Source organism: Lissotriton vulgaris, chromosome 2_1, assembly GCF_964263255.1.
Source record: "Lissotriton vulgaris chromosome 2_1, aLisVul1.2, whole genome shotgun sequence".
Classification (NCBI taxonomy): domain Eukaryota; kingdom Metazoa; phylum Chordata; class Amphibia; order Caudata; family Salamandridae; genus Lissotriton; species Lissotriton vulgaris.
In genome coordinates this window covers 1,115,345,913-1,115,418,001 of record NC_141687.1, presented here as the reverse complement: position 1 = coordinate 1,115,418,001, position 72,089 = coordinate 1,115,345,913, and positions in this window count along the sequence as shown.

Below are 72,089 nucleotides of genomic sequence, written 5' to 3'. Positions count from 1 at the left end.
ATTACAGCCAGCAGCTCCTATTCATGTGACAAAATATACAGTTACCAAATGTTTAGGATTTTTTTTTTTACTTTGTAAAGGTGGTATTTTCAGAATTGGAACATAAAATCCAACTTTACCAATAAATATGCTTTTAAGTTGAAATTCTTTAGTCACCAAACATGACATTCACATATGCTCCCAATTTAAAGTTATCTCTTATTAAACGTCCTTAGTCATCTCAATGTTATCTTATGGGAATAGCAGACTGTGCAGTTGCGAAAAACAAATATAAGAGTTTTTCACCACCTGGATGTGTAAAAGTAAAAAGTACATATCCAACTTTTACATACAGTACACCCTACCCTCTGGGATATTTAGGGCCTACCAGAGGGGTGGCATATGTATTAAAAGGAAGGTTTAGACCTGGCAAATGATTTTTTTTGCCAGGTCAAAATAGCAGTTTAAATTGCACATAAAACGCTGCAATGGCAGGCCTGAGACATGTTTAAAGGGGCTACTTAAGTGGGTGGCCCAGAGAGTGCTATGCTTGTAGCCTTTAATGTAAAGTCCCTGTGTACATGTAGTACCACTTTACTAGGATTTACAAGTTAATTAAAGGTGCCATTTGGGTTTAAGTCAATTTCACCAAGTTTAAAGGAGAGAGTACACACACTGTAGCCCTGGTTAGTGGTGGTAAAGTGCACAGAGTCCTAAGGCGAAAAAAACCAGATCAGCAAAATTAGATGACTAAGGCAAACATTTATGGGGAAGACCACCCTAAGTCTGATAGATCTAACAATGAGGCATTAAAATTGTCTAGAGAAATAGCTATTGTAAATTGTGCAGCACACAGGTGTGGACAGTATTTTGTGACTGCTAGAAGCTGGTTTGCAGATAACATGGCAAGGTACTGCGCTTTTGAGTCGTGTACATTCAATCCAGAAGACCCATGTGCATCTGAAAGTGACACTGTTCCAAACATGTTGTTGAGCTTTATTGAAGCTTTGAATGAAGTTAAAGCCCTAGAAGAGAAGGCCTCCAGAGACAGAGAAGGAAAGATGAGGGAGGCCTGGATGTGTAAAGAATCAGGATTGGGTCTTGGTCTCGATAGATGAGAGACCTCCTTTTCCCAAAGCAATGCTTTCGCCGATGGCAAGGCATCTTCACGATCCCACCTATATAGTGAGAAATGCTAAGGCTCACTGGTTTAATCCTCATTTCCATGTGAATGCTGCACATTTGTTCCTGAGATAAGTTACTTGTCAGTAGTGAAATGCAGACAGAGGATAGTCATGACCAGGAGTCGCATAGGAAGATCAGGTGGTACCTTTAACGGTATGAGGATTGATTTCTTGGAAATGCCCAGCTGCAATAGATTCTGCTATATCTTGGTGGCAGTTTCCTTGTTTTCTCACTGGGTTCAGGAGGACTTGACCAGAAGGTGCAGCAGTCTCATGAGTGGCAAATTATTGCAGAGGAAATTGATTGCCAGATGTATCCTCCCATTTTTTCTGGTGTCAGATTGCCAGATAGAGGCAATCATTTTAGGAACCTGAACATGAAACAGTTGTGTGTAGCGCTATAGGTAGCGCAGAGGTTTCATTGTAGTTACAGACCATAAGCATACAAAGTGGTGGAACTAGTCAATGGGATGCTGAAACCTTGATTAGACAAGGTATGTGGGACTCATTCCCTGAAATAGCATGATGCCCTTCACCTAGTTCTGTTGAGCCCCCAAAGCACTCCTGATCAGAAGACTGGACCCTCAATCCAGAAGATTTTGATGAAGAGAGCTTTGACACTTCCTGCGATGTCTGCAGCTGTGCTTGTGAATGTGATGGACGATACTATTGTCGACTACTGCAAGCGATTGGCTAAAGTGATGCAATCTGCCTCTCACCAGGTTTACTTAATGACCCCACTCCCAAGACAAAAACAAGACCATTAGCTAAGTTCTGGAGATTGGGTCCTGGTGAAGAAATAGGTCAGGAATAAGTTCCTCGAGTCCTGCTGGAAAAGTGTTTTCCAAGCCATCCTTGTGACAAACATGTCTGTGAAGTGTGGGGGCCTGCAAGATTGAATCCATGTTTCCCACACCAATAGAGTGAGGCAAGTTGATGAAGAAGTGGTGACTGCAACCACTAACTAGTTATGCTCCAGTGCTGAATGAACATTCAGAGTGAGAAGATTGCACACAAGAGTCTCAAAGTCAAGTTGAGACAAATGCACAGCCTGTTGTGAGTTATTGAAGAGTGACCAGAGTGAACCAAGTAGCTGAAATTGAGAGTGTGCAACACAAGCTGGAAGAAGGTTCAAGCACATCGGCTGGAAGAGTTCAGAGTAGAAAGAAATTACTGTATAGTGGTGATAGAATGAGAGCTTGTGTGTCGGAAGAATGCATCCCAGAAAGGATTTGAGGAGAAGCAGAGCCAATCGAACAAAGTGACAGTGACTGGGAGCAGCCAGAAGTCAGAAGAACAAAATGACGAGTGCCTCGTGAACAGTACTCTCCTCCTGAGTGGACCTGCTTTTCTGAAAATGAGCCTGATCTGGGAGCTAATGAAAATAACAAACGTTAAAGAGTTTTGGGAAAAAACATAAATAGTGCTACCATAGCAAAACCTGATTGATATTTTCAATTACCTGAATTCAAGTGACATATGTCCAGATGACCAAGTTTCATGTTTTGTATCCTGCGCATCCTGTGAATATATCAGGTCTATAGGTTACAGTAGAAAAGTAGGATTTTTTGTCCCTTAGAGCATCCAGCTGTAGATTGTAGGAGTTCTAATCCTGGAGCCAACCGAATCAACACATTACACTAAATTAAATGGAAAGTTTTGAAGATTTGCAGAGTAAGATTCAATTAATAGATTTTTGTTTTTCTTTTCAATCTGAATTGAGAGAAATCATAATGTCCAATACATTTAAAGTTTGTAGAATGTCAATAATAATAGTGGTATTTGCCATAGTTATACTAATGATTGGTTTACTAGTGAGCCATACCAAATCTGGTGGTATATGGCACTTGTGAACCGGTGTACAAGCCCATGGGAGATGCTTTTTTAACAGGAATCTGTCATTAGGGTAGTTTATAATATGTGGAAATAATGCTCGTTTTTAACTTCCACAAAATTGGAATAGCTTTAGAGTTTCCTAAAGTGTACCATGTAGATGACACAGATGATAAAGAAATAGTGACTTGTGGAAGAACAAAACATAGTACTTCACATGTAGTAGGTGATACTTTTAGCACTACAATTCCTTCTGTATGTATAGTTTTGAATGATCTCAAGATTAGAAAGCTGTCTACCCTGGTAGATCATCTTGCTACTAACATAGCTGGTGATTTGACCACTATTGACACTGAACATGTAGCTATGGTACAATGATTTGAAAGAACTATCTTGTTTTAGAGATATGTACCCACACCCTAATTTCAGTGGATCTCTTCAGGACAAAGCATGCCATCTAGCACAACACCTTGAAGCTGTGTTTAGTCTCCCCATGCCGAGGTTCGCTATGGTGCCTCCTCGCTGGCTCACCAAATACAACTTAAGCTCATCAGAGTTCCGAAATATATCCCCAATCTAATTGACTACCATCTGAGCACTGTGGTTACTTACTTTGGGTGCCCGTCTAACTAGAGACCACCTGGAACCTGAACAACTCTAACAACCAGAAGACACCAACCCAATACAACAATGGAGCCCTACAGAAGACAACCCAGTCCCATTTGATTGTACCATCACAATTAACACACCAACTAGAGACCTACTGGAACCTTTACAATCTTTGCAAATAGGAAACACAATCCAACCACAGCTCCAGAGACAGCCAGAAGACAACCCAGTCTCTTACGTCTCTACCACCTCATTCAGCACACCGATTAGAGACCTCCAGGAACCAGAACAATCCATGCAACCAGAAGACACAAACAGAATAGAGGTCTCGTTGATAAGGAATAACTCTGAGAGAAAACAAAACGCCCTCAGCAACAGAGAGCCTCCTATGAGGGAAAAGCAACCTTAGATCGCATACTAACTGAACCAGATCACTCACGGCTACAAAGAGGCACTAGCGAAACAGGAGGCCCAACATATGAGAACATTAATCAGAGAAAAGGAATGTCTACACGTCACGTGTATAACGTTACAGATAATCTCCAATGGGAAGAAGTGATGCCTCACATCAGTGATGAAACATCTTATAGGAATAAATTACAAAATAAAACCCTAGGAATAGCTAACTCAGAGAGAGCGGCCCTTTCTATACCCCTAAATACGTCTACACTAAGCTCTCCTAGAACGTTAGGCACCACAAACAAGACCGTAGGAACACAAAACAAAGATAGAGACTCAAACAAGGCAAACAATGGTAAAAGAGACAACTGACATAAGGGTAAACAGAACAAGATCCAGATGAAAAGCTCAGAACGTAAACTAAGGAACAAAAGTCGTGAAATTTGAAATGAGCGGATGATCAATCCCAGTACGTCACCCAGGATCATGAGAGAGATCACAGAGCTCCAAACACAAATGAGCAACCTATCACAGGATTTACGAAGCACCCTTATAGGAATAGAAAGACTATGGGATATCACAGGAAATACACACACAGAAGTGGAGCACATCCGAAAACTATTATATACATCTCAATGCAAGAGCAAGAAGAAGGCCATGCCAATTTCAGAAAGACAACATAGACCAAATAGGATTCAGAACTATTTAACTGAAGAAGAGACCCTATCCCTAATCCGGGATTATGAGCCTACTGACCACATTAGAGGGGAGGAAATCAAAAGAGTTCTGATAGACGCCAACAGAATGTCAAAGCTGAATGGAAGGAAACCCAATCTCAACAACCTGCAACAAGTCCAACTGATCACCGAATTGCAAAATATGAACCCATGTAGAACATAAAAATCCTTCAAATGCCTACTGCTTAACTGTCGATCTGCAGCTAAACATGCATCTGACATAGCTGACATCATTATTAACCAGGAAATAGACATAACAATCCTCACGGAAACATGGCTATCTGAATCGTCTTCCCCAGTCATGGACCTCTTGGTGCCCCTCCACTACAGCATTGTGAGACTTGATAGGCAAAAGAAGATAGGGGGGTGGTATAGCCTGCATACACAAATCGGATTTAGAAATTTGCCAATTCAATCTGACCCTCTAGAGCAGAGGTCTTCAATTTGTGGGGCGTGACCCCAGGGGGTGCCTGAGTCCTGGGAAGGAGATCGCGCATTTCCAGGCCAAACTTCTGCCTGGAATGCAAAATGTGCTCTTCCTTTTGGACAAACACAACCGCGCTGTTAAAAAGCTTCAGCTGACATGAATTGAGTGTCATGTGCTGTAAAACTAAGAGGCCCAACAGACAGGTAAAACAATCCTTAAACTAAGCCTTCATGCCATGGTTCCTGCTTGCAAATGTGTGTTTTTGTGTGGTGGTTAGCAACTGGGCTGTGAAGTGAGTGCTTTTAACGAAAACTGTATTTACACAGCGCTTAGTACCCCTGAAAAGGTACTGAAGGGAAAGTCATGCAAAAAAAAAGTGCATTACTTACTGGCTGATATTACACTAATCTACATTTTGGAAGCAAGTATAAAATAATAACTTTTAAATTCACAGTGCTTTCTGTCACAGGCTGTGACCTCAAAGCACTAAAAATACACAAGTCACTATTTTCCACTGCACCAACCAATTTTAATTCTGTGGCTCTCTGGTTACACACTGACCTATGCAGTGCATTAAATAATAGAGGTTATATAATGTACTATATCGTGAGTGCATTTACCATTGAGTAACAGCTTTTTAAATGTATTTTTCATTTAAGCTACCCATTATTTTGTGTGTAGCTACCTGATTGTGAAAGACCTAGAAATGAACAAAATATGTTAGGGCTGATTTATGAGAGGCTTGCGCCACTGAAGTGTCATTTTTTTTTAACTTCAGCGGCACAAGCATCTAAATCATATCTATGAGGCGAGGCAAAGTCACCCTGCATGGCTTTGCATGGCCTCATAGATATGGAGTAAGACAAAACAGCGCAAGTCACTGCGTTGCCTTACTCTATGTCAAGTAGGCATTCCATAGGCATTGCAGTGGGTGTTCCCACACAACGCCCATGGATTTTGACGTTGCCCCAGATTTACAAAACCATTTAAACCTGGGGCAGTGCCAAACCTTACGCCTCCCTACAGCAGGCGTGACAAGGGGAAATGTTTTCATTTCTCCTTGTGTTCTCCTCTTTCCATGTGTGCTGCATTCTGCAACACACATGGAAAGAGGAAAACCCCTCCCAGGATTGTTTTTGTGCAGGAAGGTGCCCCTTCTTCCACAAAAACCATCCGGCCTATGTTGGCACTAGGCAGCAATTTGTGTGCCAACAAGGGGGAAATTTCATAAATAAGGTGCGTTCCTGCCCTTTCACATTGGCCTTGGGCAGCGCTGCAAGAAGACTTGCGGCGCCACCCTACGTCAGTGTCTCATAAATGTGGCCCTTTGTTTTTAGTCACACCTTTGACCTCGCCCCAACCACTGACCTTTGGTTTGCTAAACACGGTTTACTTTATTTCCCCAATGTATAAGTGATTTGCTGGGGGAATTGGAGGCCTTTATGGTTGTCGATAGTTAGCAATAATGAGGAGGCTCAAGTTCTAAAAAATTTCTTCAGGAGGGGGTCCTTACGCCTAAAAGTTTTTGACATGGGGGTCTCGGCATCAGAAAGTTTAAAGACCTCTGCTCTAGAGTCATGCGAATACCTTGGTCTCAATATATGATCAGCTAACAAACCAAATTGCATACTACATGCCCTATATCACCCTCTGGGAAACAACAATGTGACCTTTATTGGTCAGCTAATGGAGATAATCACAGCTAACACGAACACTGACGCTAATAACATATTTTTAGGTGATTTTAATCTCCACTGGAACAACAACAACGACAAACAGGTCAACACTCTGAAAGACTTCTTAACCGAACTAAACATATCCCAAGCATGTCTACAACCAATGCACGCAAAAGGAGCAACATTGGACTGGATAATCTCTAAAAAGGCAAATATCTCAATCCTCGCAATAGAGCCTTGCGACTGGTCAGACCACCATGCCATAACCTTCCTGATACTTACATGGATGAAGACACAGACCACTCAACCAATTAAAATCAAAAGATGGATGCGGGATACCAGATACTCGAACATGGAACTACTAACTGAAAGATGCAAGAAAGACCTAAACCTACCTCTTAACATGCAAAATGTGGATGAGCTCACGAACTATTACACTACGTCAGTAACGAAAATTGTCAACACTACCATGCCTCTAAAACTGAAAAGAATAACAGAGAAGGATAAAAACCCATTGTTCAATGGAGCTTTGAATGAAGACAGACGAAAATTGAGATGTGCGGAAAGAAAATGGAGGCAACACCCATCCTCCCCTGAGGTGAAATCCCTCAGACGAATCAGAAATGAATACAACAAAAAGATCCTCAATGCAAAAAAGGAGTTTATTAGAAAAGAACTACACCTCGCCAAAAACAGACCACGGAAACTATTTGAGATCATAAAACAACAATCAAACAAGCAAGCCAAATCTGACCAAGAAGTCATTAAAACGCAACTAAGCAGCAAAGAAGTTTCCAACTTTTTCACCGACAAAGCCAACAAGCTGGAAAGAGAACTCAAGATGGCAGCAGACAACCCTGACTACCTCACACAATCATGTTACAACACTACATCAAAAGATGTGAACAATAAGATAAAAAACAAGGCACACTGGGACACCTTCAAATCACTGAACCAGTACGACATTGCTAAAACGCTAGCTGACAACAAACCTGACAACCATTATAATGACCCACTACCGTCAAAATGCCTAAAAGAAATCAGGTATATCGTGATCCCTATTTGGACAGAAATTGTAAACGCCTCTCTTTCCCAGGGGATCCTTCCTGATTGCCTTAAAACAGGTCAAGTAGTACCATTTGTGAAAAATCCTACAGTGGACCCAAAAAATCCAAACAACTATCGCCCAGTGACCAACATCCCACTTCTGGCCAAATTAATAGAGAAATGTGTACAGAATCAGCTCAGCCAACATATCGACAATTTCTCACTATTAGATGACTGCCAATCACGTTTTAGAACAGGTCACAGTACAGAAACGGCAATCCTACACATTGTCGATGATGCACTTCAAGCACTAGATCAAAACCAATCTTGTCTACTCATCCTCCTTGACTTATCATCTGCATTTGATAAAGTCAACCATGAAAAATTACTGACAGACCACAGGGCAGGATGGGAATATCTGGTAAAGTACTGAGAGGGTTTGAGTCCTTCTTAAAGAATTGAAGTCAGAGATTCCTGGTCAACCAATCTCTCTCACCTTCATGTCCAAACACAATTGGAGTACCTCAAGGATCAACATTATCTCCATCACTATTTAACCTGTACATCAAACCCCTCACAGAAATTCTGAGAAATTCCAAAATATCTTACAACATGTACGCAGATCTACATCAAGATCGAGACCATGGAAGACATCATCTTAATGAACGAGGCCCTCAAAATGACACTAAAATGTCCAACTACCAAACATCTGAAGCTAAACGCACATAAAACAGAATTCTTACTTATCTCGCCACAAAGGAACCAATCAGAAATGAAAGAATGGTCGAAAATGATCACAGCGTTAAATTGCACCCCCACTCTAAATGATTTGGCGAAATCACTTCGTATCACACTGGATGAGAACCTAGACATGAAAGCAAACATCAAAGCAATGGCAAAAAACGCCCGCTTTCATCTGAACTTCTTAAGATAAATGAAATCATTTTGAACTGAGACGGATCTAAAACTAGCAGTACAATCACTGGTTATTTTGAGGATTGAATATGAGTTTATAACGTTAGCAGGCTTACCAAAAATTTCCACTGCACCCCTTAAGTATGCCTCAATGCAGCAGCATTTGACCATATATCCCCCCACCTGAAAGCATTACATTTGCTACCCTACGAAGCTAGAATTCAACTAAAAATGGCATGTATTACCCACAAAGCGATTCAATACAAAACACCAAGATACCTAGCACAGAAAATTGAATATCGGGAAGAAGCAGACCGGCCAGGAAGGCCAAGGAACTGATGCAGAGACCACCCATATTCAAGAAGAAGAAAACCTACGATAGAGCTTTTTCAGGAGTGGCCCCCAGAATTTGGAACTCTCTCCCCCCCGAACATTAGAAAAATTCCAAACACCGCAACATTTAAGAGGGAAGCTAAGATCTTCGCCATGAGCAAGTTCCTTCCATAGACAAACAGGTCATCATCTAAGCCTGACATAGAGATGACTACTCTACAACATACGAGAAGTAAATAGGAATTCGTCAACTCTATGTTGATACGAGCGGTCGACGAGATACTACATCTGGGTCTGAAAAACATAAAGGACTATGAAAAAGTAATTAAAAACATTCATATACAGGAGAATATATTTAACTACCTATCCTACCTCAGAACACTGTATATTCTTTGTTAAAATAATAATGTACTCTACCTATTTTACATCTTTGTTATCTTCCTTTCATCTAACATGAGGGGAAGCACACCTATCGAACTTCTCTACTGTAATATCATATATTCTTGTCATGTTAAGCGCTCTGATACCCAAGGGTCTTGTTCGCGCTATAGAAAACTTTTAATAAATAAATATTGTAATTATGTAACATATTTTATTGTTCACATCTGTGCACCAATGAGTAGTGCCCTGTCTGAGCCTTTTCATATTGGAAGAATAGCACTGTATTCATTGTTGTTATCAAAAGCTTGAGTGGATCCTTGTTATCTTAGCTTCATGGGAACTTATGAATGAGACAACAGCTGGGAGTGTGCCCACTTCCCAGTCCCGAGACGCACTAGTTTTGACCCCTATGTTCACTAAAATATATGACAATGTCTTTTAAAGATTATGAGCAAAGACCTATTGCTGTTTAATTAATTCATTTAATGTTGATTATGAATCTTGATTGTCATCAGTGTGGTTCCATTAAATTCAATCCGCCTCAAAACACCATCTCTGACATCCTTAAGATGACCCTTTGTTAACAATGGGGACATCCACTCATATACATTCAAGAACACACAATACATTTCAGGTCTGAAAAACCCCCTTATCAGGAATAACCGTATTAACCACACAGTGGTGTGAATGCCGATCAGTGTTCGTGCCTCCCCAGCACCCGATACCCAGCGTGCATTCACCCAGATGTAATTTTTCATACCCAAAATGCATTGGGTGTTGAATTTGTTGAACAAACAGAATATGTATTGAGTGAACGCACAGGACATAGTGTGATAACTTATAAATGAGACCCATGGAACCATTGTTCTTATTCTAGAAATTGAGATGGGCTCTGAGACACAAGCGCGTATTAATCAAAAGTCCACATTTAAAGAACCATCAAGTCAACATGGAGTTCATAACATTATCCAGCCAAATATAATATCTGAACAATGATATATGGACACCAATGTATCATCCACAGGATGAATACATCAGAAGAATTCCAGAGCCATTTTAAAATAGGTTATTCTCTGGTCAACATAATCTGTTCACCTATTGATAAGGTTCAGTGGTCTGTTACAAACTCTGTCAGCTGGTGAAAGCATGGCTATCCATCTTCCTTAAATGTACCAATTCCACTGGAAAGGAAAACAATATCAATTATTTTTCGAATCATATGTAAAGATTTATTTCGAATTATAAATCGGAAAAGGATTAAAATGATTACATGTTTGTAAATCTAACCGAGGAGCTTCACGCTACTGAATACTAAAATCCACTCAATATTCCATAAATAGCAACTATAGCTGGTACAGCTTGCCTCTTTAGAGAGCAGTGCTTCACATGAGTTCGAGGGCTTTTCAACTTAGGACAGTCATCAACACACATGAGTGCTATCGTGAAATCCGTGCCTTTTTATTTGTTCCTTCATCCCTATTATGAACAATATTTTTAGGACCTACAGGTGCAAGGAACTATTTTGTGAGTTTGTGGACAAACAAGCTTATCTTCTCTAGGAATATGCTTTGCTAGTGAAGCATAACAAATTCGGAATTACATTTTTTTGAAGGACGATCTGTGGATTACTTTAGATTGGCCATTAAAATAATGAAACAGATGTTTAGTTGGACACCACAATGTAGAAGTCTTTTTTCAGCAAACATCACGCAGTGTGAGCTTATGATTTTCTATTGCATCCCAGAATATAATGATTACCTTGAAATTGACACTCTGTGGAAAATTGAGAGCTAATAACCTAACACAGCTCGTTTTTTAATAATTAATCCCCAGTGGGATTCTTTTCACTAATTCAAATACCCTTGCAGTGAATCGAGTAGCTAAGATTCCCTAATAAAGACGCTTTAATTAATATTTCTGTCATTTCAGTTGATTAACCCTTGTTATGGCGAGATCCCTGCTGGTCAATGAACTACCAGCAATCAATTATAATGAAAGTTGCAATCAAGCAGTCATGCCTATAGAAATATTTTATGTCATATGTCGGCCTTTGCTTGATTAGTTGTTATACTATTGATGTTCATATCAAGGAAAAAAGAAATCTGCACAGGCCACGTAAGAAAAAGGAAACATGCTCTGTAAGGCCAGTCAAATTATAATAGCAATTAAATGCCCTACTTACAGTGTTGGTAGCAAACAATGACCAGGAACATCAATGCTCACAGCATTAGGTTACCAAGGGGCATATTATCAAGGGGGTTTATCTCCGCTTTTTTGGCTTTAAAAGCCAAGAAAGCGGAGATAAAATTATCTCCCTATTACCAAGCTGTCGCTAACACCAGTTAGTGACAGCTAATAGGAGATAGCGACCATCTTGGGCCCCACTTTCCATGTCCGTGATATTTATCACTAATGGCATGCAAAGTGGGCGTGCCAAGATGTTAGCGACTGGAAACAGTCCCTAACATCGCTATCTCCTATTACCAACTTTTGGAGATATTCGCGCTAAGCGTGAATATCTCCAAAAGCTAACACCTGCCCTGAGCAGTTCTTAGCCATGTTATCCAATGGGAGGTGGATAACATGGCTAAGAGCATTTGCTCGATAATGCATGAATATCGCTGACTTTTCAGCGATATTCATGCATTGCGGCCGTTTTTTATCGCATTTGCGATAAACCTTGATCTGCGATAAAAATCGCCGATGTGCGGCGATAATTTTTGTCTCTAAACAAGTTAGAGACAAAAATTATCGCTAGTTGTTGGTAATATGCCCCCAAGTTTTAAAGTTAAGATAGGCAATTGCTCATAGAGTCTAACTTGTGTTGAAAACAATAAAAACAATTACAACTTTGAAAAAAGGGTTGTGAAAAGGGACAGTATACTATAATGTCTTAACAAAGTAAAAGCAAAATAACATGCACAAGAAATGCGCATTGGACTGAGCATTGCCAGAAGCGAAGGCTTTATTTGAGGAAATCGCACAATAAAATCTGGGGGCATATTACCAAGCAATAGCGATAATTATCGCTATTGCTTGGTGAGAGACAAAAATTTACCGCTGAGCTGCGGCGATTTTTACCGCAAATAAACCTTGGTATTACCAAGGTTTATCGCAAATGCGAAAAAAATCGCCGCAATGCATGAATATCGCTGAAAAGTCAGCGATATTCATGCATTACCGAGCTAATGCTCTTAACAATGTTGGGGCATATTACCAACAACTAGCGATAATTTTTGTCTCTAACTTGTTTAGAGATAAAAATTATCGCCGCACATCGGCGATTTTTATCGCAGACAAACCTTGCTATTAGCAAGGTTTATCGCAAATGCGATAAAAAACGGCCGCAATGCATGAATATCGCTAGAAAGTCAGCGATATTCATGCATTATCGAGCAAATGCTCTTAGCCATGTTATCCACCTCCCATTGGATAACATGGCTAAGAACTGCTCAGGGCAGGTGTTAGCTTTTGGAGATATTCGCGCTTAGCGCGAATATCTCAAAAAGTTGGTAATAGGAGATAGCGATGTTAGCGACTGTTTCCAGTCGCTAACATCTTGGCACGCCCACTTTGCATGTCATTAGTGATAAATATCACTGACATGCAAAGCGGGGCCCAAGATGGTCGCTATCTCCTATTAGCTGTCGCTAACTGGTGTTAGCGACAGCTTGGTAATAGGGAGATAATTTTATCTCTGCTTTCTTGGCTTTTAAAGCCAAAAAAGTGGAGATAAACCCCCTTGATAATATGCCCCCTGATCCCAGTGTAAACAGCGATTTGCCCCGTGATCATCATTTCAAGTTGTCTGATAAATATACAACCCACAGGGTTTGGGCAGATTTGGGCAGGGCAAACACGTCTAAGTTTCTCATGCGGGGAAGCCTGGAAAAAAGCAATACAAGTGGAATTGATGCCTTAGACAATGTCGGTCATTCCTCATCTGTCAGTGAAAATCTTGTAAAATAAGGTATTTACCACCCTTGGGGCTCATTTATAAAAACATTTGCCTAGGGCAGTGGCACAAGTCTTTTTTCTTGGCTGCTCTACGCCAATTTGAAAGGGCACCATATTTGTCCTTTCAGCCAGCGCTGGCACACAATTTGGTGCCTAGAACCAATGCAGGCACCCTTGCACTGGTGCAAGGGTATCTGCTTTGATGGCCGATGTCTGCTTTGCATGGTTTTCCTCATTCTATGTCTGCTGCAGAAATGAAACATTTTCCTCATTACGCTTGCTCTGGAGAGGCGTAAGGTTTTGGTGCTGCCCCAGGTTTATATGATTTTGTAAATGTGGGGCAGCATCAAAATCTATGGGTGTTGGGTGGGAACAACCACCGCAAGGAACATGGAACCCCTCCTTGACGCAGAGTAAGGCTTCACAGACTTTTGTGCTGCTTTGCCTGACTCTGTATCCATGAGGTCATGCAAAGCCATGGAGGGAGGCTTGGCGTCACCTTATAGATATGATTGAGAGGCCTGCGCCACTGGAGCATCAAAAAAAGTGAAGCTCCTGCTGCACAGGCCTCTTGTAAATAAGCTCATTAGTACAAAGTTCACCATAAGGTGATATTATTTGCCAATATGTAGCAAATACCTCACAATTTTCCAAACTAATTTAAATTGTGATCCTAATAGTAGAGGAAGTGTTATAAAGAAGAGAATACAGAGGAAACATTTGAGTAAACTTTGGAGAACAGTTCAGGGGTAAAATTAAGAGTAAATATTATTAAGGGCAATACAAAGTTAACATTTTATGAGAAACAAAATGCTATGATGATAAAGTTATTGTAAGGAATTTGTACCAGGTTAGGGAAAGCTATGTTATTCCCATTTTACCAGAGATATAGGATTACTAGCAAGTGAGATAAACACCAAGGGCCATATTACAGAATTGTCCTTGGGCACAATGGACGTTTGCTCCTGCTTTGTGTGCCTCGAGGCACTCTGGTATTACAGAAGGGGCTGCAGACGCTTGTGCGTTACCTTTTGTAATACTGATAGCACATAAAGCACCAGCGCTATCATCGGAGGGAATTCCCTCATTTACTTGCGGGCATTCATTTGCCTCTGCGCCTGCACCTAATTACAGATTTGGGCACAGAGGCAAAGAAGCTGTCAAGAGGCGTGCTGAGAGAGTGCCACCTAAAAGGGGGCACACCTTAGTGCGCCTCCCTGAATGCAGCCCTCTTGAGGGGGGGAAGAGGGTCCCATAAACCCCCCCAAATATCCCTTGTAGGAGCGTTCAGTTGCTCACTCTGTTTTTCATATGCCCCAGGGCAGCACAAGTTTGTGGCTGCCTTGGGGGCAGCACCTTCATTCCAATACGGGACAAACAAGGAAAATGCATGCACCGTAAGTATGATACGATATATGATATAGCTCCAAGAGTGCTTCTAACACTAGTGAACTGACTTGAGTGGACCCTATAATATAGATTGTGTTGCAGCTCTGCATGGTTTACAGCCTTTCCTAATACAATGCCCTAAACAATTTTTCCCAGACCCTTTTACAAATAGAAAATGAAACTACTTTAGGATAGTCTTGAAAGAATTAATTTTATAGCTATAAATGTTTTCATTTTTTTAACATGCAGGTTAATATGGCTGGTTTGAATGATTTGAGACAACAGCAACAAGTTTGGCTTATAAACAGAATTGTAAGAAAGACAGGCAGAGAAAGCAATTTACAAATCAAGGACGTACATAGGACGTGTCTCACTGGATACCCAGGTGCAATACCAATTTCAATACATTCATAGAAAGTGACACAACCTAAGGGTCCAGATCAAAAAACATTTTGACTGGCATTATTTCATGTCCTTGGTGGTTATGTAAAGCAGTGTTTGGAATTGTAAAAAAAGAAACAGGACTCTGAAGGTAGTAAGGTCTGATAAGAATGCTTGTGTGCATTTGTTTTGAGGTATTTTATTGTGGAGGATGATGTGTTCTGTTTTTCTACTGCTGTGTTATTATGTTATTATTGAAATTGGATTTTTTTATTTCACTGAAGTTGTTCCATTGGGTTGTGTTTTGAAAGGTTTGTTGTGATGTTTCCTGGTATGTTTTGATTGTGTTGTTATGTTTTCAAATGTATTCTGCAATGCAGTTTACTTTAGATATATCAAAAATGCTGCTCATTTTCAGCCAAAAGCAGCACATGCTTTGACAGTTCCAGTGACAAGCAACCATTTACCAAAGTCGAAGGCTCCCTAAGTTCTTCAAATAATACTACAAAAGTTAACCCAAAATGGTGGCAGATGCTGTGTTTTAACTTAGTGTTCCCATTGCTAGCTTTAAGTTACATTATCCAAGATCTCTTAGTCTGTGTAGTCTGTGTATTTCTGTGGTTCTTTTAGCACAGTAAACCTCCAATTAGCATCTGGCTTCATCATGGCTGCCTGCAACTCTTATTGCCCCTTGTGGTTCATAGAATAAAAAACAACAACTCTGGGGCCAATTCACAAAGGTAAATCTACATGTGTAGATTTACTACTAGTAAACTTAATCTTATACTTTTGAGTAACTTTACTACTTCAGACTAATTACAAAACTCTGACGTAAAGTTACTCAAAAGTGTAGACTTACATGTTTCCGCCCTTTGAAACAGAGGGTGAAATCACATTTACCAGGGTAAAGTTACTACTGCCAAAAAGGAGCTGTAGTAAGTCCAGCACCAGACATGTCCAATGACAGATCATGCAACAAACTTCTTTAGAAAATAATGGATTTAGGGACTCACAACAAAACTTCATGGAATAAATGTTAAATTAAATGTAATTATTAAAAATTGTTAAAAAAGATTTCATTTTCATTCGTTTAAAATATTATCTGAAAATATATATTTATTTATGTTAGCATATTTCAATAACCTTTTTTGAATTACAAAGAAATGTAACATTAATTTATATTAAAATATAATGAAATTACTCGTCACATAAGAGTTGTTTAAGTTGAACTTCAAAAAAAATTATTATTTTTTTTAATTTATTTCAAATAATTACATATTTAATTTAACATTAAGTAAATAGTGCTGAAGCTCTTTTTATTTTGGTCTACATATAAATCAAATATAACATTAATTTACAATAATATTTTATATACAATATTTTACTATTTATTGTCAAGCTTAGTAAACTTTTTAAATCAAGGTCTCTATGCTTTACTATGGGGGAATGTCCACCCCTCAAAATATTTGTTGCAGAATACACCCACACATTCTTCGACCTCAGAAAATGGCACTGAATTGTTATAAATATTACATGGTACAATATAGTCTTCATCAAATATATTCCCTGAGAGTTTACAGAGGTCTCTGCAATGTTTATTCCATTTATCTATCTGAAAGCATTTTGGGTGATAATCCAAAAATTGGCTTCCTCAGTAAAATATTAAATGGGCTTTTTATGTTTTGAGTATTGCTTAGATCACTCTAAGTTGGCTCTTGTTCTGTCTCTCAAATGGTCTGCACTATTAGTGCTTATTATACCTGTGTTCTTTTTTGATCAGTTATTCTAGAATTTGTCGATTTGTTTATGTGATACAAAATTACTCACATATAAATCAATTAGCATTATTAAGGCACTGTAGCTACTACCCCAGACAAGCCACTTGATGCTTGCTTTTGCTTTTGTACCATCATGTGAGTTGCAGCCTACCTGTTCCCCAGATTGCAGTGAGCAGAGTCCAGGAAGTGGTAAGGAGACAGACTAGTGCAGTCTCTTCCCCAAAACAAAAGTTGTTAAAAAACAATTTTCCCTTTCTGTGATTACTGTCTTTGCCTGTAGTTGTTATAGTTTAAAATTGTAGTTTTAACCTGCCTGTGATTGCATATTTTATCACCTGTCCAGTTTTTTAAACTTGTGGTTTTCCCTACCCATGATTGCTTCCATTTAACGTGTTGAATTGTGGGATTGGCAGTCCAAATTCTGTAGTTTATCCCTCTCATTCATCATGACAATTCAGTTTTCCCTCCAAATTTCTCCTTTGCTCTGTGCTAAGACCTGTATGTTAAAACAGTGCACCCCCAGCCACCATTTTGTGTTCACAAGCCAGTGAAACCAGCCCCCTCTCTCCCTCCCACCACAGGAATATTCTACATCAGAGGGTGCTTCTGTGTGCTGTTTAAACTGTGTTTACTAGGGACTGTACACTTTGTTTTTTGGCCAGGTGAGGGAGTAAAGTTTTATTCAAACAGTATTGTTAGATTTCAAGTTAGTGAGGCCTTTACCAGAAGAAGTCTAAAGTGTGGATTGAGCCTATCTGTCTCCTAGGAGATTCTGAACAGGAGAAGCAGCTTCCAACTCCCTGGCCAGCAAATCTTGTCTGAGGTCACTAGGACTTTTATATTGTCTGCTAGTGGTTGGTACATGTGTAAACTGATTGGTCGTTTTATCTGGTGTTTCTATTGGATTAGGGTTAGTGTCCTCATTGGTTGGGTATTTGAGGGTTCTGATTGGTTTCTGGGTTAGTGATTCAATTAATGTATCGTTGGGACTAGGGCTCCGGTTAGGATTTCTATTGGAAGTAGGGACTAGGGCTTCCTATGTTATTGGTTGTTGGGAGTAGGGGGGACTAGGGCTAGGGTTAGACCTTTATTTGGAAGTAGCGATTAGGGCTTCTGGTGTGATTGGTTGCTGGACTAGTTGTGGGACTAAGAGTAGGGTTAGGCTTTCTATTGGAAGTAGGCACTAGGGCTTCCTGTGCCATTGGTTGCTTGGACTTGGGTTAGGATTACTGGTAGGGCTAGGGCCTCTATTGGAAGTAGAGATCAGGGTTTTTGAACAGATTGGGTGTTTGGATTAGGGCTAAGATTGGCTGTAATGTCCTGGTCTCCTATTGGTTCTAGATTTTAGGGCTACTGTTGTGATTGGATAGTGTTAGGGCTAGCGTTCCCATTGGCTGAAGGGGTCACCTGATTACTAGGGCTATAAAAGGCCAGGGTTAGGGCGTCTCAGTCCGGGCGTAGAGGCTAAGGGCAGGGACGACAAGAGCAGTTGTGTTTGAGCCTGTTAAGGGCAGAGAGGACAGGGGCAGTTGCCTGTTTAAGCCTATTAAGGGTAAAGAGGACAAGGGCTGTTGCTTGTTTGAGCCTGTTCGAGACTGCCCTGTGCCAGGGCCAGAAATGCGGCCCATTTTCCTATTTAGAAATACCCAGCCCACACCATTCACATCCACAAACTTATGGTACTTATGTATCTATATCTTTATCACTTTCTTCTAATTTAACATTTCCAAAGCACTACCCTATTTCACAGCCTATACTTCGCTCAATATATGTTCTAGCCCAACCTTCTGACTCCTCTCAAACATCTTTCTACTACTCTTTCCAATGCACCAGCCTATCTCTCATCCTGTACATCTATCAATATATCCTCTACATCCACTCTCTCATTTATCCAAACCCCATACCACTACTATGATCCCCAAAATAACCCTTTCTAGACTCTCTCGTACTCTACCCCTCCTTGCATCATCTGACACCTCTTTTACTATACCGATCCCCTAAAAAAAACTTTCTAAACTCTTCCCTCTGACTCCACCCCTCCAAAATTTCTATTTACACATCCAAAAGACTCCTCCTACTGCAAAAAACACAGTTCACTCTTTTATCCCTACACTATCCTTTTCAATCAAAATGAACAGACTAACATGTTCACTTCTCAAATTCCATATTCAACTATAATAATTCACCACTAATCCTTTATGGGTTCCGGAGTGGTGTCCTACCTGCCAGATAAGCGCTTCAACACCCATCAGGGGTAACAAGGGCTTTATGAATGCAAGCCTTTCTTCCCCTTTTATCCCTCCGCTATCCTTTTCACTCCAAATAACTGACTAATATCTACCACTGAAATTACTTCATATTTCACCATATTAGTTCACCGCAAAATTCTTGATGGGCTTCCTGAATAGCGTCCATCAACACCCCATCAGGGGTAACACGCGCTATATAAATACAAACCTTTTTCCTCCTCTATCCTTCTGCTATCATTCCAAATCCAAATACCTGACTAACCTATCCACCACTTAAAATGTACTTTGCATGTTTCACTGTACTGATTCAACACTAATCCTCTATGGGTCCTGGAGTAGCGTGCTACTCGCCGAAAAAGTGCTTTGACGCCTCGTCAGGGGTAGTAAGCGCTATATAAATGCAATTACAATACAATACAATTGGTCTCAAGTATCATGTAGGCTTGGGCAGGATACAGAAGTTAAAATAACTCAAACAGCCATGTTTTCAATCTGTAGTTCACTCCTTTCCCTTCGTTAACAAATAGGAGGCTGTTGAAGAGCTATGCGTGTAACAATAGGTCAGTCTTGTGATGTCATTGGGAGTGATCCAATTTACACAACCCCTGGAATCTTGGTGAATTGATGTTGATGATCGATCATAGGATTGATGTTTTCAATCTGCAGTTCACTCCTTTCCCTTCGTTAACAAATAGGAGGCTGTTGAAGAGCTATTCGTGTAACAATAGGTCAGTCTTGTGATGTCATTGGTAGTGATCCAATTTACACAACCCCTGGAATCTTGGTGAATTGATGTTGATGATCGATCATAGGATTGATCTTTATGAAACCTACTCACAGAGAGCCTTGCTCTGCTCAAAAATCTACAGCCATTCACTGTATCTCTCCACACAATACCATTCATACACATTGTCAGTCATTTCATGGAGGAAACCCTTTACTTTTGTAGAGAAAAACATTCACTTATCTTGAACTTCTGTGATGTTGCCTGGTACTTTTTTATTGTTTGAACTGTCAAATCAAACAAACGTATATGACAGTTTCTAAGTCAGAATGAAAAACATGTGAATTTCCCAGGTCCCACCATCTATCTCACTATGTCCACATGGAAAGCACCTTCACTTGGTCAATGGATACACCTAAACCTCTTCCAGTGTTCATAATTTTTCAATATTTATATAGGTCACATGGATTTCTATTGCAACATCATTTCCTATAGAAGGTTTATTTTAGCTGTAAACGTTCTTGCTTTCTCTTCAGATGTTATTGATTTTTGTGACATTATTCTTATTCCATTTTCCACTTTTAATCCAGTTTAGTTGGACATTTATTTGTTCAACATTAGTGTTGTATAGTTTTTTTTTATGATGTAGGAGTATTTCACACATATTTTTTTAATGGAGTTTTTCCTTTCTGCTCTGCATAAGCTATGTAGTTGACCAAAATATTTCACTGGAGAAACAGTTTGTGTAATTTGATAGCTCAACTAGTGTTGTACTGGCCTGTCAGGCAGTCTGCTACTCTGGTGCTGTCAGGTGAGACTGCTTGAAATAGCCAATTTGTGCATAATTTTTTTTTGTTCACAGGAGTCACAATGGGACCAAAAAAATGACTGTACATGGCCCATTTTGCAGAGCCAGAATGCCAGACTGTCCGGCATGCTAGGCCAACTCTGAGCTCAGAAATAGCCACATCAAGATTGTAACCTCTCTCATCAAGGGCCTACCAGCTGGAACTCCTACAACCCATAGAACAATATAGGTCCACACCACCTTGTCAGTGGTGTGGAATGAACTTCTAACTTCATACTAGTCAAAAAACAACCATTCTACCACAAAAGAATATTCATTGGAATGGTTGGTGATTGAGATTTTCATGTTTTTTCTTGTTTGTGATAGTAGTATATCTGGTCCCCATATCCCCACTTCAACAAGGGTAGGAACTTGGTGATTATCATAGGAAGCTATAGGCCATGGCTGCTCTAGGTACTAGGTGGAAATTTTAACTTTGCACCTTTTGGTTCGCAAGGACCAGTGGGAGGAAAATTCAGAGATGAATGTTGGACTCATATATTCGTGAACATTAGCATTGACCAGATGAAGATGGTTTTATTTGATCCAGACATTTGTTGGCATACTTGTACTTGCACTGTCACATTATAAACATAATGAGTCCTCTCCCTGAAGGCCTTAATGTGTAGCAAGAAAAAGAGGTCAGCTACACACCAACCAATCAGTAAGTTCATTGGCTAGCCTATAGACGTTCAGCCAATCATCCGTATTGTCAGCTCAGACAATCTGAATACTCGTTATCAGTGCAGGGCATGTCTATTGGTTAAAATGGTCCTTTTGGAATTTCATAGGCTAATTTCAAGCCCCTGCACATTCATTTGACACATTGCATGACTTTTGAAAAAAAAAAACTTTGTTGCATTTACCCCACCCAGACTGTTGTCCCACAGAAGGACTATATTTTGTCTACATGCGATGAAGTGAATGCAACTTAACTTAGAATCAGGCAGCTAGAATAGTGTTCATGATAATCAAAAGAATATCAATAAGTGCTTTATCGGTCAGAGTTCCACATATTGACTGAGTCACAGTCTGCATGAAAAGACGTACACACCTCTCTAAAATGAAGTATTTAAGTGCTGAGTGTGCTCTATTACAGTAGGTTACCTGCTGACAAATGCAGTGTCTCCTCTGAGGGTACTGATACAATTTGACTGAAAGTGAACATTAGAAAATAATGTGATCAGATTGCTTAAATCGTGGTTTATTCAGTTGTTTTTTTCATCTCAATCCCTTAACTGCAATAATGTTTTAAACTAGGATCTGCTCTCTATTTTCATTAGACATGTCAGACTCCAGCTAAGGGAATCCAATAGCTGTTTAGGAACTTAGGGGTCAAATGTAGTAAGCTTTTTTTATGTTCACAAATGGTCCGATTGACAGAATCAGGCCATTTTCAAGTGCAAAAAACCCATTTTGCATTGTATGAAACACAAACACTACACCGAATCACAATTTGGGTTTGCAACCAAATACCTATTCGGTATTTGGAAGGGGCATGTTTAAGGCATCCCTTCCAAACACTAAATCAGATTTTTGAGCACTAATGTTTGTGACCAAATTCCCCCGCAAAACATTAATACTTTATCGACTTTCTAGACTCTCTCGTACTCTACCCCTCCTTGCATCATCTGACACCTCTTTTACTATACCGATCCCCTAAAAAAAACTTTCTAAACTCTTCCCTCTGACTCCACCCCTCCAAAATTTCTATTTACACATCCAAAAGACTCCTCCTACTGCAAAAAACACAGTTCACTCTTTTATCCCTACACTATCCTTTTCAATCAAAATGAACAGACTAACATGTTCACTTCTCAAATTCCATATTCAACTATAATAATTCACCACTAATCCTTTATGGGTTCCGGAGTGGTGTCCTACCTGCCAGATAAGCGCTTCAACACCCATCAGGGGTAACAAGGGCTTTATGAATGCAAGCCTTTCTTCCCCTTTTATCCCTCCGCTATCCTTTTCACTCCAAATAACTGACTAATATCTACCACTGAAATTACTTCATATTTCACCATATTAGTTCACCGCAAAATTCTTGATGGGCTTCCTGAATAGCGTCCATCAACACCCCATCAGGGGTAACACGCGCTATATAAATACAAACCTTTTTCCTCCTCTATCCTTCTGCTATCATTCCAAATCCAAATACCTGACTAACCTATCCACCACTTAAAATGTACTTTGCATGTTTCACTGTACTGATTCAACACTAATCCTCTATGGGTCCTGGAGTAGCGTGCTACTCGCCGAAAAAGTGCTTTGACGCCTCGTCAGGGGTAGTAAGCGCTATATAAATGCAATTACAATACAATACAATTGGTCTCAAGTATCATGTAGGCTTGGGCAGGATACAGAAGTTAAAATAACTCAAACAGCCATGTTTTCAATCTGTAGTTCACTCCTTTCCCTTCGTTAACAAATAGGAGGCTGTTGAAGAGCTATGCGTGTAACAATAGGTCAGTCTTGTGATGTCATTGGGAGTGATCCAATTTACACAACCCCTGGAATCTTGGTGAATTGATGTTGATGATCGATCATAGGATTGATGTTTTCAATCTGCAGTTCACTCCTTTCCCTTCGTTAACAAATAGGAGGCTGTTGAAGAGCTATTCGTGTAACAATAGGTCAGTCTTGTGATGTCATTGGTAGTGATCCAATTTACACAACCCCTGGAATCTTGGTGAATTGATGTTGATGATCGATCATAGGATTGATCTTTATGAAACCTACTCACAGAGAGCCTTGCTCTGCTCAAAAATCTACAGCCATTCACTGTATCTCTCCACACAATACCATTCATACACATTGTCAGTCATTTCATGGAGGAAACCCTTTACTTTTGTAGAGAAAAACATTCACTTATCTTGAACTTCTGTGATGTTGCCTGGTACTTTTTTATTGTTTGAACTGTCAAATCAAACAAACGTATATGACAGTTTCTAAGTCAGAATGAAAAACATGTGAATTTCCCAGGTCCCACCATCTATCTCACTATGTCCACATGGAAAGCACCTTCACTTGGTCAATGGATACACCTAAACCTCTTCCAGTGTTCATAATTTTTCAATATTTATATAGGTCACATGGATTTCTATTGCAACATCATTTCCTATAGAAGGTTTATTTTAGCTGTAAACGTTCTTGCTTTCTCTTCAGATGTTATTGATTTTTGTGACATTATTCTTATTCCATTTTCCACTTTTAATCCAGTTTAGTTGGACATTTATTTGTTCAACATTAGTGTTGTATAGTTTTTTTTTATGATGTAGGAGTATTTCACACATATTTTTTTAATGGAGTTTTTCCTTTCTGCTCTGCATAAGCTATGTAGTTGACCAAAATATTTCACTGGAGAAACAGTTTGTGTAATTTGATAGCTCAACTAGTGTTGTACTGGCCTGTCAGGCAGTCTGCTACTCTGGTGCTGTCAGGTGAGACTGCTTGAAATAGCCAATTTGTGCATAATTTTTTTTTGTTCACAGGGGTCACAATGGGACCAAAAAAATGACTGTACATGGCCCATTTTGCAGAGCCAGAATGCCAGACTGTCCGGCATGCTAGGCCAACTCTGAGCTCAGAAATAGCCACATCAAGATTGTAACCTCTCTCATCAAGGGCCTACCAGCTGGAACTCCTACAACCCATAGAACAATATAGGTCCACACCACCTTGTCAGTGGTGTGGAATGAACTTCTAACTTCATACTAGTCAAAAAACAACCATTCTACCACAAAAGAATATTCATTGGAATGGTTGGTGATTGAGATTTTCATGTTTTTTCTTGTTTGTGATAGTAGTATATCTGGTCCCCATATCCCCACTTCAACAAGGGTAGGAACTTGGTGATTATCATAGGAAGCTATAGGCCATGGCTGCTCTAGGTACTAGGTGGAAATTTTAACTTTGCACCTTTTGGTTCGCAAGGACCAGTGGGAGGAAAATTCAGAGATGAATGTTGGACTCATATATTCGTGAACATTAGCATTGACCAGATGAAGATGGTTTTATTTGATCCAGACATTTGTTGGCATACTTGTACTTGCACTGTCACATTATAAACATAATGAGTCCTCTCCCTGAAGGCCTTAATGTGTAGCAAGAAAAAGAGGTCAGCTACACACCAACCAATCAGTAAGTTCATTGGCTAGCCTATAGACGTTCAGCCAATCATCCGTATTGTCAGCTCAGACAATCTGAATACTCGTTATCAGTGCAGGGCATGTCTATTGGTTAAAATGGTCCTTTTGGAATTTCATAGGCTAATTTCAAGCCCCTGCACATTCATTTGACACATTGCATGACTTTTGGAAAAAAAAAACTTTGTTGCATTTACCCCACCCAGACTGTTGTCCCACAGAAGGACTATATTTTGTCTACATGCGATGAAGTGAATGCAACTTAACTTAGAATCAGGCAGCTAGAATAGTGTTCATGATAATCAAAAGAATATCAATAAGTGCTTTATCGGTCAGAGTTCCACATATTGACTGAGTCACAGTCTGCATGAAAAGACGTACACACCTCTCTAAAATGAAGTATTTAAGTGCTGAGTGTGCTCTATTACAGTAGGTTACCTGCTGACAAATGCAGTGTCTCCTCTGAGGGTACTGATACAATTTGACTGAAAGTGAACATTAGAAAATAATGTGATCAGATTGCTTAAATCGTGGTTTATTCAGTTGTTTTTTTCATCTCAATCCCTTAACTGCAATAATGTTTTAAACTAGGATCTGCTCTCTATTTTCATTAGACATGTCAGACTCCAGCTAAGGGAATCCAATAGCTGTTTAGGAACTTAGGGGTCAAATGTAGTAAGCTTTTTTTATGTTCACAAATGGTCCGATTGACAGAATCAGGCCATTTTCAAGTGCAAAAAACCCATTTTGCATTGTATGAAACACAAACACTACACCGAATCACAATTTGGGTTTGCAACCAAATACCTATTCGGTATTTGGAAGGGGCATGTTTAAGGCATCCCTTCCAAACACTAAATCAGATTTTTGAGCACTAATGTTTGTGACCAAATTCCCCCGCAAAACATTAATACTTTATCGACTACCGACATGTAATGGTAACCCATTTGCAAACGGGAAGGAGTGCCCCTGCACTACTTCCCTTTTGTGAATATAAAAAAAGTTTGTTTAGGAAGATGCAGTGGTCCATGGGACCTTTGGGTCTTTTTAAACAAAGAAACAAAAAAAGAAACGTTTCTTTTCAAATTCAGGCCCATTTCCTTCAATGGAAGTGGGCTATATTTAAAAAAAAGATTGCTTTATTAAAATCTGATTGTGGACCCCGTAATAATAACTGGGGGAGGGGGCATATTATCAAGAACAGGCGATAAAATTATCGCCGCTTTATCGGCGGGAAACTGCCGCTAAAGCGGCGATAATGGGCTTGATAATATGTCCTTGTGAATTCCCATAGCAGCCCAGGTTAACACCAGAACCTGAGCTCCTATGGGAATTCACAAGGACATATTATCAAGCCTATTATCGCCGCTTTAGCTGCAGTTTCCTGACGATAAAGCGGCGATAATTTTATTGCCTGTTCTTGATAATATGGCCCCCTTATCTCTTATGATCAATTGTAAATCAGCTATTGATGTTTGCCTGTCTGAGACAGCAGCTAGTGCAAGTATTGTAGCATCCTATATTGAAATATCCAATGTGCTTAGGAAATTATAATTAGCACAACACCCTAAGAAAAATAAGGACTCGTGCTGGCTTAATTCAAGATGCACCCAAGCATACTCTAATCTGAAATTTGAATTACATAGGCAACTTAGAATAATGAGTAATATTAGATTGGCAAGAATGGAATATAGATAGGCAATAAAGAAAAGAAAGAATACTTTGACAGATGAAGTATGGGAAGCCCTACATATAGCAGCCGTATTGAAAGATAGTGCAACTTTCTGGAGGGCTGTGAAGACACCATTCCTAACCACTCAGGATGGCCCATCAATAACAATTACTATCTCTGAGGAGGAATGGATTGGGTATTTCTTACAGGTATATAATGGCATTGATATTTCCTGTACTGTATCTGAGGATTATTTAGAGAGTAATTATCCTAATGTTGACTTAAATTTCACTTTAGATTAAGTTAATAGAGCTCTACATCCGAGTAACATCGGAAAAGCACCTGGTCCTGACGGTATCCCTGTAGACCTGTTCAAATCTAATATTCCGTTATGGGGGCCTATTATAACGCAGGTCATTAATGCCAGTTGTGAAACTCAATTACCTGAGACTTGGGAGTGTCAATAATAATTCCTATTTTTAAAAAAGGGGATCGCCATAACCCGGGTTGCTATAGACCAATCTCCTTATTAGACTACACGGTGAAAGTGGTGGGCCGCATGATTTTAGAGCGCCTGCAGGATAGGGTGGTAGAAAACCATATTTTATCAGATTTACAATATGGCTTCCGCAAGGGGCTTGGAACAACTGAGCAGTGTCAAAACCTGACCCTGCTCATAGGAAAGTATACCAAGGCAAAAAAGGGCAGATTGTATATGGTTTTCGTAGACTTAACCGCGGCCTTTAATTCTGTGAAGCGTGCAAGACTGTGGGAGGTCCCCGAGGATCTGAGAGTAGACCCCAAATTATTGCTTTTCTAAGGATCCTTTATAGCAGGGCGTCAGCTAATGTGCGCTTTGGATGAGGGGGAAAACGTATGGCTACCTTTCCTGTTAGAAGGGGGTGAGACAGGGTTGTGTGCTGGCCCCCTTTCTGTTTAATTTGTATACTAATGGGTTAGAGAAAGCATTAGTAAGAACTACACATGATCTCCCCTAAGTTGCAGGCTGACCCATCCCAGCACTCCTTTATGCACTCCTTTATGCGGATTACGCAGTTTTGTTGGCAAGAACCCAAGTTGCTCCCTAAAGGGTCCTTAACTCATCGCTGCTACGGAGATTTTTCTCCTGTGCTGCCCCTTGAGTTTTTCCATTATTCATGACGGAACGGTTTCGTCATCAGCACAGCTCCACTGTGCCTCATGACGGAACCGTTCCGTCATGAGCATCGAAGGGGTTAATGGATTTTCTGTTTTTATGAAGGATTTAGGCCCCAGCATTAACATTTCTAAGACATATGTAATGAGATGTGGCCAAGGGACCATGAGAGCGAAATATATTTTCGTAGAAGGACAGAAGCTAACCACAACTAGGAGCTTTTCATATATGGATGTATAGTTCAATCAAAACAAATCATGGGTTCAAACAATAACTGCAACAAAATTGATGTTTATTCGGTCGTCCAATGCCCTGGCACCCTTTTCCAAGAAATTGGGTCGGAAACCTCCTGGGGAGTTGATACAAATCTACAAAATAAAGTGCATTACATCAGCAATGTACGGAGCCGGGGTGTGGGGCCTAACAAATACCACGCAGCTGCAAAAAGTTGAGAATTCTTTTCTAAGATTTATCTTATATCTCCCCCCTAGTACTTCATCTTTTATTTACCCTGAAGAACTGGGTCTATCTTTCATTTCTGACTTATTAAAATAGAACCAATACTGTTGTGGCATAGCATCTGGTCTAAGGAGCAGAAACAGTTAAACAGGAATATTTTAGATGACTGTCTTAAATTAGACAGAGCCTTAAAGATACCATGGATTAGATTTGTTTGTGATTTCATGAACGATTTAGGACATCCAGAATATTTTAACGACCCGATTTCCTTACAGATGATTTCAAGGGAAGCATTAAAAAAGGTGGGGCTTCACATGCTGGAAGAATTAAGATTGTCTGGTGAACTCTTGAAGCCCAATATTAACCAACCCTTGGCATATTACTACGCTATGCAAATGGAGCATGCAAAGTTTGTGCTAATTCACACTTCGCAAATTGCACGCAGTACAGTGCAAACACTGTGCTTAATCACGTAGCGTAGCAACTAAATCAACAGCATCCTCAAATGCTTTGAAAAAGCATTTTTACATGCTTAAACGCATATAACCAATTCACAAAAGTGAACTTTTACAATGAAAACTTTATGCAATGAGAGAGCTGATGGTTTTTGCCCCCCCTCCCCCCTGACCTAGGGGGAGGACCAAGCAGATGCCTTGAACACAAAGAGCATAAACAAAAAGCACATTTTGTTGAACTTCAGTGGTGGTCCCATCCTCTTAGGACCACCTCAAGCACAGTTATTGGTAAAAAAATAATCCCAACCAAAGGCCCTGCAAAGCATTATGGTTCGAGATTTTGTTGCCTATAACTGTGCTTGGGGTGGTCCTAAGAGGATGGGACCACCACCAAATCGTTCAATAAGATGTGCTTTTTTGTTTTCAAGGCATCTGTTTGGTACTTTGGTACTCCCCCAAGGTTAGGGAGAATCCCAAAATCATCACCTCTCTCACTGCTTGCTAATTTTTCAGTTTCATTTTTGTTAAAGTGCTATATGCACTGTAGCGTATAAAGATAGACATACTTGTTTTTATCATAACTTGCACTGTGCAGGATGCCATTGGCAATTTTTTTCAGTGCAGTCAAGTACACAGTGTCATCAGCTACGCTACGCAGACTACCTGTACTACGTGAACCTCAAAGTATACTGCGTGAAGCTACGAGTAGTGCTGCTGCGCAACTACGCCCAGGTCTAATGTTAACCAACATCAATCTATATTAACTACATTTGTCTTTTGTTCCTTTAACTTATGATAGAATGTTATTGGGCAGATTCAGGCTTAATATGTTTCATAAACTGGTGTCTTGGCCTAAAATGAACGATTGGTCGAGGCAGCTTCCATTGTGTCCTTGTGACAATCAATCATGGCAGTCTACCATTCATTCTGTCCTTTTCTGCAAATTTTATTCCGAGTCAAGGAAAGTGCGGTTAATTCCACTGTTAAAAACCTAGGAGGTAAGGCAATGTTGCCCTGCTTTTTTAAAACTTCAGCTGATGGATAATGAACATGTAGTATGGATGCGTTTAAGGAAACGTCTAACTATTACAGATTAATTTTATTTGCTTTACAATTGTTTTTAAAAGCCTTTCTTCATGTATTTTACTTATGTACACGTTTTTGTTTTGTAAAACTGTTGCTGTTCCTTAATTCTCCTTTGATTGGAAAGAGATGTATACTTTTTTCTGTGCTTTTTGACAGTCAGTAGAATGTGCAATTAAAAAAGGTTGAACTGAAACAGTGCTTAGAAGCACAAAGGTCAACTGTAGTTATCTGGTCACACCAGACCAGGAAAAAGTCATAGGTTCATGCCAACCATGATGGAGCATGGGCCGGATACAGGAACAATCAAAGCACTTTAAATCCAGGTTGTGGTACATTGCGAGGTTCTGCGTTGCGGATGCGTTAGGCAAAGGCATTTGTGATCCTGCATCGAGGATACATTACGCAGTCGCATTTAGAGGAGCTGCAGGATACAGCAATAGGAATACATTTCCCTGCGGTGGTTCCGAAGCAAAGCTGTGAGGTGATGCTTCACATTGCATCGGTCCTGCTCAAGAGACCTCAGCTGAGCTGGCAGTGCACCTTCATGCCCACATTGAGGGTCCAGCACTGGTGTGGTACCACTTAGGGGCCAAGACTCACAACAGGCATATTCCTGGTGCTAGGTTCAAGGTGGTTGGCGCCTTTTGTGTCCCTCAGTAGGCCAGCCAACTAGTTCTTGTGGTCACTCTGATGGTCCTGAGTTTAAGACTCAGGTACAGCTCTTTTCAGGCAGCAGCACAGCAGAGTAGTAGTCCTTCTTGCAGAGCAGCACAGTAGTCCTTCTGAGTCTTCCACAGGTCCAGAGGTGTACTGAAGAGTTGGGTCTGAGGGTTCAATATTTAAACCTGTGCCAGCTTTGAAATAGGGGGAAAGTTCTGGAGGTTTTCACCCTCAGAGGTGCTTGGAATTTTCTGCCTCCCTGCCCTGGCCCCAGCTTGTCTGAGGGCACAAAGGACTAGTGTCAAACCCTTTGTGAGTGTGGTCAGGCTTTGTGATATGCAAGTGTGGTAGGTGACAGGTCCTCCCCCTCGTCAAGTCCGAGTTTGCCCATCCTACCAACACCTATTCCCCCTTTGTCTCACTGTGTGGGAGCAATATACAAAGTTCAACTTGATAGCTACACTTAGTCCCAGGATGCAGGCTGCAGGCACCTACTGGTTGGGGCAAGAAAATGTAAACTTTGTAAAAGTGCGATTTTCAGAAATGGGACATAAAATCAGTCTTTAACCTTATAGAGGGTTTTAAATTACAATTCTTTAGACACCAAAGTCAACATTCCTACCTGTTCCCAATTGAAAGTCATCGTTTATTGAATGTAATAAGTTAACCTAATGTTACTTTGATGGAGAGGTAGTCCTTGCAATAGTGAAAAACACATTTAGGAGTTTTTTTACTATCAGGAAATGTAAAACTTAAAAGCACAAGTACTTAAATATCCTGCACCGTACCCTAGAGATGACCTGTATGTTTTGAAAAGGGAGGTTTAGGCCTAGCAAAAGGTTTATTTTGCAAGAATAAAGTGGCAGTTTAAACTGCACGCCCAGGTTGGAATGGCAAACCTAAGACATGTTTAAATGGCTACTTAAGTGGGTGACATAATTAGTGTTTCAGGTTCACTAGTAGCATTTAATTTTCAGGCTCTGGGTACATTTAGTACCACTTTACTAGGGACTTACAAGTAAATTAAATGTGCCAATTGGGAATAAGCCAATGTTACCATGTTTTCGGGAGAGAGCACAACCACCTAAGCACTCTTTAGCAGTGGTAAAGTGCTTAGAGCTCTACGGCCATCAAATACTGCAAAAATAGGAGGTTTGAAGGCAAAATGTTGGGGGGCAACCCCGCCAAGAATGTCAGGTCCATCAGTTGCAATTTGCGACTTACCTCATTAATGTTCATGAGGTTGATCGAATTGTGACCCACTATAAATCGGTGTTTCCTGACCGACTTATCAGTAAATAGGTCGTATGCAAATTACAACACTGGTCACAAAAAATATTCCTCACAAATTGCAGTTAGTACATCTAATCCCTAGTCTCCTGGCTTTGACATTAGTAAGGCATTGAAAAAAATATTGAATGTTGCTGTATTTTGACTATATTTATACGTAGAACGTTGCAGCATTTGCAAAAGCTTTTTGCAGACAAGCAGTTTGATGTATGATTGAATAAATGATGGATTTGTAAAGTGTATGGCTGCCTTTAGGCTGCCCAGTGCTGTAGTCAGATATTGAGTTTGGGCAAGTTAGACCTTACAGATTTTTTTTGTGTGGCTCCCCCTCTATTTGCCTAAGTTCCAGTGGTAGGGAGTTCCATAATTTGGGGGCCAGGTAGGAGAAAGATCATCCTCCCCATTTTTCCCTGTTGACCTTGGTCTGTACTAGCCTCTCTTCTTCACTGGAGCGCAGCTGTCTCTATGGAATATAGGGGGAGATTACATTTCTTTTTTTTGGGCCTTTCTTGTGTCGTGCTCTGTGAGTAATGACCAAACTTTTGAACTTTATTCTGGCCTCCACTGGGAGCCAGTGAAGTTTCCGCAGGTGCTTTTATACTGATTCTCGCACCGGGGTGTGACACAGTATTCTTGCGGCCACATTCTGGGCTATCTGCAGCTTCTAAATAACATATTTGGGTACCCCTAGGAATAGTGAATTTCCATAATCCAGTCGCGAGGTAACCAGAGAGTGGATCACTGTCTTCCTTAGTTGGGTGGGTATGTTGTCTAGAATTTTTCGTAGACTTCTGAGAAGTCCGAAGCAAGTTGCTGTGACCTTATTGGCCTGTGTAGTCATGGAGAGGTTTGTTTCTAGCTGGAACCCCAGATTTTTTACTGTATCTGCTGGGGTCGGTGGTTTACCCAGGCATGCTGGCCAGTTTATTATCGGTTTGGGTATTGCCATATTGCCAATGAGTAATGGCTCAGTTTTCTCTCCATTTAACTTTAAGCAGCTTGCAGTCATACATTCCTTCCCTTTGACCAGACATGAAGACAGTCTCCCACCATCCTCGTAGTTTGTTTAGTCCAGGAGATGATCAGCTGCATATCATCAGCATATGAAGTCAAAAAGATATCAAATTCCAATCCAATGTTGGTGAGTTGTTCCACATACACATTAAAAAGTGTTGGATTCAGTGAGGAGCCCTGAGGGACTTCACACTTCAATGACATAGTTTTGGAAAATATGTTATTTTCTTGTACTTGAAATGAGCGACCATACAGGAATGAAGTTAGCCATTTGTGTGCCAAGCCTTTTATTCCCTAATCTGAGAGTCTTCTACACAATATATAATGATTCACTGTATCGAAGACTGCGCTCAGATCTAGTAAGGCAGTGCAGCATGTTTCCCTATATCTAGTGACTGTTTTAGGTCCACCACCATTACCAATAGGGCAGTTTCAGTGCTATGTTGTGTCCTAAACCCCATCTGTGAGTGGTGGAGGCAGTGGTTGGCCTCCAGGAATTCTGACAGGCACTCGATTACGTGTTTTTCCAATAATTTACCAGCATATGGCAGTAAGGAGATTGGGCGGTAGTTTGCTGGTTGTGATATGTCCGCATTAGCTTTCTTCACAGTGGTTTTATCACCGCATGTTTCCAGGCCGTTGGAACTGTGCCTGTTTCTAGTGATTGATTCATAATCTTTATTAAAGTGGGTACAATAATGTTTGCTACTTTTTTGAGGATGTAAGGAGGTGCTGGATCCAAGGGTGAGCCAGACTTTATTGTGTCTAGTAAGAATTCTAGATCCTTTTGTTTCATCTCTGGAAAGTTAGTAATGACCTGTTGTAAGGATGTCCCTCTCTGTTCTTCTTCCTCTTCCTCTATTATGTGGTCTTCCTCTGTTCTGAAGCCACTATAAATGTCTGTAACCTCGAGAGGAAGTATGAAGCTAGAGTATTGCACCTATCCTCCGAGGTTTCGGATGGGTGACTGTCGGTTGGTGGGTTGGTCAGGGTCTTGATTATTGAAAACAGTTTTCTTGCAGAGTTCTGTGCCCCCATGATTTTCTCCTCAAAGAACTTGGATTGACTCATTTTGATATTGCCATGATACTTCCTAATAGCCAATTTATACTTTGTTTTGAGTTTTGAGTTTGGGATCATAGCATTTTCTGCACTCTCTTTCGATCTTTTTCCACTCTTTCTTTTGTTCTAGTAGCTGGAAGTTAAAGCATCCTTCTGCTCTGATTCTAATTATATGCTTGTGAATGGTCTTAGGTGCTACTATGTCTAGAGAGTACGTGATCCAAGATTCCCATCTTGAGTAGCCTTCTTCAACTGACCCCTGTGGATTTACTGTGCCTGTTAGAATGTCCCCCCAGTTGCCTGGATTAATCTTATCCCAGCATCTTTTCATTACTACGTTCTTTAGTGTAATGTTTCTCTGCTCGTATCCTAACTTTCGTACCTCGAAAGGAATGAAATAGTGGTCCAACCAATGCACTGGAGCAGAGGAGGCAACTGTTAGATCGGGGTCATTGGAGGTTACCACAATCAGGATGTGGCCTTTATTATGTGTAGCTGTTTCTACCAGCGGAACCAGTTGTAGACTTTCTAGGTCTGATAGTAGTCTATTTATACTTGGATTGCTTTTATCCTCCATGTGGAGATTCAGGTCACCAAGTATCATAATGTGAGTTTTTTTTAAGTAGCCGACTGGCCATTGCATTAGGTAGCTCTTCCAGGAACACCCCATAGGGGCCCGGTGGTCAATAGATTAATAGGCCTGAGAACGTAAAGGTTGGAGATAAATGTATTGCGAATTGGAGACATTCACAGTCCTCCAGGGCAAATTGTTCCAGTGTACATTTGTACTCCTCTTTCACAATATTGGCTAATCCTCCTCCTATCTGGCCCATCCTGTCCAATCTATGTAACCCATAGCCTGGTGGCACCGCCTTGACTATATCAGTATCACTTGTGGCTTGGAAATTCAGTGTCCGCTTTGGTGGGTATTTGGCATGCACACATGTCAGCCAGTGTATTTTTATGAGGCAGAGTTTCGAATACAGGCTTACCATGCTGAATGAGTTCCTTTATTTGCAGTGGTGGCTGGTGATCATTAAAAGTGGTGAGGTGTAATACTCTCAAGGAGTTCACCCCTTTTCCCCAAAAATTTGCCTCGCTCATGCTCATTCCTTCTCACATTTACTCTCTTCTTCCCCGTTCACTCTAACTCACATTCTCTCACTTACGCATTCTCATCCATATTCACTCCAACTCACTGTTACTCAGACACAGACATACTCATGCTCAATAGTTCTCATTCTAACTTACAAACACACTTACCCATGCTCACTTCTTTTCACTCACAGACTCTGGACCGGTGCAACTGCACCTACTGCACCATTGATAGCTAAACATGACTCACTACCACCCCTTTTCACAATCTCCAATCACTCACTCCGTCGAACACACCCACACTCCTTCACTCATGCCCTCATACTCACTTCCACTGATCATACACACTTTCAAACTCAGATTCTCACTCATTGTCACTCTTGCTGAGGCTTGCAATTACGCTCACAAACACAGTTTCACTCAATCCTATTAACTTTCAATCACTCACAAACACACTCACAAATATATGCATACATTTCACAGAGAAACTTTTTTTATTCGCCTTGCTTCATTTGCTTGAAACTCAGAAGCTCCACGGCAGCAGCAGAGCATGAATTTGGAGAAGGACATTGGAACCAACAAGCTGTGATTCCCAACAAGAAACCAGACAAAGCAGTAAGGGCAGGTTTGAAAAGGGGAAGACCCACCTCAGTCCTTCTCCCAGCTTATTGATAGGCATGGAACCACAGCTCTACAAAAAGCAGGTACAGAGCTGCCCCTACTTCTCTGTGTGGAGAAGTGTGGCTCAGGGGTTAGAGGCGGCAGACCCGGAAGCTGAGATCGGCCCTGGACCAGGGTTCAATTCCCCGCCTCGGCGGGTCTTGGGCTCAAAAATTTCACGGACTCGATAATTCTCGCTCCGGTGCCTTCTCAACTCACGGGTTCACACTCTGCGACTCTGGGCAATAGATTGCTTAATCTCCACAACGGCCCCTCGCAGTGGGATGCCTGGCTTTCAACTTGTGGATACCCTGCCGGGGTTATCTCACAGGGGAATACCAGGACGGGTTCCCTAAGCAAGCGCCGGGAAACCCTTTGTGGGTAGCTGTGCGCTATATAAGCTCAAATACATTTACATTCCTTCTCATTGATCTCAGAGGACCACAGTTGTGTATTCTTCTAAATAAAATGGGTTGTGGCTGTGTGAGGGGACCTCAGTAGAACTACACCCCTCAGACATGAGCAAACCAGCAAGAGTGCTGTATTTTGATATGACAATCTGTAGCTGTATCTTCCTTCAGCCCCCTCCTTCTCCTAACGTCATCAGGAGCCTGGAAAATAAGGTCAAGAGGGCTAGCCTGTGCACTGGCAGTGTTCATCAAAATACGAAAGCCATATATTCATTTATAATTTCTAAATTAAATGATACACAGGGTATCAGAGAGGCAAAGAGTGGAATATGATCACTTACCGGAGGCAGGGGGGCTGTCCCCTAGAGCCCTTTACATGGAGCCATCACTGTCTATTAATAACATAGTGCTTAAAATTAGGGATCGCATGTTTGTACTCAAACATAGAGGCATATTATCAACAACCAGGGATAGTTATCGCTAAATAAGCTTAGCGACATTTTTTCTATTGCCGTGCATCGCCAGATTTTATCACAGAGATAACGTGCTATTACCAACGTTTATCTCAAATGCAATAAAATATCCGGCGATAGCGGCTTAATGCGTGAATATCGCTGGAAATCCAGCGATATTCCGGCATTAATACCAATAGGGTCTTAACCTGATCAGAAAATACACAGAATATCCTGCAGTCAGCACCTATAAAGACAAAAAATTATCTGTGCAATTACCTAGACTGATCCGCAAAAATACGCATAATTTGTACGGATTCCCATCACTCACCGGTCCCGGTGACATGCTTCATCATCTGGGTCTCCTTTGTAGGGCTACCACTCTGCCACAATGATGGAGGAGCCCAAGGATGTTTTGCAAAGTATTAATCACTACAGATATGAGCACATATAATGAAAAAAGTGTATTGGAAGAAAGTGTAGTGCAAAAACCAGTGATGTGGATTTAAAATTGAAGCGGAATCAGACTATAATTTTATTCTTGTCTGATCCGAACAAACATTAAAAACCGTGCAGAAGACGGGTTTAACAAATAACCGTCCATTCACAAGAAGTGGTCAACATGTTTCAGCACAACTAGGTAAAAGATCACCAAGTGCTTTCGTCAGGACCTCTTGAGTATAGAATGCTACTGCCAACTTAACCTGAATATCCAACTCCCATTGGATATACAGGCTAAGAAGTGGTTTGAGCAGGCGTTAGTTTTCAGCTATATCCGCGCTTGGCGCAAATATTTATATCCCTACGCATGCGTTGATAATAGGCGATAGCGATGCTAGCGACTGCTTTCAGTCGCTAACAGGTTGGGTATGCCCACTTTGCATATCATTAGCGATAAATATCGCTGACATGCAAAGCTGCCCCAAACCGCTAGCTATCACCTACAAACTGTCGCTAACTGCTGTTAGCAACAGCTTGCTAATAGGGCGATGAAATTATCGCCGTTTCTCAGCCAAAATATGCCCCATAGTTTCTAAACATAAGGGCACATTTGCTCAGAGTTCCCTCTTTATAGAGAGCAGAATGTATGTCCCAACCATTCACATATAGGATGTTTTACGTCATGAGCCAGGTGCATGGCTGCATTTGTAACGGTAACATCCTGGTCGGATAGATGTATTTACCCAAAGCAACTCAGTTTGTTCACGAGTCAAAGCCAGGATTACAGTAGTTATAATAGGTCCACTAGTATCAACTTGACTGTAAATCAGTTAATTGCCTGGTAAATTATTATGAGTCCGGAGATATGAGTAACATGTAAAAGATGGCACTCACTGCAGCTAATGTTTTTTTTTTTTAAGTGATTAACTCCTTTATTCCAATTGGCTCCATTGTTGTTAACTAAGAATTCTACTCCCAGAATGCTTTCCTTTTGTCCAGAAGTTTGAATAATTTCTGTGTGTATTACAGGGAATTTCCTGTAGGCCCTGTTCCTAAATTCTCATATTGTAAGATAGCTCAGAGGATTACTGCTTGGTTGCGGGAATATGTGTGTAACTTTTTGCTCACCGATTCAAGTTCTGTTGATTCCACTCAACAATATAACGAGCACCATTGAGTTGTGTAATAATAACACCTAATCTCATCCTATTCAGATGATCCGGCGTGTAAAACCTGGTATTGAAATGTTCATATTATTAGTATTATTACTGATGGGATTTTATTCATGGGGCCACTGCTCGAACAATAGAAATGAACAATTCCATCAATGTAAATGAAAGTATAGCAGATTGGAACTTTCTAGTAAAAGACACCCTCTTCCATATTCTAATCTTTACTTAAAATTCTCAACACCAATGAAAGGGAGTGGTGCAGTGCAGGTCCTTTCTGGCCTTGGAAAATTGCTAACTTGCTTACTATGTTCAATAATCATGAATGGTGGTGAAGAATGTAATTGTATACATGTAATGTACATATTTACCAGTAACATTATTAATTTCTTTTGGTGGTTCGGGTAGATTTTCTAGAACATAACAGTATAACATTCTCCCTTGAAGAAGCTAGTGGCATCAACAAATGTGTTACTAAGGAAATAACTGAGGGAGGAACATAATTAAGATATTAGCACAACAGCAACTGCGTACCCTAATAATTTTTCAAAAACATAATGCATTTCAGGATTTACTTCAACATTGATGTTACTGTGTGACATAGAGAATTTATAATGGTTCATTCAAAGTAGGACTTTGCAGAACAACTACGGTGCAAATAAATTTGGGCTGCTTGGTGAACTTGCAGTCGGCAGCCAAAATGAGCAAAGTGTGGGCCTGATTCACAAAGGTAAACTTACACTGTTGTCTAAGTGTATGCTTTTTTTATATTCACAAAATACAAGTTATTAGTAAGTTTACAATTGCAGAGGGTCTGCAGTCGGGGCTAGAAAAGAGAGGCCTGTCCTTTCTTATTATGTGTGGAGTTCTCTGCAGTTGTAAGCCTAATATTAACTCATAGTTTGTGAATACCAATAATAATGGAAACTTACACAAAAGTATAAGCTTACTTTTGTGAATCAGGCCAACTGATTATATCATTAGCACCCAAAGGAGAAATATTCATGAGATATTTTGCATGTTCTGGGTTCTACTATGATACTAAAATGTGAAGGCCTGGCTTGAAACAATTCACACTAGCACAATCAATGAATAATGAATTATGTTGTTGATCATCTTCTTCTTATTCTTTTCCTTTTCCTTCTTCTTTTCCTTCAAATTCTTTTTCTCCTCCCCTTCCTCTTCACTACATTTACCCTTCCCATTCTCCCCCCTTAGCCTTGTCCATAAAAAACAGTAATGTTTTGTAAAGTGTCTGTGGTTTTTCTGTAGATATTTCTGTCACATTTTCAGAAAAAAAGGGAAGGTACGTTTTTGTAAATTCTCTCAACATTTTCACACAATTTAGACCTGACAGGATTTCTTCAATGGTGAAATAATGTTGATTTTGTCTGTTGCTTTACACTCATAAAACAATCCTTTTATGTACTTGATTAAAAATAAGATGTACAAATGAAATTGTGAATCAATCCTTGCCAATTGTGTTTCAAGTCACACACAAACATCTGTGTGTCTCAGCCCCTAATTCTTTCCAAGGTTTTTTTTTTTGGTGGGGGGGCTCTTGTGCCTATTCTTTGGTGTCAGTTCATTATCTCATTCTGGTTTTACATGAAGGACATTAAGGGCCCATCAAGACACCATGTTGCAGGTTGTGTTGTTAACGCAGAATTTACAACAGGCCATTTGGTGGGAGAACCTGTCAAAACTGCTGAATAACGTTTGGTAAAACATGACAGCTTATACAAAACAGACATTTTCTCTTGTAACATAGTACATACGGCTCAGGTACAGCTGCACAAAGCTCAAGCGTTTGAGACTTGAAACATATCACAGAACTGGTCATTGTTTTTTTAAGCACTTGCCTCTTTTTTCCCTTTATCCTATGGTGTCTTCCATTCATCTCACAGGAAATAAAAAAAGAAGAATGCAATAAGCATCTACCCCTCCCCTTAGTAAGTATACAACATAGGCAATACTTAACCACTGTTCCCGATGAACTGCCAAACATCGCCACTACAAAGGAAGGCAGTTCGATGGGAAGGAGGGAGGGTGTGATGAATATGAAAGGTCAACAGGACCACAATTAATGAGGATTAATAGAAAGACATTAGCTGCAGGTCCCCCTTGTCCTTGTCCCCTTCATCACTGAGGAATACCAATGCTTCCCTGGAAAGGCCTTCAGAGTCAAATTGACAGAAGACCATGCAAACCACCATTGACTGCTGCACCCACTAGTACTTTATTATGCAAAATCAAACAGTTTATGGTAAAGCTGACGTCAACACTCCCACTTAAAATGTTGTAATGTCATGTAACATATTCTGTAACCTATAAGGTTTCATATTAGTATTTGCTGTAACCTGAGTGGACACTTGACAAATCTGAGCAATTGCCAATTCATATAGTTTGCCAAAGTGGCCGAAACCCCTCGAGTATAACGACCCTGCACTCTAGCCAGAGGAGACATCCTGGATAAAGAGCATGCTAAAGAAATCCTTGTAGGAAGTCCGACAAGGAAGCCGTCCACCAGCTTCGACCCTGTTCTTTTGTGGCCCTGAAACCAGCTCCTGTTCTCATTCTCCGAGAGGGAGAGAGAGAGAGAGAGAGAGAGAGAGAGAGAGAGAGAGAGAGAGAGAGAGAGAGAGAGAGAGAGAGAGAGAGAGAGAGAGAGAGAGAGAGAGAGAGAAGAGAGCATCTCCAACATCACTTCTCATCCTGTCACACTGGAGTAGAAGGACTCCACAACAGCAGTAAACCAAACCCCACAGAGTTCACCCTCTCCTTCTCATTTAAGTCAGAAAATGAACAGGAGGAATGCTGGTTAAGTGTTACTCATATAGGCTCCTTCCTAAGGTGGATGGACAGATACTTATCACATTCTTCTTTTTTTCTCTCCTGCCATGCGAGGTAGATACACCTCATTAGCACTGAAGGGGACAAGGACCAGGGGGGCCTAGGGATTAAGGCTGCTTTTTAACAGAAACATGGTAGCAGGGGTCGTCCAGGTGAACATTGTTACTGCTATTCTAGAGGACTTTAAAATTGCAACAGAATTAATAGCTTTTATAGTAAATATAAATGTATAATTTTTTGTTTGCGTGTTTATTTGTTATATTTTATTAAAATGTATTTCATTTTGTTAAAATATATTTAGTATTTAATATATTTTGGATATATTATTTTATTTTATATTTATATATAAGTCGATATTTTATACATCAATATTTTTAACAGATATTTTTTAAGTCAATATTTTTGTACTTACCTGTTTAAGTATAGAAGTCGATATTTTTGTTGTGTCTTTATTTTTAACTCGATATTTTTTACATCGATGTTGTATCAATAAATCCATGAGGACCACTCTTTGCTGCAGCTCACAGGACAAGCAGAATATGCATGGAGAAGATCTTATTCTGAAACTGCCAAGGGTTGCTTTTAGACTCCAATCTGGACTCTATAAAACAAATTGTTCTTCACCTCTGAAATCTTCCTTTCTATTAGATAGTGCTCAAGCAACAAAAATAGGACCACAACAACTATTTCACAGTCTGAAATCCTTTTTTAGCCCTTTGTGTACTGTTAAGTATTATTATGGCGAGTGAAGCGTTCTGTGACCACCTGACCAATCATTACTCTTAAATCAAAGCCATCTATGATATTATAGCTATGGTGCTTCAAGTGGCACTTTCCCCAAGTCAATCCTTTTGTTCCTGCCTAAACCCAGTCTGGTGCACTGCTAACCAGATCTCTCCTGATGCCACCCTAAGGTACTATGCACAATAAGTTAAGTTCATCCCTAAGCAGTATGTCTGGGTGTAACTGGGAACCCAAGGAGTCCTGACATTTGTTGCCAGACCAGCCCCCATACAGTGCATAGCATGGAGTGAGTACAACTACTACGAGGGTTTTGGGGGTGTTCTCTTCTCAAGAACAATTGATAGCAAATGGCAAAAATGGTGTATCCTGCAACACATTTTTCATTATAAATTCAATAGGATTAGCTTTTAAAGCATAGTAAATGATGACCTTACAGTGCACCAGGATACAACAATCTTTGTTGAGCTCTTCAATGATTCCCTCACTATCACCCTCCAACAGCGCCTCTCATCTCTCCAGAGAGTCTCCCTCACATATATTTAATTTGCTTTATATCGTTTCTCATACTGGTGTAGGGTGGCAGAGTGTTTTCCATCACACACTTACAGAGACAATAAATCAGATATGTATAAATCAGTGTATGGAAAATGTTACATAATGCAAAGGGGACTTGTTAGATCTGGGGGTCTCTAGTTGGCAGAAGTAGATACCAATGTCCAAATAGGGACTCTTGCTTCTAGTCAGGGTAAGGGGGATACACTCTTTAGATAACCACTGCTCACCCCCTTGGTAGCTTGGCACGAGCAGACAGGCTTATCAAAGGCAATGTGTAAAGTATTTGTACCAACACTCACAGTAACACAGTGAAAACACTACAAATGGACCCCACACCAGTTTAGGAAAATAAAGTATCTTTATCTAAACTATACAAGACTAAAACGACAAAAATCCAACATACACAGTTCAAGAATATGATTTTAAAAGAGTTCTAGGGTTTGTGTCAAAATATTCCACAGTTGCGTCACGTTTAGGCCAAAGTACCAGTAGATGCGAAGAAAGTTCCAAATGGAAGCTGCAGCGTTGAAAAACAAACGATCCATCAGTCCTGAGACCCTGGGGAGGCGATGCAACAGCCCCCCTGGACGCAGTGGGCGTGTTGCGCCGAATCCGGTCTGTATGGGGTGGGATGCAATACCTTGTATGGATTCTAGTGCGCAGGTTTGGTAGGAAGCGTCTCGCACAGGCACGATACGATGATTTTCAGGACGGCAACGATCTCAGGTGTGGCCGCGATGCGCAGCACAGCGGCGATCTTCTCCTCTCGCGGCCCCTCGTGGTGATGGGTCTGCGACGGTGTTTGCAGCGACGTGATGCGGTCCGCACGCAAGGATGCGGGGCGATCTCACCCAGCGACGACAGGCTCTGCTACGATATTCGCAGTGACAGGAATCTTCCCCCACCGGGCCGATGCGTTCCGCAAGCAAAGGATGCGTCGGCTCTTGCAGCGGCAACAGGCGCTGCGACGATCTCGATTTTGGTGGCGGCGGGAATTTCCTCGCACTGTCGGGGATGCGCTCAGCAAGCGAGCCATGCGTGAAATTTGCAGATTGTCTTAGTTTCTCCTTGTCCAGCTTCCAGACAGCAGGCACAACTTCCAGAGGCCCCACATTTGGATCAAGCACTCTAGGAAGGGCAGAACTCATACAGCAGAGTTCAGGGGGAAGCTGTGGGTGAAGTCCTTTTGTTCCTGGGACTTCTTAACAGAAGGCCAGCTCTCCTCAGGCCCTTGGAGATCTCTTCAAGCAAGGGGACAAAGCAACAGCAAAGTCCTTCCCCTCTCCTTGGCAGCCCACACAAGTACACGGCAGGACCGTCCTTCCTCTTCAGTCTCCCAGCTTTCTCCTTGGCAGAGGTTCCTTCTTGATTCCAGGATGAACTAATTTTCTATAGTCTCTGTAGCCCTTTTTATACCAGTCTTTCCTTTGTTCTCTAGAGGCAGAGAGGCCTTGGCTAGGTCATAAGCAGTTCAGGTCAGTTCCTGAGCACTTTGTTTTTCTGTCTTCTCCTTTCCTTTCAGAGAGAGGGGCAGGGTCGTCAGCCCCCAGCAGGAGGTGGAGCCAACCTTGTGGAAGGCAGGCACAGCCCTTTTCATGCCCAGGTGCTATCCCCTCCCACCACTCAAGATGCTGATGCAGTCATTCAGCCTAGGGCTGACTCATCCAACTTCCTGGGGGCTCCCCAGCCCCTGTCACTCACAAACCAGACAGTAAATTCACAAACAGGCCAAGGCACACAGAAAGGTCAGACAAGAGAACAGCCACTTTCTAAAAGTGCTGTTCTCAAACACAGGATTTAAAAACCATCTGTCCTAAAAGATGTGTTATTAAATTCTGAGTTCAGGGATACAAGTAAGCATGGGCTGAAAATTCGTTCCACTTGCGGAATTTGCGGATGTTCCGCGATTTCGCGATCTGCAAATCTTGCGAAATTGCGGTAAAATCCGCGAATCAGCGGGACGAATTTTCAGCCAGGCACTTACAGGGTTACAGCAGTAGGTGCAAAAGTTGAAGCTAATTTTTTGTAACCTTTTACAAAAGAGTTACAAAGAAATTAACTTCAACTGGGGCACCTGCTGCTGTAATCCTGTAAGTGCTTCCTGGCTCCTCGTTGCCTACTTGCAACTATTCTCTGACCCTGCTCTGACCCTTGAAGCAGGGTCAGAGAATAGTTACAAGTAGACAATGAGGCGCCTGTCACGAAAATTAAACCTCAACAGGAAGCACTGACAGATATAAAAACAAGCATTTGCAATACAATAGGTCTCGCATTAGGAAAGTTTGAGCTATTGGTCTTGTAAAAGACAATTATTTTAATTTATGTGTTGGTTTTGAAAATAGCTAAATTAATAGCTTTGTCATTTACAATGCCAATAGTTATAAGTTTCGTAAATGTGACACCTATAGCATTTGTAATGCAGCATGTTTTGTATTTACGTGACTTAGATGTATTGATATTACAAATTACAATGGCTTTTAATTTTTGTAAATAATTAATACTTAAATAAAAGTGATTTTAATTTATAATGTCAATAGCTTAAACTTTTGTAAATAACTTCTTAACATCTTTTTGTGACATTTTTAATAAAGCTTGAAACATTGAGAGAACATATTTGAACCAGTTGTTGTTGAATGGTTGCGCAGATTGATGCTGGGGTGGCGCTGAGTGGTGCTGTAGTGGTGCTGAGTGGTGATGTGGTGATGCTGAGTGGTGCGGTGGTGGTGCTGAGTAATACTGGGATGGTGCTGAGTGATGCTGGGGTGGTGCTGAGTGGTGCTGTGGTGGTGCTGAGTGATGCTGTGGTGGTGCTGAGTGATGCTGTGGTGGTGCTGAGTGGTGCTGTGGTGGGGCTGAGTGATGCTGTGGTGGTGCTGAGTGATGCTGTGGTGGTGCTGAGTGATGCTGTGGTGGTGCTGAGTGATGCTGTGGTGGTTTGGGTGGTGCTGTGGTGGTGCTGAGTGATAATGTGGTGGCGCTGAGTGATGCTGTGGTGGCGCTGAGTGATGCTGTGGTTAGGCTAAGTGGTGCTGGGATGGTGCTGAGTGGTGCTATGGTGGTGCTGAGTGATGCTGTGGTGGTGCTGCGTGGTGCTGTTGTGGTGCTGAGTGGTGCTGTGGTGGTGCTGAGTGATAATGTGGTGGCGCTGAGTGATGCTGTGGTGGTGCTGAGTGGTGCTGTGGTGGTGCTGAGTGATAATGTGGTGGTGCTGAGTGGTGCTGTGGTGGTGCTGAGTGATGCTGTGGTGGTGCTGAGTGATAATGTGGTGGTGCTGAGTGATAATGTGGTGGTGCTGAGTGATGCAGGGGTAGCGCTGAGTGCTGATGTGGTGATGCAGAGGGCACAAAGGCACAAAAAGCAGTCTAACAAAGGGCAGAAGGGCAGAAAAACAAGGGAAAAACGAGTCTAACAGAGGGCAGAAGGCCAAAAAAACCCAGTCTAACAGGACAGAAGGGCCGAAAAACAAGGGAAAAACGAGTCTAACAGAGGGAAGAAGGGCACAAAAAACGAGTCTAACAGGGGGCAGAAAGGCACAAAAACGAGTCTAACAGAGGTCAGAAGGGCACAAAAAACGAGTCTAACGAGGGGCAGAAAAACAAGGGAATAACAGAGGGCAGAAGGGCACAAAAAACGAGTCTAACAGATGGCAGAACGGCAGAAAAACAAAGGAAAAACCAGTCTAACAGAGGGCAGAAGGGCACAAAAAACGAGTCTAACAGGAAGCAGAATGAATCCCGCCCTGCATGTTTGTCAATAAAAATGCCGCCGTTTTGTGCAATACCTCTACTCAACTGGAGTACTTTGTACTGTCTAATCAGTAAGTGCTCCCTCGTTGGCTAAATGTATAGTGGCAGATTTACAATAACTGGCGCATCCCCAGGGATGCGCCAGTTATTGTGCACCGCAGCTCCGCCACCCATGGTCCGCCGCATTTACAAAGCGGCGCACCATGTGGCAAAAACGGCACAGATGCGTCACGCATCTGTGCTGTAAAAGCAGCTCATTGCTGGAGCTGCGTCGCAAGCACGACGCAGCTCCAGCAATGCTCTGGCGGGCCCTATCTCCCCAATGCTGCATCAAGCCTTGAGCCTGCTTCAAGCAGGCACAGGGTTTTTACGCAGCATTGGCCTAAAAGTGACTGAGTGAAATCTTGTAGATTTCACTCAGCCACTTTTAGGAGGCGTTCCTGCACAGGAACGCCCTCCCCTGCGCCAAAACGCCTCCTGATGGCGCAGGGCTTTACAACGTGACGCATCTCTCAGATGTGTCAGGTTGTTAATACCCAGCACCCTGGCGCATCTTTTGTGCTGCTGCTACGTCACAAAAGTTACGCAACTGCGGCGCAAAAGAGGCGCAAGCGGCTTGTAAATCTGCCCCATAGTGCTTTTACTACACTGTAGCTACGTAAAGGGCCACAAGATGTGTCTCCAGTGACCATGTGTGCCTGTGCCTGTGTTACAGGCACACATGGTCACTGGAGACGTATCTTCTGGCCCTTTATGCAGCTGCAGTGTAGTAAAAGCTCTATACATTTACTCAATGAGAGAGCACTTTCTGGATTAGCCAGTAGAAAGTACTCCACGGCAAATCGCAAAAAAATTCACAATTTCGCCGGAAAATTCACGTATTCGCTGATTTTTTTTGCGATTTTGCAGGGAAATCCGCAAATCCACGGAACGCAAATTTGCAAATTTCACTGATGCTTAAATACCAGACTTTAATTTTCCATCTTGCTCCTATGGGAAGATATGCAGGTAAACATTATACACAGCATTCCCCATTATAGCCTATGGGCAAGAAAGCCCTTTCAATAGTGAAAAACGAAAATGGCTGTAATTCACTACCAGAGCATGTCACACACACTAGTGCATGCTCTACCTTTCATATACACTGCACCCTGCCCAGGGGGGAACCTAGGGCCTTCTATAGGGGTGTCCAAGGTGTACAGAAAGGGAAGGGTTAGGCCTGCCAGGGAAGCATGGCAGTTAGCAACTGCACCGAGGCACCGCGGTGGCAGGCCTGATACACCATTGTAGAGCTACTCCTGTGGTTGGCACAATCAGTGCTGCATGCCCACTAGTAGCATTTGAATCACCAGCCCTGGCACACTCAGTGCACTTTACTAGGGACTTCTTGGTAATACAAATATGCCAATCATGGATAACCAATTACAATAACAATTTACTCAGGGAGCACTTGTACTTTGACACTGATCAGCAGTGGCAAAGTGCCCAAAGCATCTAAATCAGCAAAAACGAAATCCAGCACAGAGCCAAAAATACAGGAGATAGAGGCAAAAAGTCAGGAGAAACCCAGCCAAAGATGCCAGGTCGAACAGGACTACAATGTGTAGGACTCACATTTCATCAACACTGGTAGCCATTTCTTAAGAGTGCTTGGTCTGCAGAAGCATGAACGCAGGATTCAGAACGTAACACAATGGTTAGGGTTGGCTTTACTAATAATAATTTGTTTCTACCTAAACAGGGTAGAACATTGCAACATTGGGATAATGATAAACTGGGAAAATCTTTCTATCCTGTACCTTGCAGCCTGCATGCACTCTTCGATGGCATTTCACAGCTCAATGTTCTCGATTATGATTGCAACAAATTGACTGCAAAGCAACAAAAGGATCTCTGTGACAAAAGCAGTAACCCACTGAGCAATGTACATAAAATACTTTTCGGTGATCTACATGGTACATGTTCTTTGCAGCAGGCATATTAACCCTCTGGCTACCTTAGATGACTCAAAATGCCACCAAACAAAACGTCATCTCTCTGAACCAGGTACCTTAATCACAGAGTTTTCCTGACACTTTTATTGTTGCCTGTAAAGTACTGAATATTCAAATAACTCTACAGCAGGTGCTTTTAAAACTTCTGCACTGCTACAAATGCACCCCAGTAACAAATCTGCCTCCCAACCTTCCAGCCTCCCAATGAAACGCCCAATGCTCGGTTCTGCCAGTCTGGCCTTGAATGGTGTCCTGATAAGTTCTTAAAACACTTGCCTTATCTGTTTGTAGTTCTTTAGATGACATATTTAGTGCCAGTGTTTCCGCTGGGACCAAGCCATCCCACTGAAACTGCGGATTTAAGTAACGTTCTCATTTTGAAAAAGTGGAACTTAGATCCTATTACCGTATGCAGTTACAGACCATTTGTTTAATGTGGGCTATAAATAAAATTCAGTAAAAAATGGTGCCTATGCAACTCTCAGATTTCTTACAGCAATTGCATGGGTTGGTCAACTGGCAAACGGAATTCCGTCCGGTGGGAGCACTGAATCTGCCGTTTTACTGACCTAGATAAATGGCCAAAGCAGTCCTTCATTTGAGCTGGTGGGTGCCAGCGGACTCACCAGCATTCATTTTTGGGGAACAATACTTGTTATACCTCATCAGACATGAGCAGAAAAACACAAACACAGGGGAAAGATGGAGGAATTGAAAAATGAAAACCCTCACAAAGGGAGTAAAACAAAACCTGCAAGAGAGGGATAAAGAGGCTGGATGTGTCTGGTAGTAAATGGAAGAGGCATTAAGTGTATTCAAGACTACAAATTTGCCACGCTGACATTTAATAACACTGGCACGGGATTTTGAGCAGAGCTTTGGGCACCTGCTCTCATTCTTTCACAAATTTAGCACTGTGACGAATCCAGATATTTAGGCGCCAATTACGATGCAGCCGTAAACATTTCTGGCCCCCAGTTGGAGCTTTCACAGCTGCATTGTAATGGGCTGTTCGCATTCCTTTCCGACCGCCTCATTTTGATGTAGGTGTTCGTATAGGAATCCAACCAGTCATTTTGGCTGGCTTTCAACGGGCTCTCCAAGCCCATCGGCCAGTCGGACTGCAGCCCGTAACCTCAAGGGCGGGTCTTTCTGTCCTTGAGATTACAATGTCTGGTTTCAGCAGCATTTCCGTGCTGGCCTTTACGACACAGAGCGGCTGTCAGAACATGCCTTTGGGGGCCCCCAGTAGGGCCCCCTTGGGTGCTTGTCCTCTGGTTGGAAGCCAAGGGGCAACTATGGTAACCCCCAGTTGATCCCTGCACCCCCTGACAGGCACCCCAAGGTGCCTGCCATGGAGTGCAGGGATGACCTGCACCACCCATTTTACTATGGGGGCATGCATTCCTGCCGGTTTAGGGACAACATGCATACTTCCACAATAAAATGAAGGAATGCAACCGAACAGTGTTTGGTCGCATCCTACTGGGTGTCCGTCAGTACCATGACTGAGGCGATGTCGGGCAGCAGTGATCCTGCCCGATATCGTAATGACCCCCATAGTGGGAGCCAGTGACACTACAGGGATCTTCCTTCTAGACCTCTCGGTTGCATCTGCACCTGAAACCATGGAACATGGTAGTCTAGTGTATTGCCTCAACAAGAAGGCAATATGTGACATGCCTCAACAAGAAGGCAATATGTGACATGGCACACAAATGGTTCATTTCGTTTGTAAATTAACAATTTCACGTGCTATCTCCGTTTATATTTGAAAGTCCACTGCTCATTAGGAAGTATTTAGGGTTTTTCTCTTTTTCTTGCAGTTTTTAATATTTCCATTTATCTACATTTTGATTTTTTCAGACAGCATGGGTTCAAGGCTCGATAATAAGCAGACAACAGTAGTCTACTTAATTCTGGTGCCCTGGTGGCAGCTCTTGGTTGTATCATTGTATGTGCAACATTCAGTTGAGGACTGGCTACTTTTGGTTGGTAACAAACCTGAAGGTTGGAATACCTCCCTTTGGCACTCCAGTGCATAATTTGTATAAAATATTTGCCAGGGCTCTCATCGGGATGCTACAGCAGCTTTTTGCACCAATTGCCCAGGCCCGCTCTGCGAATGACAACACCAACATAACTAATAACCATCACACCCATAGAAGTGTGACAATTAAGAATATTTCAGGCCTCCAAAGATATAAGAATCGCTTGGGCAGTAGGTATTAGTGATTTTTATGTATATTGAATTCATAAAATACTGATGCTGTACTCATCTCTTAATTAGACTAACAATGCCACCATGTAGCAGACTGTCTTAGGTGCAGGTGTAGACAATTAAGTGCTGGTGACAAGATCCGGAAAACACAGGCTCAAATAAGCACTGCCTGTGAGCCTTTGCCTGCTTCTAATGCCATGCGCCTTTAACATTCTGAGAATCAAGAAATTTTGAAGCAGAGGCAGCGTTTTCCAATTGCTGGCTTCTAATCTTTGGAATGACTCACAATTGTCTTAAAACAACATTCAGAACTCCCTTTTTAGGCTTTCAAATCCCTTATTTCTTCTAACTCCTGCTGCTGCTTTTTCTCCCTTGATTTGAAGTATCTAAACGCCACAATGCTTTCAGTTGTATGTGTTCTTTACAAATAAATAAATCATATGTCAGCCAAGCAATCAATCAATCTTTAGCAATGGATATATTTCCACTCACTTCACCTTATCCCCACTAATTCTAAGATTTCTTTGTTTCCTGGTCTGTCTTCTCACACTGGTATTCACAACCCTCCATATTCTTCTCTCCTGCTACCTTCGCCTGCTCACAAGCTTTGTATTAGCCATGATCCCACCTTTCCCTCTCTCAACAAATTTATTTCTCTCAAGAAATTGTTTCAACTATCTACTCTTGCAGGCAGCATTTTTACAACCTTTTTTAATTCCTCCTGATTCTCATCTTTAACCCCTCTAAGCCCCTCATCACTCCCCTTCTAATGTCCCACTATGGCTACTGTTCCCTAGTCTACTTTGAACTCTTTGCATTTTATTCTATCTTGTCAATCAATACTTGTGCTGTCCTGTATGACTTTCATGGAGAGCCTCTTTTTAGGTCGAGCTGGAGAAAGCAATGCGAAGCATTGCGTCCAGCGAAGTATCTAATGTTGTCCACTTTTGGGAATCTGAGACAGGGGATGTGCACGCGGAGATTTCACTTTGTGGGCGTGAACGCCCAGCCCGGTGCCGTGCACATCTCCTGTGTCAGATTCAGAGCAAGACAGCCTCTCTCCGCCTCTCGCCTACACACACACACACGCAGTCACCCACACACACTGCATACACGCACGGTCACACACACACGCGCAACTCTACGTCTACCCCAAAACCTCAGTGCCTAAATCTTGGTATCACTACTCAACGTACCTGGAAACAGAAGTTATCAGAAGTAAAGACAGGACTACAGTGGACAGGCCTAGCCCAACCCTCCTTTCCTATTACCCCTCGGGGTAATCTTCAACTTTTTTCATGCTTGGTAACTCACTACTACAGCCCGAAGGCTTTGCCTACTCCCCTCACCTGGTTGCCAGTGTCCCCTGGCAGGCCCAGAATGAGCACTTTCCTGCGGTTATAGAACTCTCTTCCGGTGCGCTGTAGACGGCTCTGTCGCTCCTGGGGACTCAACGGGGGCAGCTCCTCCTCTCGCTGACGCCGCTCCAGCTCGGCGGGCTCCTGCCCCCAGCGCCGGCGAGTCCTGGGTACCTGCTCCGTTCCAGAATCCGCCATGTTTACCGCCGTTGAATCGTGTTATCCCCTGCTCTTCGGCTCTTGTCGGGACTCCTCCCACCACGCAGACATTGGCTGCGTGCTCCTCTCAGCCCTCCTACGTCAGGTCAGGCATGCTCTTTTCTAGTCCATGCCCATCAGTTCCGCTCTCGGCAACAACAGTCAAAAGAGCAGCACGCCGAACTTGGGATTGATTTATGTGGGTCTATATATTACCATTACAACGCTTCTTTACTTTTTAGGGCAAATTCTTATAGCAGGGGTCCAAATAAAAAAAAATATCTGGCTATCATGTTACAGACTTCAATGATTTTTTACCAAATGGCACTTTATCAATTAAACCCATTAAAGTAAAAAGACTCTGGGATAAAAAATAAACATTGATCAGAACAGCATGCACTGGATGCGAATGTTGGAGATTCCTTTGCGAAAGGTAATTTGTATTTTGATTGCATGGTTAATCTGATCGATTTTCACAAAGAAATGGTACAGGTTGGAATGGCACCACCTGCAATGGTGTGTCCATAGTGCCGATATCGGCAACTCTCTCTCGCTTAGCAGTAATTGTTTGCCCTGCAATAAGTAATCAGCCCACACCATTTTTTTGTGAAACAGCCCACGCCGTCAGAACTGACAGAGCTTCAGGTAGGATGAAGCATGGCACGGTCTCAGTAATAAAGGCAGGTAGCAGGCAGTAAAAAAACAGCATGGCTGTCGCTAACCTCGTTCTCGGCTGGAACTTCCCGAAACTTGCACCATTACATACACCAGTAATTCCACCACTGATTACCGCTAGATATGATAAAAAAAACAGCACTAAAAAGCAGGAGAAAATGCAACTAATGGCATCGACACAGGAGGAGACAAGGGCTCACGCCACCATCTTCACTGGCGTCCAACCCACGCCGCGCATACCACTCTTAACCGCTCTGTTATTAAGGACTGTCTTACTTCTATATCAGCCTTGAAAATTCCTTGGCTCAGATTCATACATGACACTTTGGTCGGCATTGGTCACTCTGAGCTTTTTGTACATCCGGAGCTCACCAGCAATATTCAAAGAAAAGTTCTCAGATTAAAATGCATTTCCCACCTAGAGGATCTCAGGTTATCCACCGAAATTATGAAACCCTCTGTGAGGAAAACCAGTTAATTTTAACTAGCTGGCTGTTACAATAAAGAAAGATCCATAGTCTGTAGGTGTAGTTCAGGATCATAACTTTATTTGTTCTTCAGATCCATGAGATAGAGTAGAGACAGACTAGAGACCCCACCAGGAGCAGTTCCACTGCTCAGCCCCTCATGCCAACTGGCATCTCCTTACTGTTTAACCATCCCAACATTCCAATGACATCATCAAGGGCCAAGCAGTAGAGCAGGGGTAAGCATAGGGAGAATGCACAAGACATGTTACATTACAACACATCCCCCTTTTATCAAAATCAACAAATGAATCATAAGCACACATGCAAAATAATTCACAAGGAAGTAAAAGTGCAAAGATGAAAAAGCACTAAAAGAATGTTAAGAAGATTCAGAAACAAAGAGCCAAATAACACAGTGATTCAACATCCAAGTTCTAAACCTTCTAACACTCCAAACACATTAAAATAATGTCAGGAACTAGATTTAACACACCCAACAACGGAGGTAAACCATCCTCACCTCACCTCCTTCCAATAGGAAAATACAAAAATTTAGGGGAAACACCTCCCCAAAACCTTGAAACATATTGTAAAGGGCAAACAACCTCCCTATTGGGAAAACAACTCCCAAAAACACAAAAACAAATTGTATAGGGCAATCACCTCCCTTTTGGGAAAACACCACCCAAAAACACAGAAACATATGGTATAGGGCAAAACACCTCCCTATTGGGGAAAACACCTCCCAAAAACCAAAAAATACTAATGGGGTGACAGACGTATGTCACGCACAACCAAGAAAACAGCACATAGCCTATGGAGTAACCAACTAAGTTACCCACAACCCAAATGAGAGCACAAAACAATCAGACTCTCAACAAAAACCTTGAAAAACTAATGGGGTGACATACTTATGTTGTCACCCACAACCAAGAAAACGGCACACAGCCTATGGGGTAACCAACTAAGTTACCCACAACCCAAATGAGAGCACAAAACACCTGGACTCTCACCAAAACCTGAAATACAACACCTCATAGGAGGTAAAAACCAATACAAAAGAGTAAAAATAAAATCAAATGAGAGAAACTACTAAAAAGACAAACTTCTCTTGTGCATACCTGTCACGCAAAGTCCAACACTTACAACACAACAGCAAACAGCATACAATAACAACATTAGGAACAAAGTGTAAACAGTGTACTACCACTTCTGCATACACCACTGATACCACACACACTTCCCTTTTTCCAAACATAAACAATAACGGCAGGACAAGGACAAGGAAAGACCCACTATTGCATACACCAACAACCAACAAAGAAAAAGAAAGAAGAAAAGGTGGGTTACAACAAAGAAGGGATCACATGCAAAACCATAAAGTCATACAACCACTTCGGGCCCAGCTCAAAACAAAAGACTGAAATAAAATTGAGAATTATCTGCAACCATACACAACCATGCAAATAAATCGTTATATCCAAATCCATATAGTGAGCTACAGGTGGCTATTCCCGATGATAAATCATTGCTGCCGATAAAAAAAAAACACTTAGACGCTTTAAAATTGCTCCCAACGTTGTGCCGGTAACCATAGAAACCAAGATCGTGCTCACATGACGTTAATGCGTGGTGACGTCATATGCACAGCCGGCAAGTCGTGAAGAATCAAAGGAAATAGAGCGTGCTGCGTAAGGCCAAAGAAACAATGGTTGAGTGTGGGCAAAACGGAGCAGCGCGAGCAGAGTCAGAGCCAGTCAGAGCCAGTGAAAGCAACGGGAGCAGCAGGGCACGCTCGGTAACGGTAAGTGTAGCCGTTACGATTTCAAAACCAACAAATGTCAAAATGCGGACTTTTCCTCCGTGTCCATTTCCCAAGCATGTTAATCATTTAACTCGACACAATATGCTGCCAGTTACGTGCCGCTCTTTCACCACAGGGCCATAAATTAAACACTCCTTCATGTAAACCCCATCATGCAGTTATCTTGCTCGAGCACCAAACCCACATGAACTCAATGAGTGAATTTCTTTACTATTTTTTTTAAACCAGTAGATGGCAGCAACATCTCCGTCCAACTTCCAAAACATAACACAGCGTCCATTCACTGCTGCCAAATCCCAGCACATATCGCTGCTCTCTTGTGATGAGTCGAGACATTCACTTGAAAGCAGATTAAGTTGCAGGTGCCAGTCAGTCAAGTCAAGATAAAGAGCAAGTAGGAGCAGAGATGCTCATCCAAAACCGGTTACTGCAAAGCATTACAGACCAATACATAGAGAAAGAAACTGGCACTTACATGAATAGGGCGACCGATGATGAGGTCACTGGTGGGGTCTTAGATGTGCCAAGTTTCTCCAAATTCAAATTCAAGTCCAAATCCTTTAGTTTCTTGAAAGTCCAAAGTCCAAATCCATAGAAGTAGCACGCAGGTTCTTTTACATCGTCGCCAGTGTTACAATAAAGAAAGATCCGTAGTCTGTAGGTGTAGTTCAGGATCATAACTTTATTTGTTCTTCAGATCCATGAGATAGAGTAGAGACAGACTAGAGACCCCACCAGGAGCAGTTCCACTGCTCAGCCGCCCCTCATGCCAACTGACATCTCCTTACTGTTTAACCATCCCAACATTCCAATGACATCATGAAGGGCCAAGCAGTAGAGCAGGGGTAATCATAGGGAGAATGCACAAGACATGTTACATTACAACACTGGCCTTACCTAGTTAATGTAATGAACCATCGGCACAGATTTGTCCTGACTAGGTTTCGGCTGGACATTTTTCACCATTTAACGATTTTCCCAAACATTAATAACTGGGCTTCTGATCTCCCGATGCCTCTCTGTGATAACGCCTTCAAGCAAAGTAATATTCACACTCTATTGTTCTGTCTGTTTTTATAAAGAGTTGAAATTTTTTTGATCACACCGCTGCTAAAACAACTTTTTTTATTTAATTAACATTGTCTTCAAATCTACTGTAGCCAGATGATATTGTAGTACGAAACATTTTGCAGTGCTTATTCATGCTGTCGTCGTTTTGATTCTGTAGAAAATGTCTTCAATGCAAGAAAATGTGCTTTATTAATTGAAGGCTCTGAAACATTAGTGGCCTGGAAAATGCTGCTGCGGTGCACAAGAAAGTTTATGGGCTCCAACAACAACGGCTTTCAGTTCAGCTGGCCAGCCCGCAGCCAAGCACAGGCTTGTTTCGGAGGTCATCATGGAGTGGATTTTCATGTTCCAGTTGAGAAGCGCAACCCTTCAAAACGTAAACATAATCCTAGGAATAAAATAACCCTCCTGCTTTGAAGGCGGGTTATTTGCTTTTATACTGACTAAGCACAATGGCAAGCGTCATACATGAAGGGTGAAATATAATTACAAATGCTTTGACAACTTCATAAAGGAAGGCCGTTCGATAGCAGCACCATTTTTATTAGGGAGAGGATATGGACTAACGGGCAGAGCCGCTGAATTCAGATCTGAGGTACCACCGGGCTTGAGTCTCGGCGTCAGCTCAACATTCTGTGATTCTGGTCAGAAATTGTGAGGCACTTTATAGTTAATGCTGTGTCTGTTTATATATTTGGCTTTCTACACAAAACCACACACACCCAAACCCACACATACCCACACACACACCCACACACACACACACACCCACACACACACACAACCACACACAACCCCACACACACAACCTCACCCACACAACCCCACACACACAACCCCCTACACACAGCCCCACACACAACCACACCAGGATAGCAAAACATAGCATAGGAAAACAAAACATAGCATTGCATAACAAAACATAGCATAAGAAAACATAGCATAGCATAACAAAACCACAGAATCACTCAGCACCACTCAACGCCACAGCACCACTCAACACCACAGCACCACTCAACACCACAGCATCACTCAACGCCACAGCATCACTCAACGCAACAGCATCACTCAATGTCACAGCATCACTCAGTACCACTGAATACCATAGGACCACTCAATGCCACAGCACCACTTAATGCCACAGCACCACTCAACACCACAGCACCACTCAACACCACAGCACAACTCAACGCCACAGCACCACTCAATGCCACAGCACCACTCAATACCACAGCACCACTCAACACCGCAGCATCACTCAACACCACAGCATCATTCAGAGCCACAGCACCACTCAACACCACAGCACCACTCAACACCACAGCACCCCTCAATGCCACAGCACCCCTCAACACCACAGCACCCCTCAACACCACAGCACCACTCAACACCACAGCACCACTCAACGCCACATCACCACTCAGCGCAAAGCATCCTTCAACGCCACAGTTCGACGGCACCAAGACCAACTCCTCATCCACGAACACAAAACAGATATCTGACTCCAACCACCTAAAATGCATCCTGCATAACACCCGCTCGGTCCACAGACACGCCATTGACCTCTGGAACCTTCTCGACACCATTTCTCCCGACGTCGCCTTCCTAACAGAAACATGGATGAACGCCTCATCAGCCCCAGACATCACCATTGCCATCCCGGAAGGGTACAAGATCATCCGGAAGGACCGCACCGACCAAACAGGAGGAGGCATCGCTATCGTCCATAAGAATTCCATCCGCATCTCAGCCAGCTCAGACGTCAACCTCTCCAGCGCCGAACACCTTCACTTCCAGATCCACACCGATCCCAAGACCACACTCAGGGCACCCTCCTCTACCAACCTCCAGGATCCCGCGCACAATTCAGCGACGACATCACTGACTTTATCACCCCTCACGCCCTCCCCTCCGAGGAATACATTCTACTGGGAGACCTCAACTTTCACCTGGAAAAGAGCGATGACGGCAACGCCACCACCCTTCTGGAAAATCTCGCCAACCTAGTACTCAAACAACTTGTCACTACCCCCACCCACATCGCAGGTCACACACTTGACCCAATCTTCACCTCCAGCAAACATGTCTCCTTCAGTCACACCACTACTCTCCATTGGACGGCCCACAGCTGCGTTCACTTTTTCTACAATAAGACCACAACTCACAACCATCCTCAACCTTCTCTGCGAAGAAACTGGAACAAAATCACCACTGACCAGATCTCCTGATCGCTTCTTCAAAACCCCCCTGTCCACTCCTCAAACCCCGACCAAGCAGCCATTAACCTCACTCAATGGCTATCCAACAGCGCCGACATCCTAGCACCATTGAAAAAACGTCAAATCAAACTAGGCAGCAAAAACGCCTCCTGGTTCAACGATGACCTTAAGAAATCGAAGAAACTCTGTCGATCCTTCGAGAAGGCCTGAAAAAAGACCCAAACACCAGCACCAGGGACACCTTCAAAAACGCCACCCGCATACACCCCCAACTAATCCGATCTGCCAAGAAAGCCACATTCAAAGACCGACTAGAGAACAACGCCCACAACAGCAAGGAATTATTCAACATCGTCAAAGAATTTACCAACCCCTCAGCCAACTCCAACGACATCACCCCCTCTCAAGCCCTCTGCAACTCCCTAGCTTCGTTCTTCCACAACAAAATCGCAGACATCCACAACAGTTTCGACAACCAACCCGGAGACCAACCCACCCAACATTCTGCAGGACCTTCACCCCCCTTGAACATCCTTAATGACTGGAACCCAATCTCCATTGAGGACACCATCCGCTTGATGAACTCCATCCACTCAGGATCCCACACAGACCCATGCCCTCACCACATCTTCAACAAAGCAGACTCCATCATAGCACCACACCTCCGAGACGTCATCAACTGCTCCCTCAACTCCGCCACCTTCCCGGAAAGCTGGAAACACGCCGAACTCAGCGCCCTTCTGAAAAAACCCACAGCTGACCCCACAGAAATCAAAAACTACCGCCCCATCTCACTCCTTCCATTTCCGGCCAAAATCATCGAGAAAGCCGTCAACAACCAGCTCGCCGCCTTCCTCGAAACCAATAAATCCCTTGACCGCTCACAGTCCGGCTTCCGAGCCAAACACAGCACTGAGACCGCGCTCATCGCAGCAACAGACGACATTCGAACTCTACTGGACAATGGAGACACAGTCGCCCTTATCCTCCTCGACCTCTCCGCAGCCTTCGACACAGTCTGCCATAGCACCCTTCTACAGCGCCTCAAAAACACCGGAATCCAAGGAAAAGCACTGGAATGGATCACCTCGTTCCTCACCGGAAGAACCCTGAGAGTCCGCCTCCCACCATTCAAGTCAGAGGCCACTGAAGTCATTTGCGGCGTACCTCAAGGATCCTCACTCAGCCCCACCCTCTTCAACATATACATGAGCCCCCTCGCGGCCATCGCACGTCAACACAACCTCAACATCATCTCCTACGCTGACGACACTCAACTGATCCTTTCACTCACCAAAGACCCTAACACCGCCAAAACCAACCTACATGAAGGAATGAAAGAAGTTGCCAAATGGATGAAGCACAGCCGTCTGAAACTGAACTCAGACAAAACAGAAGTCCTTATCTTAGGTACCTCCCCCTCCACCTGGGATGACTCTTGGTGGCCAGAAGCCCTTGGAAAAGCACCCATCCCGACGGACCACACACGGAACCTGGGCATCATCCTGGACTCCTCACTCTCTATGAACAGACAGGTCAGCGCCGTCTCCTCATCCTGCTTCAACATTCTTCGCATGCTCAAAAAAACACTTCGCTGGATCCCCACCGAAACCAGAAAAACGGTCACCCATGCACTGGTTACAAGCCGCCTGGACTACGGAAACACTCTATACGCCGGTACCACCGCAAAACTCCAGAAAAAACTCCAGCGCATCCAGAACGCATCAGCAAGACTCATACTAGACATCCCGCGTAAAGACCACATCTCCAGTCACCTGAAAAACCTCCACTGACTCCCCGTCAATAAGAGGATTACTTTCCGCCTCCTAACCCACGCACACAAGGCACTATACGAACTTGGACCCGAATGCCTCAACAGACGACTTTCCTTCTACACCCCCCCGCCAGCTACGATCCTCCAACCAAGCCCTTGCTACCGTACCTCGTATCAACAAAACCACCATGGGAGGCAGATCCTTCTCCTACCTGGCAGCTAAGACCTGGAACTCACTTCCCACTCACCTTCGCCTCACTCAGAATCACCTAGCTTTCAGAAAACAACTTAAAACTTGGATATTCGACAAGTAATTCCCCACCCTTCCTCAAGCGCCTTGAGACCCTCTGGGTATGTAGCGCGCTATATAAATATTCTGACTTGACTTGACTTGACACAGCATCACTCAACGTCACAGCATCACTCAACGTCACAGCATTACTCAACGCCACAGCATCACTCAATGCCACAGCATCACTCAACGCCACAGCATCACTGAGTACCACTCATCGTCACAGCACCACTGAATGCCACAGCATCACTCAGCACCACTGAATGCCACATCATCACTCAGCACCACTGAAGGCCACTATCACTCATCACCACTCAACGCCACAGCACCACTGAATGCCACAGCATCACTCAGCATCACTGAAGGCCACAGCATCACTCTGTGCAACCATTCAACAACAACTGGTTCTAATAGGTCCTCTCAATGTTTCAAGCTTTATTACAAATGTCATAAAAAGATGTTAATATTCCACTTCTGTTCTTAGATTTTCATCACAATAAAATACACTGAACATAATCTTCCCAAAAGTTATTTACAAAAGTTTAGCTATTGTAATTATGAATTACAAAAAGTTTTAATTAAGTAATAATTATTAAAAAAATAAAAGCCATTGTTATTTCTAATATTAATACATCGAAATCATGTAAATACAACACATATTGCATTACAAATGCTATAGGTGTCACGTTAGCGAAAGTTAAAACTATTGGCATTGAAAATGACAAAGCAAATAATTTCGCTATTTTCAAAAGCAACACATAAATAAAATATTTGTCATTTACAATACGATTAGCTCAAACTTTCCTAATGCGAGATTTATTGCATTGCAAATACTTGTTTTTATTTCAATTTCAGTTGAAAGTCATAACTCCTTGCTATGATATCACAACAGCTGATAACAAAACCAGTTAACAACTATTGTGTAGCTATGTCAGTATAGTTCTGCTTGTCTGCTTTGACTGAAAGTAGAAAGCACAGCTGCTGGAGGGGGGAATGAAGGTGGGCAGGGAAGGTAGCGGGTTAGGATAAGAGCTCCAAGAAGAAATGCCGAGCCCTCGAGAAAGCCTGGAGAAGGGAACCAAAACCGGACAACATGACCACCCTCAAGCTTGCCACCCGGAAGAACCACCAACTGACCCGCGCCGCCAAGAAAACTGCATTCAAGGACCGGCTGGACAACAACGCACACAACTGCAAGGAACTCTTCAACATCGTGAAAGAGCTCTCCAACCCCAACGCCGGAAACAACGACATCACCCCATCGCAAGACCTTTGCAACTCCCTCGCCTCCTACTTCCACAACAAGATTGCGGACATACACAACAGCTTCAGCATTCAACCGACGCACGCCGCGACCACAGCAACGCCACCCACCACCACCCTCCGCGCCTGGACTCCGATCAGCACCGAAGACACCGTCCGCATGATGAACTCCGTCCACTCCGGATCTCCGACCGACCCCTGCCCTCACCACGTTTTCAACAAGGCCGACGCTGTCATCGTACCCCACCTGCGGGACATTATCAACACCTCCTTCGACACCGCCACCTTCCCTGAGAGCTGGAAGCACGCTGAACTCAGCGCTCTACTCAAGAAACCTACAGCGGACCCCACCGAACTCAAGAATTACCGCCCCATCTTGCTCCTACCGTTTCCAGCCAAAGTCATCGAGAAGACCGTCAACAAACAGCTGCCCGCCTTCCTCGAGACAAATGGATCCCTCGACCCCTCACAGTCTGGCTTCCGAGCCAACCACAGCACCGAGACCGCCCTCATCGCCGCCACCGACGACATCCGAGCCCTGATGGACAACGGAGAAACAGCGGCCCTCATCCTCCTAGACCTCTCCGCGGCATTCGACACGGTCTGCCACCGCACCCTAGTGCCGCGTCTCAGCAACGTCGGAATCCAGGAGAAGGCACTGGAATGGATCGTCTCCTTCCTCGACGGAAGAACACAGAGAGTCCGCTTACCACCGTACAAGTCAGAGGCCACCGAAGTCATCTGCGGCGTCCCTCAAGGATCCTCGCTGAGCCCCACCCTCTTCAACGTCTACATGAGCCCCCTCGCGGCCATCGCACGCCTACAGAACCTCAACATAATCTCCTACGCCGACGACACCCAGCTGATCCTCTCCCTGACCAACGACCCCGCCAGAGCCAACATGCACGAAGGGATGAGAGATGTAGCCGAGTGGATGACGACCAGCCGCCTGAAACTGAACTCAGACAAGACGGAGGTCCTCATCCTGGGCTCCTCGCCCTCCGCCTGGGACGACTCCTGGTGGCCCCCCGCCCTGGGCACCGCACCCAAACCGACGGACCACGCACGCAAGCTGGGCTTCATCCTGGACTCCTCCCTCTCCATGACCAGACAAGTCAACGCCGTCTCCTCGTCGTGCTTCAACATCCTGCGCATGCTACGGAAGATCTTCTGGTGGATCCCCACGGAGACCAGGAAGACGGTCACCCAGGCCCTCGTCACCAGCCGACTGGACTACGGCAACGCCCTCTACGCCGGAACCACCGCCAAGCTCCAGAAGAGACTCCAGCGGATCCAGAACGCCTCAGCCAGACTCATCCTCGACATCCCACGAAACAGCCACATCTCCGGACATCTGAGAGACCTGCATTGGCTCCCCGTCAACAAAAGAATCACCTTCCGTCTCCTCACCCACGCACACAAAGCCCTACACGATCAAGGCCCGAGCTACCTCAACAACCGAATCAACTTCTACGCTCCCAAACGCCACCTCTGATCAGCCAGCCACGCCCTCGCCGCCGTCCCCCGCATCCGAAGAGCGACAACAGGAGGAAGGTCCTTCTCCTACCTTGCCGCCAAAGCCTGGAACTCCCTCCCGACCGACCTGCGCTTGACCCAAGACCACCTCTCCTTCAGGAAGAAGCTCAAGACCTGGCTGTTCGAGCAGTAACGGCACCCCCCCCCCCCCCCCCAAGCGCCTTGAGACCCTACGGGTAAGTAGTGCGCTCTATAAATGTCTTTGATTGATTGATTGATTGATTGATTGATTGAGGTAAGATATTATTTTTTCACAATTGCATCAGGGAGAAGAGGGCATGGTATATATAGCTATCCCATTATCCTCTGCCCCTGCACAGTAGATTAAGGCAGGGACAGATAATTGTGAGGGCCATGAATAGCATTAAGTCATAGAGGGGTAAAAAGTAAACTACAAGGATATTTGTCGCCTCGGGATTCTGAGTGACATCATAGACAACTTGACCTTCGCTCGAGTTGCCTATTTTATGTCACTCAGAACCTCTCAGTGAAAAACATCCGTGTAATTTACTGTATCCAATCTGTAATTCTATATATCGTTATTTTGTTCTTCTCTTATACTGTAGTCTTGTTTACATTTTCCTTCACTGCTCTGTGATGGCTTCCGTTTCACTCCTACTTGTTATTTTTCTACCGCTCATGGTCTGGTTCCTGCTTATCTATAGTCTGCCAATGCTCGCTATGCTTGCACATGCACATTTCAGTCTGTCTGTCACTTCTCTTGGACCAGCTCAGTCACACTCCACCAAACCTACATTTGCTACCTTCGCCCAACTAGCCATCAAAAATTCGAGGTTTCGTCACTTTACTAAACACTCAGCCCTCTGTCTTCAGTCTTTCAGTTATTTTCTAGAGTACCATATTCTCACCTCTCTCCCTCTCTCTGCTACCTCATCTGTATGTATGATGCTATTATGTTATACTTTGTTTCTTCATGCTTGGACACTTTTAATGTACAATTATTTTGTCTTGTCAAAAGCCTTTCTGAAAATGCTACATTTATCCAATAAACTGAAATGCCTTCTCATTGACCCGTGCTAACCTTTTGCAGTACTTATATCTTTACAGACAGAAACGCCATGGGTATGAAGCTTACGGCTAACGCAGGTACTAGTTTGTTTTCAGACTGAGGGAGGAGAGCAAGCCAGATCCGGAAGAAATAGCGTGATCTCAGAAATAATTGCCTTTCACTTGCCTATCAGTGGCGCGTATTTTTAGCATTTGAGCAAGAGTCATAAAGGCCCACATGCATCAAGCATTTTTGTAGTCGCAAACGGTGCGATTACTTAAAATCGGCCGTTTGCGAATGCAAAAGTGCTTTTTGGGATGCATGAAGCAATTTTAGAATTCGTAACATTGTTACGAGTTCTAAAATTGCGGGTGCTTTTAAGAAGTCGCAGATGTGCGATTTCTTAAAAGCAATGCATCATTACTTTCACAAGTGCCAAGTCGCAATTAGGGTGCCAAATTTACCGAGTGGTTGAACCACTCGGTAAATTTGGAAAAAGTGTTTAAAATGCTGCAAATGTTTTTTTTTCTACATTCATGTTTCACACACACATGTCCTTAGGACATGTGTGTGTGAAACATGATGCGAAAAATACATTTCAGGGGTGCATGGGGGGGTCCTTTGGACCCCCCCCGCACCCATGAAATTTTCAAAGTGCCACTCGCAATTTGCTGATGCCTTCCCATTGACTCCTATGGGCCTTTTGGCCCATAGGAAGCAATAGGAATTGCGAAAATGCACTTAAAAATTCGTAATTCATTTGGGATTCGGTAAAAATTGCGATTTTTACTGAATCCCAAATGAATACCGAAAACAATGATGCATAGCATTTTGCACTTCTTAATTTGCGATTCCTTATTTTTCGCAAATTAGGAAGTGCAAAATGTAACAATGATGCATGTGAGCCAAAGAGCTGTAATTTTTTATGTCAGTGGCCTTGACTTTTCAGGAAAAATATGAGGAGGTTAATGTATAAACCTCTTTACAGCCTCTCCTGCCCTGGGGGCAATTTGGTATTATTGGTTCGACATAATGACGTTAGCTGTCAATCATAGGCTATAATCTGAGAGAGGAATTGTGGGGTCTGCTTTGAACACGTGCAATAAACTAATGTAAAACAGAGACTTAAAGCTGGTAGACCCCAAAGACTTAAAATCGCCATTGCCATGCCCTTCCGTTTACCATTAATCACAACATATCAAATGTGCAGTCTGAACAATGAACACTATATGAAAGTGAAATATTATGTTGAAGTGCTATATGAGAATTGAGTTTATAATAGCAGAGTTGCTTTAATATGAATTTACCATTAAAAAATGAAACACAAGAGGCGTTTGACAAAACAGGAACAGTTGGTTTAATTAAAAGCAGCAGCCGGTAGAACAGGCAATAGAGTCGGGGTCGGGAGATGTCTCAACGCACGTTGGTTTCAGCCATCTTTTTATTCAGTGCATGAAGCGTCATAAAACAATTTGTACATTTTTTTGGGGACAGAAATCTTGGCTTTGTCACAGGGCCATACATCTGGTAATTTAATAAGATGCACTTCGTGGAGAAGTGTGGCTCAGGGGTTAGAGGCGGCAGACCCGGAAGCTGAGATCGGCCCTGGACCAGGGTTCAATTCCCCGCCTCGGCGGGTCTTGGGCTCAAAAATTCCACGGACTCGATAATTCTCGCTCCGGTGCCTTCTCAACTCACAGGTTCACACTCTGCGACTCTGGGCAATAGCTTGCTTAATCTCCACAACGGCCCCTCGCGGCAGGTTGCCTGGCTTTCACCTTGTGGATACCCTGCCGGGGTTATCTCACAGGGGAATACCAGGACGGGTTCCCTAAGCAAGCGCTGGGAAACCCTTTGTGGGTAGCTGTGCGCTATATAAGCTCAAATACATACATACACACACATACAGGTGGGTTTCGACCTTGCATGGACACAATTTGGGGCCAGTGGGTATGTGTTAAGCATGGGCGAATTTTGCGAATCTCGCGTTCGCGAATTTTGCGGATTTGCGAACTCGCAATACGCAAAATCCGCGAATTCTCGCGAATTTGCAGATTTTTTTTTTGTGTTCGCACGGGTTTCTGCCAGTTCGCGAGGGTTTTGTACAATTTCGCAAACGCGAACTTACCTGTCGGGTCGCAAGTTTTGCGAACTTGTTGTTTCTACGTGTCCAGCCTGTTTGGGACACTCTTCTTCATCACTGCCACTCTCTGTCACCACTGCCACTCTCTGACTACTCATGCCACCCTCTGGCCCACCCATGCCACCCTCTGTTTCATCACAGCACCCTCTGGTTGTCCAGTCAGTGTACATTATTGTTGCAAAGCAAAGCACACCTTCCCTGCCTCAAGTGACCTGAATTAATTTGGGGCTGATTAATGTGTCACAGAATATTTTTTTAGCTGGCACCTGCTTCCTTAGTGCTTCCTGATTAGTGATCTTTTGCACTTGCTAAGTGCTTTCATTGTTGCAAAATTAGTTACAACACCTGCCCTGCCCCAACTGACAATAATGAATTAGGGGCTGATTAATGGATTTGAACTTCCAGCCTGGCTCCTGCTTGTCTCCCTTAGCTGTAATTCAGGACCTTTGTGGCATATGTGTAACTATTCTGAGGTTCAGAGCAGGGTCACATAATAGTTGCAACTGGCAACTGAACTCTGGAGGGGCCCCTCAGGAAGCACTACAGGAAATGGCTACTAATGATGAGCCTGAACTTTTGAACCTGGTAAGTAGTTTCAGTTTTGCTAAGATCGTATTTCTGCAATTTATCGCTTATTCGCGGGGCGCGAAGTTGTACTGGGAAGCCGCGAACTCACGCGAACAGTGCGAGCAAGCCATAAAATCCACTGCTCGCGGATTTGCGGATTTTGCGGGAGATTCGCGAATCTCGCGGATTGCGAATTTACCGAAAATCCGCAAAATCCGCGAGCGAAACGGATTTTCCGCCCATGCTTAGTATGTGTCCAGATGTCCTGCATGAGGAGCTCATGATCACTGCATGAAGTGTGCATGTTGTGTTCTGATTGGCTAAGTGTTCCTAACTTAGATTGGCATCTGACTTTATGGTGCTTTGGGAATGCACACCCCTCTGGCGAAATGTGTTTTACTGAGGCCAATGTCCTCAGACCATTGTGGTGTCACTGCCAATCTGAAGGATTGATCTGGGTTTTCCTGTTTATGTTTTTTCTAAGAGTTCCTTGCCAACCCACCTGTGATCAGTCAATTATTTGCTTCAGGCCCAGATCACAGGGCCTGCCTGACCACATATTTGTGACTCAGGGTTAATGGGGAATTCATATCGGATGGACTCGACAACAGCGATGCAAGTTAGTTGTTATACGTACAAATATCATGGCATACATCAATATCATATTTATCAATGTTAACAGTAGCAAAGCACTTTGTAAATATATATTTGTAATGGAAAAGAAAAATAACTCATGGTTACCGCAACCAATTTAGAGGATGGGAAACTCCTAGTTTCCAAAAGCAGAGCCATCAGGAAAGTTTTATCAAGGCCTGGCAGAATTTTAGTAATTGTAGTAGTTCCTGTAATATGGCATTATTCTTCGAGGTGGAATTAGAGATAATGAAGCAATTATGTCCGTTGATGGAATGAAGAGTATTTTAGGGGTAAAAATCTATGATGCAGAGCACATTTAGAAAGCTTGAACAGCTGTTTGCGCTCGCTTTGGCCAAGATTCATGAATGTTTAGCATGGGGTTACCATTACTTTTTTAATACCAAAAGTGTAACACACCAACGCAAATTGGTATTTGCTTTGGTTTGTATAGAAAAGTAATGCAAAGTAGCGCAAACCTCTGCTTTGCATTCATTTGCATCAAAGAGGCATTACATTGGTGGTACATACGGGCTCCTATGCAACCTTCTATGCTTTTTGATGCTACACCCTATCTACTAAAATTAGCAGACAGGGTTAAGTGATAAAAGATAACACCATGAAAAAGCAAGCGTTAAAAGGAGAAATTCTTCATTGCTCGTTTCTTTTCCGACTTTGCACATTTGCTGCACTGTACAGCACACCTACAAAGTAGGAAAAGGTTTTAAACTTGTCTAGCCAAAGTATTTTGTACAAGAAGGATAACCTACCTGTACAATACCTATAGTAGACTCTGGCACACACACTATAGCGCTAAGGTGTGTGCCTGGCGCACGGCAGCTGAATTCAGAGACGAGGGAGATGGGAGAGAAAGGGGAGGAGAGAGACATATCTCTTTAGATATGGTTCTCTCCTGCTTCCTCCATGTAACGCAACACAGTGCAGCATGTTTGGCTACTGAGCTGTATTCCATGATTCTTTTGAGAATCCGGGCCTTAGTGTTCTATGTCTTCGCACAAAATGCATCCTTGCATCCAATTTGGAAGTGAGTGGGCATTTTCGTGCTAAGAAAATATTGCTAAGTACAGAAATACTCTACTCACCTAATTATGAGTAATCTTGTGGAATTTGAGGTAATTCCAGGTGATTACGAAACATAGAATTACCTGAGTTACGCCCATCCCTGCCCTTAACCCAGTGTCGCCATTGCGAAGACCACTGAGGTGGGATACCCCACACTGTTTAGGTTAGGGTATCTATTGTTAGTTTTCCTGCCCCAGTGTCAAGTTCCTAACACAACAGTTCTGACAGGAAAATAAATACATGTGGTAACAAACAGGGAGAAAACTCCCTGTGCTTCATGGTGGTCAGCTCTGCAGTCTGTTCTGCTGAAAGTGTATGCACCATTATTAAGCATTCACTTCCATCAAAACAATTCCTATCAGACTAGTGGGGATCTCTAAATAGTTAAAGCAGTTCTTTAACAACGGAGCAGTCAGCACAATGTTCGCTGACCAGCACAATGATTGCGAGCCTGACGGGGTGTTAATGAGCCACTTTTCAATCTCATTGTTTGGCACCATATCAAACTATTTGAAATACTTCTAAAATATTCAAGACTTTTTCAACATACATTTGACGTACAGTGATCCCATATTTTTTGAAGTGTCAGTTTTTAAGAAATATTTTATGGGCCAGATGGATGACGGCCAAAACAGCGCTTTGTAAATTGCGAGTCTTTTGCTACTCGCAATTTGCAAGGTGCTATTTTGGATGTACAACAGTGTGTAACACACTGTTAGCGATTTCCAATGGGGTCGCAAATAGAGAGGCTCATGAATATTAATGAGCCTCTCACAATTTGCGACCCAATTGGGAATTGCAGACGCTCCCCGGTATGGTGTTCTGCTGGGCTCAGCTGAACGTCATGTCTAGGACTGCTTTTAAATAAAGCAGTTTTAAAAAAAAAAACAGCCCGTTTTCCTTGGGACCACTGCATGCCTTTTAGAAATATTTTCCCATGCGTTTGCAAAGGGGAAGGGGCCCAATTACCACCCTCTTGAAGAGGGTGGTAATTTGCAAGTTTTTTGCGCCCGCAATTGCGGACACAAAATATTCTTACATGGGGTTGCCCTCGCTATTAGGAAAGGAACACCCCTTCCTATTAGCAACTCGCAACACCCTATTTTACGAGTCTCAAAAAACTGCGACTCACAAAACAGTGTTTGAACATTCCCCATGCTGTTTTTGCATGAGCAAATGGGTTCGCAAAACCATTTGCGCATGCAAAAATGGTCATACATTTGGTCCTGAATCTTTTAAAAAACACACCAACAAATCAGTGAAATTGCATGGCCAGGGTTTTTAAACACATAAATTATAGTTTTGTTACTTTTGGTAAATACAAGCTATAGTTAATTGGATAGTGTAAACCAGATCTGCTGCCCTGGAACAAACTACAACGTTGAGTCATGCGCTTCAACCACTATGTGGATTATTACGAAGACATGTAAATTGTTGTTTTACCCATTTTACCAATATTGCTCTTTTGTTAAAAGACAGGAATGGAGATTATGTAGTTGTCTGTTTCATGTTTCCTTAACTTGATCAAAGGTGTCATTGTGGATGGAGGAGACCTATTGATAATTGATCAACTGGATTAAACTATCTTGCTTGCTGTGGCACATGTTTTGGGTTTTTCTCTTGACCAGCTTTAGTTACCGGAGTCTCAGAGCTAGAGGTCTTTATCGTAGAAAGTGCATGTTGCTATATAATGTAGAAAAACTAAATGCCTCCTTTATGTCTTATAGCACCACGCAGATTGCTCACACACCTTCATTAGTTACAAATAATATATTTAATTATATACTGATATTTGACCTGTATTTCGTCTTGAAAAAGGATTTTTAAATGATAAGACTGAAAATGGTCCCCTCTCACTTAAGTATTACAAGCATATATTTGGCTAAATGTGGCCAGCAGGGCGCCTTTGCAATTCCTTGCCTCACTAATTTGACCCAACAAGATAGGGTAAAATGAAACTGCTTGCATGACATAGGTTGTAAAGTTAAAAAGAACAGACTTTAATTCTATTTTTTTCTAACTCAGACACTGATGGGGTTGGCAACAAATGTCACAAAGTTTGGAATAGGACATATCCTTATTTCTGGGGCCTTGAATAAAATGCACTGTTAACCCCCATGAGTGGTGCAAAATCTAAAACAAGGTGGTGTAATTCTGAGTGTATAATTTTTTTAAATGATAAACTTCCATATCTAAAAGCAGTGGAGCATCAATCAAGTTTCCATCTGACAAAGCTGAAAAAAGGAAGAATAACCATTGCCAGAAAAATGATACAAATATACTGTGAGTCAGAGATAGTATTATTTGACCAAAATTAATCCTGGAACTGGAGCGCAAGTAGAGAATGGGCCAAGACAATGCAGACAGTAGCAGGTTAAAATTCGCCATAAGATGCTACCACCAAATGATCCAGACCACTAAATGTGCAGCTCTGGCAAACCACATAGATGGCTTGCCAGCACCAACAGAAGCAAATAAATCTTCACCATTGTGAAAGATTCCAATTCACTATTAGCCACCTCCAAACCAAATCAGCCCTTGCAGGACCTCTGGAACAATCTCTCATGATTCTTCAGCAACAATATCACAGCCATTTACAAACGCTTTAGCACCCAACTGGATCCAACAGACTTTGTCAAATGCCTCCTGATCTTATCAAAAGAACCAGTGCTAACTACAAGGACTGTCATCAACCCAGATGAAACTGCCCCACCTGTGACGTCCATCCACCCAGGGGCCCTACCTGACACCATGTCCCCACTGTGCTTACTCCAGAGGACTGCAAACCATCAGCACCATGCTTACACCCATTCTGAATGCTTCCATCCTTTGAACGACCTATCCATATGCTTGGAAAAACGCAACTGTCTTCCAATTGCTGGAGAAGCCTGCTGTGGAGCCTTCAATGCTCATCAACTACAGAAGACCGATCTCCCTGCTACCATTTATGGTCAAAGTCTTAGAGAAAATCAACAGAAACCTCACTAAATACCTCAATGGTCACCAACTTCTTAATACTACTCAGTCTAGTTTCAGACCAAACCACAGCACAGAAATTACCGTCATTGCCTTCATGAATCCTATCTGTGTAACTGGACAGAAGAGATATGGCTGCCCCCATCCTACTAGACCTCCCGCAGCATTTGACTCAGTCTCCTACTCTATCCTCATCCAATGCCTACACAACATCAGAATTCAAGGCATGCACGCTGTTGGATCTGCTACTTCCTGACTGGAAGGACCCAGTCTGTCGGCCTTGCACAATACACCTCAGATGCCCGCTACCTCATATGCGGAGTTCTGCAAAGATTCTTCCTGAGCCTGACTCTCTTCAATGCATACATGATCCCTCCAGTCAGCATCCTTGGCTCTGACGATATTAACATCCTTTCCTACACCGATGATATGCAACCTATTCTTGCCCTCTCTACAAAGAAACCCAGTACTTGCATCAAGTTCAATGCCAGCATGGCTGAAATCGCTCACTGGATAAAGACCAACTGACAAGACTAGAATTGTGTTCTTCAGGAGGAGTACATCACTGTGGGACTCCATCTGGTGGTCAACAGAGTTAGGACCGACACCCACAAGCCACACTTGGAACTTTAGTATCATCATTGACACAATCAATGACCCGGGGCATGACTGTTTCTGTTGAATGGACAGGGCAGAAACCTGCCTTTTGGGGATCAAGAAATGTAGACTCCTCTGAAAAGGGCCAGAGGTGTCTGGCCACGTATGCCTCCAACACCTTTGCCAAAAAAGGAAGTAATGAGACCGGCT